This window comes from Mercenaria mercenaria, chromosome 1 (assembly GCF_021730395.1).
Source record: "Mercenaria mercenaria strain notata chromosome 1, MADL_Memer_1, whole genome shotgun sequence".
Lineage (NCBI taxonomy): Eukaryota > Metazoa > Mollusca > Bivalvia > Venerida > Veneridae > Mercenaria > Mercenaria mercenaria.
In genome coordinates, this window is record NC_069361.1 from 92,586,070 (window position 1) to 92,658,158 (window position 72,089).

At 35.0% G+C, this 72,089-nt stretch overlaps 2 protein-coding genes across 3 annotated transcripts in view; one reads left to right on the top strand and one right to left on the bottom strand.

Moving 5' to 3' along the window:
- Positions 1–419, bottom strand: part of LOC123530285 (snaclec 3-like) — a 4,653-nt gene extending 4,234 nt beyond the window's left edge. For both annotated transcript variants that reach the window (XM_045311058.2, XM_045311063.2), the window contains exon 1: positions 261–419. In XM_045311058.2, coding sequence (XP_045166993.1) covers positions 261–318 — 58 coding nt within the window. In that variant the 5' untranslated portion in view covers positions 319–419. The remainder of the gene's footprint in view (positions 1–260) is intronic.
- Positions 420–8,737: 8,318 nt separating this feature from the next.
- Positions 8,738–45,253, top strand: LOC123564398 (uncharacterized). Its single transcript, XM_053517517.1, has 3 exons — positions 8,738–9,766; positions 40,739–40,921; positions 43,793–45,253. Exons 1-3 carry the CDS (start codon positions 9,508–9,510, stop codon positions 44,266–44,268), a joined length of 918 nt encoding a protein of 305 aa, XP_053373492.1. The 5' UTR covers positions 8,738–9,507; the 3' UTR covers positions 44,269–45,253.
- The last annotated feature ends 26,836 nt before the right edge of the window (positions 45,254–72,089 follow it).

A 72,089-nucleotide genomic window follows, 5' to 3' on the forward strand; every position in this document is an offset into this window, starting at 1 on the left:
AAAATGGTAAAGAATGTGAATAATTCTGTCGCGGAAATCTCCATTACAGTGTACTGAATTTTCAAGTTTCTAATAGCTAAAAAAGTGTGTCATTATTCTTCTATTTACATTATCAGTCATTTACCCTTTCAATACTTCTAATGTGTAAGTGTCATGACCACATATGCAATTTAATTAAAATTTGAATTTGTTGTCTAAAATGTAGAATGTTAAATCCGACTCAAAGTTAAAAACTGTAAAAAGATACAAAAAGTACTTACAAAATGTTATAAAAAGTCCAAAAGACACAAACTTTAACAGTCTTGATAGAAGCGGCATGATGCTCCCTGTTGGTTCTGCGATAGAAAATGCGTGTATCTAATCAGTATAGCTTTCTTACATCCCCGTGCGTATAATTCACATTTTCAAAAAAAATGGTACATTGAATTATGTAATTTAATTCATTTAGACCGTTGCGGCCATGTGCTCTCTTAAAACATATTTCATGTAACATGAACTATACGTTCTGCAAACTAAATAATTTAACTTCAAGGAAGCGTTGAATATATAGTTCTGAACTTGATATGCACTGAAATTCCTAGTTATTTAAACAACGATGACTGTCAAAAGACCATGCCCTTAATTTTAACTTGCTTTATGGCCGTATCGTTTATATGTCCTATCTTGTCCTTTGGTATTGTTAACTTTGTTTTGGAGAAATACGAGTATCTTGCTGTTCAGTATCTGAAGTTTTTATATATTTGAGGATGATTGCTTTGCAGTGTCTGGACCTTGCTACATTTGCCATACAAATGCCCCCAGGTATTCTACACTTCCTTTTTATTATCGATAAATTACGGAAAAATAATAGTAACACGAAATTTCGACTTATTAACTCGAAACCATTCAGTGCTGTCCTTGTCCAATACACGTATAGACACTTGCAACCATGTTGCAAAATTTTAGAACAAACATATCTAATTTTGCAAAAAAAAAAAAAAAAACAAAAAAAAAAAAAAAAAAAAAACTGTACATGACTGAAAGGAAATATCTTCTATCATTGAATAACTGTTATTTGTGTGGATATTGTGCTGAAAATTGGATATAATGTAGATGAATGTACTTTGCATCTTTCTTTACTTCTATATTGCTGTATCTTCAGTGACTGAGTGGACTGCATCCAACGAAATGTTGTTCAAAGAAGTGGGTTTAAGCAGGCTTTTGAAAGCAACTAAAGTGTCAGTCTTGACGGGAAGGGAGTTCCAAAGCTTTGGAGCAATGAACGAAAAGCTGCGATTCCCATACAACATGGTTTTAGTTTTTGGCATAACCAGTGACAGCGAGTCTTTGGATCTTAGATTTCTGACCAGTTTATACACTTCTGTCATATCCCTTACAGATTGTGTAAAGCCTTAAAGTTGTGGATTATATCATTAGTATTTTGTATTTTTAACTGCAATAACGATTTATTTATAACAACATTTGATTCCAAGTCAACATTTGACATCTTGTGACAAGGATCTGATAGTTTTTGTCCTTTCGCTATATCATTTCCATTGATTTAAGCCTGACCGATCTAAGAGCAGATAAAAATGACTTTGCCTGTACCCGTGCTCTACACCAGGCACCTGTGTATTCTCTAAGGGCTAGTCTTAGTTAGCGGGACATACCTGTATCTCTTTTTCTGTTTGCGTCGCTCTGTCTGTCAGACTATCTGAATGGTGAAAGATAAATCGGGGACTTTGTGTGTCTGCCGGTCAGACACAAATTGGACATATTTCTGTTATTGTATAAAATTTAAAATGTTTTCAAGGAACGGAATAAGAGATGATTTTTATTGATCTTCCTATTTCTTTCTAGTCAGTCAGAGTAAACAGCTTCAATGCGATGTATTTTTTTTTCATTATTATTTTCTATATACTATAATCAAACTTTTATCGTATTTTTTAAATTATACATTTGTGTTTTGGTAGGAAACACACATTTTTCGTGATTACCTATATGACTGGTGTGTATTTCCAATACACAGGAAAATACTTCATTACAGCACATGTTAAGCAGTTCAGTATGAAAACATTAAAAGAAAAGAAAAATGTTTGTAAATGTTTTCGAAAGATCTGAGACTATTTTAACATATCTTGAAGGTCTGTGAATTAATTGCAAAGACAAAGAGATGAATACTAAAAACCTGATATTTTCTATTTCACGATGCATAAAGAAAAAGCAACATCATGTTAGCAGTATTCTTTCCTCATTAAAATCCCAAAGTTTTGATAACAAATGTCGTTTGAATGTGTAAGTTGTAATTTTATTTATATTGTAGTGTAACTTTTAAAACACGATGGCGGTTTACGAGGGAGGTTATGGCTTCGCACCATAAACTGCTTTGACCCCTCCAGTGGTGTTTTGCCACTGACCATCCCAATGTGAATGTCCGCCATGCTTTTATTTGTATGTTTTGATCTTGGTGTTTTATTGTTTTTGTTTGTATTTGAATGTTAGTATAAACACGTATCCATGCATTAACTGTTGCAGGGTCTTGTTCCGGTGAAGCTTATCCTTTTCCTAATGTAAGATTAATTGATTTTATGTTTTTCTGTAAATTATCGAAAAGTTAGAGTGACATATATCTGGTATTTTCAAAGTTAAAAATGAAGAAACTATAAAATGTGTAAATTTAGTGAAACGTAAAATAAAAAGAAAACGTGTTTGTTTCACATGTAAGATCAATATATCTTTCCCTCAAGAATGTTTTACATTTTCACTCGTGGTTGTGATAACTTTCTCTTTTTCCAAATGATTTTGTTTTCGCTCGTATATTTCTGCATTCTTTGATACTTAGCAATGTTGGATGTCTTACAGGGTATTAAATCGGAAATGTTTTGCCATCTTGCCATGATTTTGATTTTTAGATAAAATGGATACATGTATTTATCATGCCATGTTGACAGATCTTGTAAGATTTCATGCATAATAAAGATTCTTCTTCTTATTATTATTATCATATTTGCAAGAAAATAGGAAAATATGATTTCGACAAATAGTTTATCTGTTTAACCTGAGCAATGCATCTTTATGCGAGAAACTTTGTTTTGACGATGTATGAAAACACATGCTTACTCTAAAGATCTTATTACAATGCTACTGTGCAAACAGAATACAAATGTAAACACTGGCATTTTTCTAAGTGAAAACATCAAATACATTTGAAGAAACAAGATAACGAAACTATCAAAAGAATTTGATCAGAATGTTATGTTTCAGCGTCTGTTCATTCTGACAAAATAATTACAAAATAATTAAGTTAACCCAGATTTCCCTGACAGGAATTCAAAACTGGCATATTTAACTTTCAGTTTCTACAATAATCAGATTAATTTAAACCAGATCCGTCATGTTAGAACGCTGTCAGTGTACTTTAGCCTGGTCCAAAAGTCTTTCGACTTGTCAAGTTCGGTTTTATAAGTTGTTAACTTAGTTTCGAGAAATATGCGAAAATAACGCGCAACTTTATGAACAGGCTCAATCAAACCGAACCTGCAACATTTTCGTTTTTGTCGTGTTGAGCGACCTGTGAAGTTTCCACTTTCCTCTATTTAATTAAGAGTGCAACGTTCTTCCATAGAACAACGAGCGCATTAAAAAAAATCTTACTGTTATCTTTTAAGTGATAAAGAGCTATTTATGGCCCGAGTAAAATTGAAAATATCGTCGTTAAGGTAGTTCTGTACATTTGATAAACCGGAAGTGATGGCGTAACGTTATTTATCCGGAAACCGTAGAATATAGTCTTGTTCCCGTCGTACTATGTATTTTAATCGACAGTGAAGGGGCAGGTAATCCAGACTACCGTAGAATAAAGCATGGATTCGGCGTACGGAAATGAAAATCATTTTATGAATTAGAATCAAATGGCAACATGTGAGTAAATTTATTGTAATGGCACTGTTACTATCTTTTTTGAGGATAAAATATGATATTAAAACATCTGACACGTTAACTAGTTCAATATAAGGTCTTAGAATTAACTTAAAATATGTGGTTCACCTAAATCATGGTCATATATCTCAAAACTTAGCACACGGCCTATAGCCTACATTCAATATTTCACCACGTTATATGTTTATTAACGACTGTAAGAATGTTCATTAAAATCTACATTGTAGAAACATTTCTATTCGCGGAAATGTTGTGAAAGTTGTTAATTTGAAAAATCAGAGTTTAATCAAATTCTACTTTGTAGAAAAAAATTCGATCCGAACGTGCAGAACAACCTTAATGAACAGTTTAACGCGGACACGCGTGAATGACATCGCAAATGACGTCATGCACCTTGTTTGATCTACATGTAGATGTCCACATGGTAACATATTGACTTTTAAGGTTTTATTGAAATTCAAGTTGAATAACGGAATGTAATTAGTATCAATCTGTACAGGTGGTGCAAGTCCAAATAGATCTTGTGATCGAAAAATGTGTAGCATTGCGGAGGATGGAACGCTCGATTGATATGATTGTTTATATAGTCTACTTGATGTTGTCATAACGTGCATTTTCTTCGATATTCCTATGGAAAGTGTTCGTTGTGATGCGACCTTGGAATGTTTGCTGTTCCAAAAGACGTGTGCTAGTTTGACATAAAATGCATTAAGGTTCTTAAAATACGCGTAAAGACCACAATTTATTCCCTAATTCGACTAAGAACAAAAATTGATAAAAATTCTTTAAAACAAAAACAAAAGTGTCCTCTTATATACAATTATGATTTGAATTTCACACACAGGTTGGGAACTTAACTATTCATGGCACCGACTGTCGGGATGGTGACACAAGTTCAACCTATGAAAAATAAATTAAAGGTAGAGAGTTTCTAAAAAAAGCTAATAGCTTCCTACTCAGTCCTCTATGTTAATATAATTATGTAATATTGTAACAACTGAAATTATGATAAATAAAATATTGTTTAAACCAAAAATAAATTTTAAATGCCAGTTCTATGTACAAAGCAGTTTGGAAACACGTAGAATAACTTAACAGTCACCCACTCAATGACTCTACAACAGTTTTATACAACTATCGTGCGCACTGCACTGAAATATCACAGAATAAAAAATAGGCAGATAGTTAGATCGGGACTTAAACCACGTGCTTTTTATACTGCAATGCGTATACCGTATACGTCTTTGTGTTTTCACCGAATTTCAAATGTTTACAATTTATATTAAACGTCATTATTTTGGATAGAAGTGGTTGAATAAGAGTTACTATTCTACCGGATGCCAGGATGTATAAGCTTGATGCATACATTCGAAATGAATATATGAAACGTGTAAGAAACGTATAATCGTGAAAAAGGTTTTGGTACTCAGTCAAAGGAAGCTGGTCTTTTACAGTATGTTTATACACTATATCCGAATCAATGTTCATTTTGTAAAATACATTTTGTGACCCATAATAGAAAACAATTAGATCTGCGTTGTAAACGTGTTTAAATTTTTAATAACATAAAAGACTAGATAAAACTACATAAAACGTTAAATTATTACATAAATTTTAACGTTACTAGCAGTAAGCTTTGGTAGCCGTAGGTATTAAAAAACAGAAACATGTGAATACTCTTCCCCCACAGTTCCATGTACAGTACAATTTGCATTAAGAGTCTAGATTAGGGAAAGGGGGAAAGTGGTCTCTTAACACAGTCTCTTAATACAACACTATTTTGTTCTTCAACAAAACAAGATGGAACAGAAAAGGTGTTCTTTTATTAAAAATGGTGTCTTAATAAACGTAGTCTCTTGAGAAAGTTTAACTGTAAAAAATAAGGAATTATCGTTCAAACTTTAATTGAGTAAATAAAATATGTAAACAGATCCCCTGGAAGCATAGAATGCAACCAAGAAGGAGAATAGCAGACCCGGTTTGACTGAGAATCGAGTCTGTTCATGAGAGGTAATGAAATGTATAAAATCATGTTAAATTTCGGTGGATGGGATGAGTGACGGTATTTAACCATTACCCTGCTTAACTTCTATAATGAACTTGTCCATCTTTCAATTTGGGCAGTACCATTTACTATTTTAAGGTGTATTCCATGAAAATTTACTGACAGAATAGCGAACAGTGCAGGCCATGATGAGCCTGCACAGATGTGCAGGCTGATCTAAGTCTGCGCTGGTCGCAAAGGCAAAATCACTTGCCACCAGTAGACTAAAGGTTAAGTGTTTAAAATGCCAACATGTGTATGTTTAGATCAGCCAACCCATCAGACTTAATTTAGTTCCCTGTCACTGTAAGGTGTACCGCAATACGCGTTGCATGCCCGAAAGCATCGTCAAACCCTATATGTCTCCCTTCAGGTATAGCTCTTCAGGTAGCTGTATTAGGAGCATATATTCGAATATAACTTCATTGCTAAAACTGGAGCTACACGCGGAATACCTTTAACACTGTTCGGAATATAGCTCCTCGTTTTTTGTTTTTAGTGAAACTTAGACCTACGAAGATGCTAATTCATTTCAGATATGAGATTTCTTTTTCAAAACAGCGACGTGAAATATAAACAGCCCGGATCCACATTTTATTATGTTCGGTAACGTATATGAAGTATCGACAATCAAATTTTATATTCAGCAGTATAAAAAAAGGTATGCTGAGCCTCAATGTCCATCACGGCTGTCGGCATCCGATTGTATGTAGCTTACATATCTGGAATGCCGAACTCAGCAATCGACATTTAATCTTTCATAGTACATTTTGTAACAGCTGAATGCTGAACTAGAATGCTAGACAGCTCTGCCAATGGCATTTGATTGTCTAAAGCAATAAAACACTCTGCCACATACGCATGTTTGGATTATTTAACAGTACTGTTGTAGCATTATAATCCCTGTATAAGGTGCTTACGTTCGTATGCAACACCTCTATAAACCTTGCTCGTAATACAGCTTCCTGGGGAGTTATATTCGAAGGAAGTCATAAAGAGTGTAACAAAGCATGCGTTGACCCTTCGCCGGTGCTCTACGAACTGAATTACCAGACTGTTTGTGCATTTTATCGCTTATTTCATAGCTAAGTTCTATACCGTGAGGCACTATTCTGCTGTATTGATGTTTAATGGGATAGAGAATAAGGCAGGCATGGGCTCAGAGCATACATAGCCCTACGTTGAGTGCCAAATGTAACAGGGTGTGATATAATGCAGCCGTGCCAAGACTCGATCCATGGACCTCACAATAATCTTCCGATGCGCTTCTGTTTCAGCTACCGGACCTTTCATACACATTTATGATAAAAGTCTGTATTTTTTACAGACACATGAAACAAAAATGGGTGTCATAGTTAAATCATAGAGTTTATTAACCTTTCCTCATCAATTATGTTACCTGCAGTTTGAATTAGAAAACGTCTGCAGAATCATAACAATACAATGCAATAAAAAGCTAAAATGAAATTACTGTATAAACTTGTTTAAGAGTATTACACAAAATCATTTCATTCTACCACTTACAAATATAATTTCATGCTCATATTTTTGTCTCTATAATCTTGGCTGTTCTCTGTGCATCAAACAGCAATTTAGTAAATTTCTATTAAGCTGGTTTATATGTAAATGGCCATATCTCTGAAACAAAATCCCTATAATTAGAACAGAAAATACACCGAGTACTGTAAAATCATTTTATTTCGTGGGCATGAAATTTCGTGGTTTTGATCGATTCAGCAATTTCGTGGGGATATGAATTTGTGAATTTCAACTTTCGAACATAAAATGAATTGGAATTTTACTTGTTCGTTGGGATTAAATTTCGTGGATTGACTTAACTACGAAATCCACGAAAATTAGGCCCCCACCCCCACGAATATTGATGATTTCACAGTATTTCAAATATATTAATTTATTCCGGCCCGTCTCGACGTGCCATAACTGAAACAGGGAGTTAAATGTTTCATAAGGCTTTAAATTTTATGCTAAAAACAGATGGATCAACTGTTTAAATAGATGTATGCATAATTACTGTGTTAGAAATTTTACGGTTAGGGTCATAAAGGGAGGTAATAAAAACAATATATGCAGTAAAAGTTTCTACTGTGGTCATCAATATTCAAACCTTTGACAAGTATAAGAGAAAACGAATATTGGAAATAGGATTAAACAAGAGATTAATGTATTTTCTGTTCACAACGAAAAATGTGGCTGCCACATTTTCAGTAAAGGCATTATGAGACTTTAAAAACAACAAAAAGACCTAAGTTTTTGAATCGCATGAATGTTATTTTCACCTTGATTTCTGTATGAGCAATTGCAAATGCACTGGTAAGATGAAAACCACCTCCTGATATATAAACACCCAATGAAACTCTTTGAATGAAAATTGTTTCTTTTTTACGTAATTGCTCGATGGTATAACAATATCTGTACTTCTTTTAGTCTCAATTTAGTTAAACGTAAGTATAATTAACGGGTTGCTGACTAGCTCTAACCTTTTTGATTCATTTTAGTAGCAGTTCAGGGAACGGCACATGTGCTGAGTCGGGTTATCATACTTATTTTCCTTGGCTTCAATGAATATGTAATGATAGACAGTAAAAGCCGACTGTGATTAACACTATTAAAATTGACTGATTATCTTCTCTCTAGCCAGACTACTTTTGTTTTACAATGAACAGAGACGATTAATATAATAAACTAGAAACATTCGCAATTTGTTGTCACAAGAGTAAATATTTCCAGAACATTTCCAGGAGCCTTTTATCTACCGCTAAACTGACATCTGGTTACAAAACGAAGCTTAAGTATATTGGCAGAAACCTTGATTTGTTTATCATAAGCTTGAGAGATTGACATAAAAGTTTATTTCAAATATCGACATTTTCTTGGGCGCAGACATCACAGGGCGGTGACATTTACTCTGCAGACGACAGTAAAGCGTATTGGAGAAAGTCCGTTACTACTGACCGCGCAATAATCAATTCCGTCAGTGAAAATGCTTGAACAGCTTCAGATGTGGCATTAATTCAATCTGATGAATCTTACATGTACGTTTATATGCTAAGACGCAAGTCTCAAACACAAAAGAAATTCTGGCTCTCTAATAATACTAAAAAGAAACATATACATTATGGATTACTTCATTGTGGAATTCTGCTTAGATAGCCCGCAGTAAATGTATTTCTGCGTCGCTGAGATTTTTACGAGAGATTAAAATCTGTCACCAGAGTCTTGCTTGCTCATTTATGTCGGCATCAATATCTAATATAGTTCGTTAGCAAGAATTGATGTCTCCTAGATATTGCTGTACATCGAAGTCTGGCGCTCATCTAAGAAGAAATATGATACATATAGTTTCAAGAAATTCCAGAGGGATTAGTTAAAATATTGGTATTCCATATATGTGTGCATTGCATAATTCTGTCAACTGAAGAGGTGTGAAAATTTCTGAGTTTTAAGTGTGGAATATAAATATTTTACTTTCATTTACTAACTACGTTTTTCTGCAAATTAGTTTGGTTGGATTGGATATTATCAAAATGCAAGTTGTTTATAGTGGTGGTTCTACTCCAACACCCTCTCCAAGACTACAGCGGAAGCATAACCCTGCATACGGACGTCCTTTATTCATTGGACACCCAGGGGGTAAGAATACTCCGCCAATCAGTCACCGCGCCGCATCCAAAGAAACAAAAGAGAGCGCAGACACTGACTCTTCATTAAGAGACTCTATACCCGCCATGACAAAACCCGTGGCCATCACATGCCTCGTGCTCAATATATTGCTACCTGGGTTAGGTAAGTTAAATATATATAATTTTCAATTTTTCATTCCAATTTTAAATTCTGCTATATGCCTTTAAAGAAAACAAATTCATGCACAAGATCTAGCACAGTACAAATGTGGGTGTGCTAATAATGTGAACGTGTATAACTAATGAGAAAAGAGAAATGATTAATGTATTATGAAAGTTGTGTTGCATGTGAGAATGGCGGTCACAGCTGTGTCCCTACATTAATAAAAACATTTAATGTAAATCAATTATCTCTATAACTGAGAACAGGCGAGTAAATCAGCTGCCGCATTTTCCCGTTCTTCTCGAGGATACGGTCTATATTATATAGACTGTATTTCTTTAAAGTATAGCCTTTTGTTTCACATAGGTAATTATTTAGACTCGGTTACATACATGTATCGTTTTGATACATTTTAGATGATTTAGCAGAATGTTGTTGTAGTTTTGTGGGTAAAAAAACCCTGCTCACTTCCAATAGTATTGTAGGTTCTCATGATAACTGACGTTATGTAATGGCTTCCAGTTAATCAAACATACAGAGATACCTTAAACGGATAGCTTCTCAGTAGAATTTCAGTAATACAACACGGTGAAATTCTGGATTATCTGCTTAAAGTAACTATGACCTCCTTTATTACTTTGACGCCGACTTCGAACACCGACAAACAACACAGTTCGATGAGTTTTCTCATAATAGTCATTTTCTTTCATGATAAAATAAAATTGCTATTTATTCATATTCATGTATTATACGATGCCCCACAGGTTTTTTGTTTGTTTTGGTTGGGTTTAACGTCGCACCGACACATTTTAGGTCATATGGCGACTTTCCAGCTTTGATGGTGGAGGAAGACCCCAGGTGCCCCTCCGTGCATTATTTCATCACGAGCGGGCACCTGGGTAGAACCACCGACCTTTCGTAAGCCGGCTGGATGGCTTCCTCGCATTTAGAATTCAACGCCCCGAGTGAGGCTCGAACCCACATCGATGAAGGGCAAGTGATTTGAAGTCAGCGACCAAAAGGATACTGACTGATTGGCGAAAAGTGCAGATCATGATCAGACTGCATGGATGTGCAGGCTGATCTTGATCTGCACTGGTCGCAAAGGCATAATCAGTCGTGTATACAGATTGTGTTAAACAGATCTTTGTTCGTGTATGATTGAAACTCAGTTCAGGCAGTTTGGCAGTTCATTTTCTTTTTACATTTTCATAAAAAATAGTTCAATTCTTTCGAGGGTTTATCATTTTCTCTATGACATATCTACACAAATTTTTCTTGTGCCTATATGCCAAATGAGAAATACCAGTCTCATATCAAATATAGTATTAGTTAAATGCATATATACATGTGCATGGACATATAGACAGGATACAGAGGAAGTGAAAGATGAAAATATATTATATAAAGACATATAAAGTACAAATCTTAGGACAGAAACGATAAATATGGTAGCCGAAATGAAATCGGATTGGAAAAAAACAATGAGGACCATTTGAAAAAAAATAAAGAAATGATGAATCGAACTCATACAAAATGAGTTGATGTTTTGCAACTGGTATCTTTATTTAAACCGACTGAGCTATTTTGCCACGTACGAACAAAAGAAATACTGATATTTTCTATTCAAATGGGAATTGCTGTTTAATCAGTTAAAATGAAATGGGCGCATCCTCGTATCTTCGCGGGAATCACTTTATCGTCGGGAGTTAGTACACGCATGGCCTATTTAACCCTCACCATGCTGGGCATTATTGATTCTGCCTTTGCGACCAGTGTAGATCATGATCAGCCTGCACATCCGTGCAGTCTGATCATGATCTGCACTGGTCGCTATTCAGTCAGTATCTTTTTGGCAAAAGTTAATGGTACTGTCCAAATTGGAAGATGGACAAGTTCATTATGGAAATTTAGCAGGGTAAGGGTTGAACAAACGAGACGACAGAAAGAAAAAATTTAAAAGTCAGTAAATCTGTCATGTATAAAAATTATAGATGACATCAGAACTGAACCGCATAAAACCGTCAGTTGTTTGTTGTAATGTTAATAAAGAGGATACCCAAGTCGAAAACCTAAAGTCATAATGAAAACGTCTTTTCTGTGAATATTTGCGCAAAAGTAGCTATTTACTACAATATTAAAACTATATAAAACACACGATACCCTTTAACTATAAACATACAGAGTGTTTAAAAACGGGTAAAGAAAAATGCATTTTGATGGTAATTTCGACATCATATTGATAAACATTTTGGGAAACTTTCCGAAAATTGTTGATCTATGTTTGTAGTTCTTGCCATACTTTAAGGTATCTCAGAATAATAAATCTTTTGATGCTTTGGATAGACGGTGATGCCTCAGTATTAATTTAATTATAATATTGTTTTGATTTACTTATCCAATGTATTGGCGTAACGACTGTTTGAATTATTTAACCCTTACTCTGCTAAAGTTTCTATAATGAACTTGTCTATCTTTTAATTTGGACAGTACTATTAACTGTTAAAAGGGGTGCACTGATTGAATGGCGAACAGTGCAGGCCATGGTCAGACTACACGGATGTAGAATCAGTCGTGTCCAGCATGATAAGGGTTAAGAGATGGAAGTAATTTGAGAGATACACAGTTGTCTCGACATATCCGGACTTTTGATATAAAAGCTAAATCATTTCACGAAATTGTATGTACGTGCCAACATAAGATACGTTAATTATTGCTTTTAAAACCATATAAAGTAAGTGAAGTATTGCTGCGTTAACGGCTGAATTGTTAAAAATCTGTAGTTATCAATCTGTAACTGTCAGTGTTGAGAACCTTTAAAAGAGGTTGGGCAAACAAGCGGCCTACTCGATCTTGTTGACATTACAAAACTTTCCGTTGACAATGTAGTACAGACCTTCAGAACAAACACAAAACTAGTTCGATTTGTCGATAATGATGATTGAAAGGGGCGGTTACACAAAAGATTCTCTGAAATGATGTTTTATTTGAATGTAAATGTCAGCTGGCAGTTGTAGAAGGTCATATTACGGCAACTTGGTGATAATGAATGCTTTAAAGTCTGACTGATAATGGAACATCGGAGAAATTGCGACAAGGTAATAGAATAATTGATTTATGGAGACAGCTCTCCGCTAATTGTTTCCGCAATAATTTACAACTTTTATACAAGAAAATATCCGTAGTTTGATTGACCGCGGTGAGAATAATGAGAAAAGTACAAAACATGCATATATACACGAACATTAACAGAGTACCCTTATTATGCCGTACAAGATTCTATAAGAATATATATATTTGATCGACTGACACGTTCCTTATTAGCGTGAAACTGCCTAAAGTATAAAAGAGTAGAAAATTTAGTCAAAATTTAAAGTTAACTAGTTAAGTAGTGAGTCAAATTATGGTTTATATTATTACATATCTGTGAAATGTAGGGGTGTTAATTGAAGATTTTTACTTGTAGGGCAATAATTATATACATATCTGCGAAATGCTGTGGTGTTCATTTAAGTCTGTATATATTACGATAATACAGGGAAGCGTATAGACTTACAAAGTCTGTTGAGATCAAGTAATCTGTAATAAAGTTTAGTTTTTCTTCATACTGACACTGATATTTTCTCAGAAAACCCTTTTCTCTCTAGGCCAAGAGTCAGAGGTAAGAGATATTGTAAATTTTTTCAGAAAGTGCTATTAGAGAGGATTGGTTTTATGGCCAAGTGCTTTACATGATGCCAGTCTAGGAAGCGTACAGCCGTGTTTTTGTTTAAGGGGAAAACAAAAGTTACTTTACTCTTATTCCATAAAAATCTAAGTCAATAAACAAACCTTCATACCAAACATTTTTATTTTCATGGCGGCAAACTACACTAAGCATCAAAATATCATTTTTATGAAAAATTGTTTGCAAACATTGATTAGTGTAATAACCGTATCGCTGAAGGTTGGGAGCTTCGCCTTTATTAAAATGTTTGAAACCAAATCGCCATAATGTGACCTTTACGACTGCCAGAACGCAAAAGGTTAACGGTTAAAATCAACTTCACATGTTGACACAGGTCGATAACCTTACGATCGAATACTAGCATTTGCTTATTAAAGTAATATTTTCGTAGCAACAATAGTTTTGCAATAACACTGCATGTATTTTACTAGTCTCATCAATGTACACATTCCGCATATCATAACAGAGCACTGAAATACAGTATATTGCCATTCAGTTAAGACTAGTTTCAACTTATACATAGACATAACTATCTTATATTTACTTATACTAATCATGTTACTATATATAGTTTGGCTAAAATCTGCATAAAAAAGAAACAATAGACGCTAAAGACAATATAGTATTGATGGACTAATACCCTTTTTTCCTAAATGTTTGGAACAGAAATCTCTTCACAACAGATTTGAATTTTACATTCGAAATACATTTGTTTTAAATCTAATATAAAAGACAAAATTAGTTTAAAAACATTTCCCATATTCATATTAATAAAGAGAGGTTGAATAAAACTTAGTCTAAGTACAATTTTTCTACGTTGTTTTAAAATTTTTAAGCAGAATTTTGCCGCCCTACGCATTCTATGATCTTGCAAAATAAAATTCAGTTTTCCGTTTTCGGAAAAATTTAGTGTTACTATCTATAAAGCTGGTGTGCTGCAAAAAAATAGCCGCAACGCTCAGATATTCTTTACAATAAAATAAATACATGATGTTCGTCTTCCACTATATGTTTATTGACACACAATGGAAATACTGTGTCCTCTATCATTAAACTTTCGAATCTGCCTGTTTCCATGCGAATTGGCTTTACTTTAGGACCATAGCTCTGTGTTGGGGTAATATATGGGTCCTTACCAAATATCGTTTTAAAATTGCAATCAGTTCTTAATTTGAGCACTTAATTTGTTCTATAACCCTGTATAGCATTTATATTGCTATGACAGCACTATTCAAACTATCTGATGCATGATTTATTGTCAAATTATTAACACATAAATGTTGTATTAATTAAAAACAACTTACCATACACTGCCAATTTTTACAACTTTTACTAGATTTCTGCCTACAAAAATCAAAACTCTTAGATTTTATTCTATCAACATCCATTTGAGAAAAACGTATCGATAGAGATATAACACTTTTCATTTGAAGTTCAAAGGGTGGATTCCAACCTATAGCTTTACAGTAACATTTAGTATATACTTGCCTGTCCCAAGAAAAACTCGCACCGCATGATATGCACGGAATGTTTTAGTACCCCATACTGAGGCTCCTTATCTAATTACTGGCCATACTACAGAATTACAGAATTTGGTATAGACGAATTTACAATGCTGTTGGTTGCCCTGTTGTCTAACCGGATATTTTAATTTTAATGCGCATGCGCTTTGTGCGTGTTACACTTACAAAAATCATCATTATATTACGAATTATATTGCAACATTTAAAAAAAGATGTTGATAACATGAATTGTTGTATATAGGGATAGTGCCTAAAATTTTAAATTTAATTACAACAGTAAAAAGCTAAGAGGGATGGGGATCGGAGGGTGTTAATATATAACATCTAAGACCGAGTGAAATATTACCGTCTTGATAAGATAGTTTTAAAGAATGTTCTTTAAGCTTTTCTGAAAATACTTATTTAATTTCTGTCAAACCTTTGATATATCTGTAATCCCCAATTCTAATTGGATTACTGCGGGAAGACCTTATCTGACTGTGAAATAGTTGTCAAATACATGCATATTGTATGGCATTAGAAAATGTTTTAAGTTTAATAAAATAAACACACTGTTTAAGCCGAAATTTGGATATAATGTTATGTGCCCTATATCACACATCATTTATTAAAAAAGAAAAAAAACATCTTCAGTGTTTACCTCGAAAATTGATCTTTTAATGGAATGACTTATCCCCAAGTTAAATTTTTAACCATACTGTTACATCATTGTTTCGTACAGGTACAGGGATAAATACCTGCTAGGATTATTATTTGTGTCATTTATTGATCTCTAGTACTATGTCTATAATGTATAGAATGCTTTGATTAAAGATAGTTATGTTATTAATTATATGTTACCTGAGGTTTCGCCTTTTTTTCTTAATTTTCGTCCGTCCGCAAGCATTCTCAAGTCTAGGTCCACTCACAAAACAAACATAAAACTTGTTTCTTACATTTGAAAATGCCATATTTTCTTCCATTTTATCTGTCAAAAGAGATTTTCTCCTAAAACAGCTATATATTTCTCGCCGACTTGAATGATATTTGATATAAATTATAAGAGACGCGGCTCTTTTTCACTCAAGTATACGGGGAAATTATTACGTAATTATTATGCAACTGACAAGATAACATTGGTCACCTTGGTGATAAAGACCATAACATTGTGCTTGTAAAATTAGTTTTGTATAATCACGTGTGATGTATACATTTTGTCTGAAGTCTGTTATAATTTTTTATTGAATACAGTACACTTCTAAATAGTGTTCCTACTGCTGAATTTTGTTATGAGGTAGCAGGTTTTAAACAATATATGTACAGTATAGTACGTTTGTAATTATATGCGTTTGAGTCTATCTGTGTCTATTGTCTTTTTACATGAGTCTTTTATCAAGTTTGTTATTTTCAGTGGAGCAAAACGTTTCATGTGAGAAGGTACATTATTTTATGCTTTCAATGAAATAGATCTACTGAATTCACTGGTACGGAACTACACTTGAATGCGAAAGAAAATGAATTATGAATAATAGAAAATACCATGTATAATATACTTCAGTAAAGATGTATAGATCTAGATGTGCATTAATATTTACAGGATCATAAAGATACGTTCCATCATTTTAGAATCTGAAAGAAGTCTGGAAACGTCATAGAACTATTTGACAGTTATACACTATAGATATAATGACGTCATGAAATTATGACGCCATGATGCGATGCACGTGACGCTGCGCGGGTAAAATGGATATAATTCGTTTAAAACTATTGAAAATACATAAAATAAATAGAAAATTTGTTTGTTTCAATGTAAGATTGAAATATATTCCACCAGTGAAATATATTTCGATCTTTCACTGAAACAGACAAATATCCTCTATGTTTTGACCCCAGCGGAGATCGAACTCACGAACCCCGGTTTGGGTATCCTATATCTTAACCCTTTACCAACCCTTTATTAAACGTTTAATTTTTATGTGCAAATGGTTTTGCTTGATTCCCATTTATTTCTATACCTAAGTAACATCGTTGTTGACTCGCCAGCGTTTGCGGAAAGCATTAAGCTAACTTGAGAAATATGATAGTCTGCTTACAGAATGTTGTTCAAGTTTCCAATTTATTGATTAAAATATGACTTGTCTTCTATGAATACTTAGCACAATTATTGCATATTAAATGCGGTTTTTACTAGATAAGTGATCTCGCAAGTAATTCACTACTTATCTCATGTAATGTGATGTAATGTAAACAGATCTGAGTATCAATTTCAGCATTACCATGCATGAAAATTTGTAAATCCCGGATCTGAGAAATTTTGTTGAGTGAGACAACATTAGCAGTAAATCACAAAAGACGAAGTGTTATCTAAGGAGAATTAAAAAAAATAACAACCGTTACAATTTAATCAGAAGGAAATGAATGTTTTGTTGATATGTCATAAGATTGGTATTGGTTCGACGTCAATCTTAAAGGTTGGTAACATTTTGCGAAACTCCAAAAGGTATTTTTTAAAATCTGTAGTCATATTTGTTTCACCTGGGTTACCCCGGTCATGAAATAAACAAGGGCAGCCAGATATATCTAGCATGCATTAACCATTATTTGCCATTGTCTATATGACGCATCGAATTATAAAGTTAAGCATTATATTGAACTACTATTTAACATTAAAGCTGGTAAATATGAAAATTTCGTTAAAAATAGATGTCGGTCGGTTCGTAGACTAATCGGTTTCCAGACGCTTGCGCCTAGGATAATAAAAAGTGATAGGGAGGTTGATCATGACCAGCAGATGACACCTATTGATCTTGAGATCAGTAGGTTAAAGGTCAAGGTCAAAGTGGCCCGGAACAGTTAAAGGTTTCCGGACGCATGGGTTTAGGATCATGGGACTTTATAGGGAGGTTGATCATGACCAGCAGATGACCCCTATCGATTTTGAGATTAAAAAGTTAAAGGTGAAGGTCACAGTGACCCGGAACAGTTAAACGGTTTCCGGACAATAACTTCTTTTAATCTTCAGTGTTGCAAAAGAGCTATAGTTGTAAAGATGAATGTCTGTAGAATTGTTCATTGAGCTTTTAAATCAATAAACAATTACACATTTTGGAAATTTGATAGGATTGATGTATTAACAACTTCTCCAAGGTTCAATCAATTTTTGATGGCCGCGAGTAACTAATATGTTTTGATCTGGAATCAGAAGGAAGTATCAACATTTGCGTCAATATGTTGTTATACCGAGAAATATTACAAAGTTATGTTAAGAAATAGTAAAATATTCAATTCAAGTTTTTAGCGTCATTTTACGCGACCAAAACTCATCTTTCCAAATAAACAAAATGTGAGCCTACAGCAAGATTATAACAGCTAAACCAGCATTATTAAAATAACCTCAATATTATTATTAACTACATCAAGATTATTAAAACAAGAATATTATAACAACTACAACAACAACAGCAAGATTATTACAATTACAGAAAGAACGTAGAGAAATATGCAATTGTAAAACAACATCATCTGTAAAGTTTACCTATTGTTTTTATTGAATGCAGAGGAAACAATAAAGTTACAGCAAAATATACTAAACTAAAGAACTTTTAGAACAATTAGTATAATAGAAAAAATGGAATATCTACAAAAATGAAAATATTGTAGGCTCGGTTTGATTGAACCTGTTCATGGATGTTAGTGTAAATGCATGCTACCGTCCACGCCCTCTAGCCCCGGATTGAGGAGAATTATATTATTATTATATTATAATACCAGATTTATAAAGCGCCCTTTTCAGGATCAATTTCACGTTCAAAGGCGCTTTACAGAATTCTAATGCAGCCACATATGCAGGGCGCATAATTCATCCTCTACTAGTACAGACACAGAGCGATCTGACCAGAGGGACAGAGTGAGACAAAGCCCCCACAACAGAGAGATCAGAAATCAGATCAGATATCCGGCTAATTTAGCCTAGCCCGTTGCGAATAGACAGCCTAGTTCTTTAACGTGCCCAGTGTATAGCACTGATACACGCAAGGATTGCCTGGGTTCCTGACCAGTACACCTCTAGTTGAGTGGGAAACACTGAAAAGCATTTCTGAAAATTCCCGAGTAGCTGCCGGGGATCGAACCCCAACCTCAGGATTGGAAGGCCAGTGTGCAAACCACTGAGCTATCCGTCCACACAATATTTACACCTGTTACAAGTACCAAAAACATTATAAGAGACATCCGCAGATATGTTTATACGTCGGTGCACATGGAATCCGTGAAAAGCGACGTATGCACCAAGTTAAACTAATGGACTTGCCCTAAACGGGAAAGCAATGTGCAAAACTAAAGAGACTGGAATTCAGAAGAGGGTCTGAGGTTACGGAGCCTGCATATCACAGAAACTGCCAACAGACAAAATTAAAAAGCGGTACAAATAACACAACATAATGGTCGTGTTGAACGATCTTGAATGGTCGAAAAAAGACAGCTCTGATTGAATTTACGGGGAGACTTTTTTTACGGCCGCAACGCTGCCGTGATAATAGGATAGAACAAATAGAACAAGATCACCACAATGCGAACAATATGCGCCCGAGGGTATGACCATTGACCTCTAAGTGTGACATTGACCTTGAAGCGAGCCATCCGAAACATGCGTTTTGCAAGTCATCTCGATGTGGTTTACATTTGTGTCAGATTGCTTTAAAATCCTTCAAGGAGTTCAAGAGTTACAGAGCGGACACGAAACAGAATCATATGATCTTTGACCCCTAAGTGTGACCATGACCTTGAAGCTAGCCATCCAAAACACGGGCTGTCGTCGTCTCGATGTGGTGAACATTTGTGTCAAGTTTCTTTGAAATCCGTCAAGGGGTTCAGTAGTTACAGAGCGGACACAAAATTGCTTTGACCTCTAAATGTGACCTTGACCTTCAAGCTAGCCATCCAGAACATGCACTCTGCACGTCCTGTTGATATGGTTAACATTTGTGTCAAGTTTCTTTGAAATCGTTCAAGGGGTTCAAGAGTTACAGAGCGGACACGAAATTGCTTTGACCCCAAAGTGTGACATTGACCTTGCAGCGAGCCATCCGAATCATTTGCTCTGCACGTCTTCTCAGTGTGGTGAACATTTGTGTCAAGGTTCTTCAAAATCCTTCAAGGGGTTCAAGAGTTACAGGGCGGACACGAAATTGCTAACGGACGCACGGACAGAAGGACACCGGGGTCATAATATAATACGTCCCTTCGGGCGTATAAAAAATGGTCAATGATATATCAAGAACGTTCCTTTTTACTCCGAAATATATAACATGTTTCATTGAATAACATAACATAAATAACATAACATATAGTTTACATAAAATTGTACAAGTATGAAGAGTGTGACATTTTACCAGAGGAATATAGTATGCATTATCAAAAGATCTCAATACACTCGACGGCTAAGGGGACTGTTAGTACCAGTAGTTGTTAATATTATTTAAACATATCAATATTTGAGATACATGTACCTCGAACACAGCGTTACTAATATATAAATGTGGTGACATTGTAAAAATCGTACATTGAATATTAAGTTGTTAGGCAAAACATATACAAAAATGGTGGTCCAATATATATAACTGGTTCGCCAGTGCTATTTCATGAACGTTGAGACGGTAGATTTACATTATTATTAACCTTATATTAAACCTCATTGGTCTAAATTAAGAGTATGAAACTAATTTACACTGTGAATAGTTTCAAAATTGTTCATTTATTTTTTTTCATGCACAATAAAAAGGCACAATCGTATTCTTTCTTTTTGTACAAAATACAAATATTTGGCTAAATTATTCAATACCTTATTATCTGTAGCGGACAATAATATTTTGGACACACTAATAAAAAATGGTATTTGTCCTCTGTCAAATTCACGGAACAGTTTTGACACTTTCTTTCCTCTAGGGATATTTTCATGCCTACCCTTCTCTATTTCCAAATTATAAAAAAGACAACCGAAATTCATTTATCGTTGATATTTATAGTATTTACATAGTTTTCTTGTTCAAATTCATGTTTAGATAAGCTGTATGACGACAGCCTGCTTGAATCCTTGAATCATTTATGTTAGAAAACCAGTTTTGTTTGTATACGAGTATGTTTTATAACACACACTTGGCCAGTTTTTCAACTATTAAGTAAAGACTTAAGCTCCGACTTAAGCCGTGTCGGATATATTTACAACGCTTAAGTCAGCACGTGAATAACGGGGCTCGACAAAAGTTAAACCTTCGATTGGATTTTTCACTTTGAGCGGTGTCAGCAATGGTTATTTTAAACCTGGGGCATAGGTGGTTTAAGAAAAGATGGAGGTTGAATATTTAGACATGGATTTAAATTTCCAGCATGAAGTTAAAGCAGAAATGTTGAGGAGGGGGGGGGGGGGGGGGGAATGATACGGGACTGAGCAAACCCTTTCGTTATGTACGACGATTTGGATTTTGGATATATTTCGTCTCAGTAAAGCTAGAATTACAGATGTTTTACTTTATATAAAAAAAAAAAAACTTGAACCAACGGCGACGCCAACGCCGACGCTGGAGAGAGTGCAAATTTAAGCTCTATTTTTATTCGAAACTCGAGCTTAAAATGTAACAGATTCAACTTTTCAATTTTAGCTACGTTTGAACACGTTTCAAAATATACGTGCAAGCATAGATGTAATTAATTATAAGTACATGTAACGCACAAATGTGTAGGTGAACATATATAAATATATATGGATACGCACGTCTGTATATATACGTCTCCTTTCATTGACGTGTGGATTTTGAAATTCATCCATTTGCAATTACCTGTACTATTGATTTAATTTACAAATGCATTCCTAATTACAAGTGCATATTGCACGTGTTTTGTACATGAAAGGTGGAACATTTAAGAATAATGAAAACAATAGGACTATGAGCAAACATACGAATGCTTGTAGTCTTACCTTGAAATAAATTCACCTTTTTTCGCAGCAAATATTTTTTTCACTCATTGGACGGGCGCTAGTGCTTTTGTGTTTTAATGTGTCTTTGTATTTTTCTATGATTTCTATGAGAATTTATTTTTCGAAATTAGTAAATCACCAAAGTAGCACGTTTTATATTTGAAAAAAAAAACAAAAAAAAACAGCGTAACGGTCCGATGACTGTATCTACATGTTCATAGTGTGTGACCAAGGCTTAGCTAATACATCGCAAATATACCCGCCGAGTATTAGTAAAAATCCGTTAGAAAACAAGGTTGAGCGATGGCTGAACTAATACTGGTTTGAGCCTTTCTTAGTGCTAGAGTTGAAAAACTGGCCAACTGTCTTGCTGTACCCATACATTTGTCATTCCTATATCGTCTAATACGGATTTAACCCTATGAGCCCAATTTTTAACTTTGTATGAAAGGTTATTATTTGCATCTTCTTTCAACATTGTATATATATATATTTTTTTTAAATACAGTTGTCATCAAATTGTGGTATTTCTATCCAATATTTAATTATTAATATTTTTCGGTGTATTGTCATCGGATATCTACCTAAATCTCCATATAAACCGTCTAAGTTGGTTGATTTTCTAACACACAGTATTTTTCTTTAAAAGTAACTTACATAGGACTGTTTCAATACCCTTTTCTTCGCAATCACAATACCCATGAATTTCCGCGCCATAGTTAAGTATAGAACCAACCAAGCTTTCAAATAATTTACATTGATCTTGCGCTTTTAATTCTAATTGATTAAATACTGACATTCATACTTCGAGGGGTGAACATTTTCATATCACTCTCCTAGGAATGCAAGATATATTTTTATACCAAAAATATATTCAGAAAAATACAGAATATTAACAAAAATGAAATACCGACATACATGTGTATATGTGTAGTCTCTTTTGTCCGGTAAGACTGCAGAGACCATGAGAGACATCATTGTAGATCCGAAATCGTGGCGATTTTGTTTAGGAAAACCTATTTTGTTTGGGGAAAAAAATTTTGTCACTAGACGGACGCTTTACATGTAAACATCAATAAGCACCAAGTCAACTTTGATCGTTGCAGTAGTAGAAGATATGAAAAATAATATCATATGCGCGGAAAACCATATCATTACTTTCATATTTCATGCGCAAAAAAACAACAACAAAAAAGAAAATGAAAAGAAAAAAAGAAAGGAAAAAACAAAACAAAATGACAACAAAAAATGAAAACATGCTGTTCTTCCAGTCTAATTTGAAGCAATATCACTTTTACCGGTGATGGGAATATGTTTACCGTGTACTCTAAAATTTGTGTTTTTATAGAGAAACAAAGCTATGAAACGTAGGCCAATGACTAATTCGGCTCTTTATTTAAATAAACACTTAGTAATAAGCATTTGACATTTATTTTTCCGCATGATGCAATTGACATTTAGAATTAATTATTTGATAATTAGCGTTTGACAGTCAATATTTGACATTAAGCATTTTGCATGTAGCCTGGCATACCTGCTTTCCATACAAAAAAGATTTACTTTCAAAGTTTACTTTCACGTAATTTCAAGTGTACACATAATATGTTGCAACCAATACACAATAGCGTTTTTAACCATTATTTGAACCAGCAATACCTCTTCCAAAATGCATCGCATTCAGATTATTGTGACAGTAGAATTTTTTCCAGCTTTTAGCAAACAGTGTGATGCACTTGAACGGGTGTCTAACTTCTAAAGTCAAGGTGAAACGTAACAAAAGGAATTTGTCTTATTCAAAACCAAAGAAACTGACTGCGTGTTAGATATTCTACAAATATACAGATACTATCCATATTATATAGAAAGCCGATGACAATTCCTCTGTTTACATATAATTCATATGAATCAATACCTCTTTCTTGGCTCTCAACTGCCTTTTAAGTTAGATAATAAAATAAAAAGCTTTTTCATATTAAAGCTAAATTAAGTTCATTTTATGTTGACTGCTAAATAAATGGACAATCAAAGATGAGTGTTTTATAGCACTGGAACAGCTGCCAATGAGACGAACATCAAAAGCTCGTCTAGCATTTACTACCAATTTATACAAGTCATGTCCCTGAGATTAGAATTAGCCCCGTTCGTGATTTATTTTTTAATAGCCTTTATGAAAAAAAAAAGATTAAAATGTTCATGTCTAAAACCTAAATGCCCAGGGTTAATGTATTGTAGCATTATTTCCAAGTTCTTTGCCAAGTTTGTACAATTCATGCCCATGGGACAAAATGGAACCAACCAAGAGTTCATTTGTGTTATATTGACCTTTATAGGGAATTTATTAAAAAGATTCTTGTCTAAAACTTGAAGACCGAAAACTTGCATGTTTGGCTTGTAAAACTGTGAAGTAGTTCTTTACAAGTTTGTTCAAATTATACAAATGGAGTCAAAATTGCCTCCTCCCAAGAATTCACTTTGACTTATATAAGAAAAAAGGAAAAGCTTAAAGCTTTCATATTAGGCATGTTGCTTTGTCTTTGTATAATGATTCTTTACCCAAGTTTGTTTAAACCATGCCTCTGGGGGTCAAAATTAGGCCCGTCCCAAGCCGTTAAATAAGAAAATTTTTGATAATAACCTTGCCCTGAGCTAAGATATTTGGCATGTAGCATGGCGTAGTTATCCTCTATCAGGCATGTACAGATCAATATCACTGCAATTAAAACTGGCACACTACAGGAAAATCTTTTAAAGATATTTTTGTCTAAACTTCAATGCCTAAAGCTCACTGGTAATACAAAGAATTAATTAATATTGAAATTTTCTTGTCTAAAACCGTCATGATATTTGATACCAAGTTTTATCAAATATGCCCCAGGAGTCAAATTCGGCCCTTGTAGAGTTCACTGATTTTACATAAATTTATATAGCAAAAACTTTAAGACTCTTCTCGTCTTAAACCTCAAGCACTTGAGCTTAGATATTTGCATACAGCTTTGAGTAGTAGCCCTTTACCAAATTTATTCTAATTTTGCCTCTGGGGTCAAAATTGGCCTAGCCAGAAAATTTTTTTAAACATCTTATTGTCTAAAACCAGAAGACCTGGAGCTTAAACTTTGGTTTGTATCATTGTATAGTGGTCCTGTAACAGATCATGTCTCTTGCGTTAAAATAGTCCCAACCCAAGCATGTTTTCCATAGACATATGTAACAACACTCTGAAGCTGCATGACCCAGAGCTAGACATTTGATATACGCTAGTAGTCTTTAAATGACTCTTTTACAAGTTCTTGCGTTGGGAATTACCAGAAGCCAATGCATTAATAGTTTTTAAGTTTTATTTTACTTATAATTCAAAAGAATTAAAACACTGCACTAATGAGATAACACTGACTGGAAAAAACATTGCAAGGTAATAAAATAGGGTCAGGCTGAAACTGGCAAACGGAAAGACTAATACAATATTGTAACGATTGTTCAGAAATACGACATAGTCATAATTACATAATGACAGAAAATATCATTTAAAATTATTTGTTAGGCTGACTATACATAGCAACCATGTTTATGCGCATAAATATTGGTGCGTATCAGGTTTAAAATATCATAAAACCAATACATGTATATGTAAGCATAGTTTAAATGTGAACCACCATAAAAACTGGAAATCAGCTGTTAAACATGACAATTAATTGAAAATATAGCTGTACAAACAAATCATGTTTACGTATTTTTATTTTGTGAAGTTAAATTTATCTACATGTAAAGTTACTGAGGAAAACTACTGTAGCGAAATTGCACATAAGATAATTTTTACAGTAGTTAAATCATTTTCTGTTGTGTCCCTTTTCTTACACCATATGTGAATGGAAATTCAGACTTGTGTTAAATCCTCATTAAAAATATGGCAACCCAGGGCTTTTAAAAGGAAAAAGCTGCGTGTTGTCTCCATATTGATGATTTTTCTGTAGTAACATACTGAGAGTATTGCAACTGGCAGAAAATTCTTATCTTTGGAGTTTCCACACGCTTTAGGAGGATTGATTGATAAAACATGCTTTTCCTTTCAGTGTCCTTAAACATATTCTACATTTTAGAAATCTAGTTTTATTTGCAACTATTTGGTAAATTATCAGAAAGTTTCGCTTTTTTAAAAATGTGACTTTTTATGCCCCAGAAAGGAGGCATATAGTTTTTGAACCGTCTGTCGGTGTCAGTCTGTCGGTCTGTCCGCAATTTTCGTGTCCGGTCCATATCTTTGTCATCGATGGATGGATTTTCAAAAAACTTGGCATGAATGTGTACCACAGTAAGACGACGTGTCGCGCGCAAGACCCAGGTCCGTAGCTCAAAGGTCAAGGTCACACTTAGACGTTAAAGGTCATTTTTCATGATGTGCATTCGTGTCTGGTCCATATCTTTGTCATCCATGGATGGATTTTCAAATAACTTGGCATGAATGTGTACCACAGTAAGACGACGTGTCGTGCGTAAGACCCATGTCCGTAGCTCAAAGGTCAAGGTCACACTTAGACGTTAAAGGTAATTTTTCATGATAGTGCATTCGTGTCCGGTCCATATCTTTGTCATCCATGGATGGATTTTTAAATAACTTGGCATGAATGTGTACCACAGTAAGACGACGTGTCGCGCGCAAGATCCAGGTCCGTAGCTCAAAGGTCAAGGTCACACTTAGACGTTAAAGGTCATATTTCATGATAGTGCATTGATGGGCTTGTTCGGTCCATATCTTTGTCATTCATGCATGGATTTTAAAATTATTGGGCATGAATGTGTACCACAGTAAGACGACGTGTCGCGCGCAAGACCCAGGTCCATAGGTCAAAGGTCCTAAACTCTAACATCGGCCATAACTATTCATTCAAAGTGCCATCGGGGGCATGTGTCATCCTATGGAGACAGCTCTTGTTAAATATGTAGCAGTAAAACATACAACGATAGAAAAGAAACAGCCACGACCATCTCGCTCTTAAACCTTTCAGCAATGTATGTATGGATGTGTACATGCTAGAACTATACACATAATACATAGTAGATAAACACATAAACAAAACAGTGAGCCACATCATTGGATACACAACAGAAAGGATGTACCTGAGGGCAAGAGATGTTATGATGTATCGCAAGGCGAGATGGGATGGAGTGCATTACAGGGCGAGATGGGATGGAGTGTATAACAGGGCGAGATGGGATGGAGTGTATCAGAGGGCGAGATGGTATGGTGTGAATCACAGGGCGAGATGGGCGGGATGCTTCACAGGGCGAAAATGGGAAGTGTATATTACAGAACAAAAAGGCGTTGAGTGTATCATAGGGAGTGGGGAATATTGGAGTATTAAACCGTTTAATAATGGATCAAACCCCAGCCTTAGTCATTACGTTTGTAAATTACTAAATTACAGTTCATGGTGTTAAAAGACATGGCGTTATTGTTATGCAAAAAAAGAAGGTTAAGGGCCTAGGTTATGTTAAAGGAATCTTTATTAGCATCAGAAAAATAACCTACAACTTCAAACGCTGTTAAAGAAATATGTGACAAATAAGCTGTATTATCACCTAACCAACCTCTGTTTATTTCAAAGAAAAACATTTGCAAAATAATTAGACATTTTCAATGATGATTCGTTGCTAAGCAACTGTTCAATACATTCATAAAAGCATGATCTCGCATTTATCTTTGTATTTGTCTATCAGTCATTTGTTTGCCTAACGAAATCTTACAGCTTTCTTTTTCTGTTTGTGTATTACAGAAGACATTTAATGTTCAAAGTTTAAAAATGAATAGCGATGTTTATTGCATATTTAGTTATTTTTTTCAAATTTTGTTACGAATTTCTCGATGCTTATGGTTTTATTTAGGGTTAATTCAGAATTTTTATTGAATTGATTTTAAATGAAACATACTATAAATCGTTACAAAAAAGATGCAATCCAAAGTTTGAATGCTAAGTTAATGAAAATGTTCAAATCATTAATACATGAAGAATGGAAACCTGTCTCGGACATTTTCTATAACATGAACTAACTCAACTGAAATGTCTATCCAAGCATACCTTGGTTTTTAACAATCTCGTCTTGACTGACGACTAAACCAGTAATACTTAGTTTTAACCAGGCACCAAATTTGATTAGTCAGTAGCAAAACATCACTTGGCAGAGATACTGAGATTTAACAGGCACCACATTTGAACGGTCAATGGCACAACACCACTTGGCAGAGATACTAAGATTTTAACCAGGAACCACATTGAAACGGTCAGTGGCACAACACTTGGCAGAGATACTTACATGTAACCAGGCACCACATTTGAACAGTCTGTGGCACAGCAACACTTGTCAGTCTGAGAGATACTCAGATATTTAACTAACCAGTATCCACATACTTAAAGTTAACCAGGCATCATATATGAACGGTCAGTAGCAAAACATGACTTGGCAGAGATACTTAGATTTAACCAGGCACCGAATTTGAACGGTCAGCGGCACAACACCACTTGACAGAGATACCTAACCAGACATCACATTTGAACGGTCAGTAGCAAAACACCACTTTGCAAAATACTTAAGATTTAACCAAGCACTACAATAGAACGGCAGTAGCAAAACAACAGTTAGCAGAGACACTTAGATTTAACCAGGTACCACATTTGAACAGTCAGTGACACAACACCACTTGGAAGAGAAACTAAGATTTAACCCGGCACAATACTTGAACGGTCGGTGGCACAACTCACTTTGCAGAAATACTTAGTTTTACCTTTAAACAGGCACAACATTTGAACAGTCAGTGGCACAACAACATTAGGAATAGATACTTAGAGTTAACCAGGCACCACATTTAACGGCAGTAGCAAACCAACACTTGGCAGAGGTACTAAGATTTAACCAGGCACCACATTTAAACAGTCAGTGGCACAACACCACTTGGAAGAGATACTTAACTAGGCACCACATTTGATAAGTCAGTAGCATAACATCACTTGGCAGAGACACTTAGATTTAACCAAGCACCACATTTGAACGGTCAGTGACACAACACCACTTGGAAGAGAAATTAAGATTTGACCCGGCACCACATTTGAACGGTCAGTGACACAGCACCATTTGGAAGAGAAACTAAGATTTGACCCGGCACCATATTTGAACGGTCAGTGGCAAAACCTCACTTGGCAGAAATTCTTAGATTTAACTTTAACCAGGCACTACATTTGAACAGTCAGTGGCACAACAACATTAGCAGTAGATACTTAAGAGTTAACCAGGCACCACATTTGAACGGCACTTGGCAGAGATACTTAGATTTAACCAGACACCACATTTGAACAGTCAGTGGCACAACAGCACTCGGAAGAGATACTTAACTAGGCACCACATTTGATAGGTCAGTAGCAAAACATCACTTGGCAGAGATACTTAGATTTAACAAGGCACCACATTTGAACGGTCAGTGGTTAAACTTCTCCTGGCAGAAATACTTAGTTTTAACCAGGCACTACATTTGAACGGTCGGTGGCACAACAACACTTGGCAGAGATATTTAGAGTTCACCAGGCACCACATTTGAACAGTCAGTTGCTAAACAACACTTGGCAGAGATACTTTGTTCTAACCAGGCAACACAGTTAATGGCAGTAGCCAAACACCACTTGGCAGAGATACTTTGATTTAAGCAGGTACCACATTTGAACGGTCACTGGCACAACACCACTTGGCAGAAATACTTAGATTTAACCAGGCTCCACATTTTAACAGTCAGTGGCACAACACTTGGCAGAGATACTTAAATTTAACCAGGCACCACATTTGATCGGTCAGTAGCGGTCAGTAGCAAAACACCATTTGGCAGAGATACTTAGATTTAACCAGGCACCACATTTAAACGGTCATTGGCAAATTCACTTGGCAGAAATAAGATTTAACCAGCCACCAAGCTAATGGTGCTGCAAATGTTTTAGGTTTGAAAACGAGTCAAAGGTATGTTGTCTAAGTAACTTCTTTGAATCTGATGCAATGTGCATTATGTTTGTTTATTTGAATTGCTAACGTTCGGTTCTTTATGTTGATTATCAATTTTGTTTATTGTTCCTTTAAGAACGTTGTTGTTAGAACAGATTGTTAATCTTAGATGCACTCTTCATTCTATCGACTATTTTGCTGGACCAGATAGTTTTGTATAAGTGCGTTTTGATATTGTTGGAACAGATTGTTAATCTTAGATGCACTCTTCATTCTATCGACTATCTTGCTGCACCAGGTAGTTTTGTATAAGTGCGTTTTGATATTGCCTATAATATTTTTCCAATCGACCGCATAACTTGAGTACAAAACATAGGATATGCGAATTAAGTGTGATGTCTTTGTCCTGGAGGGATAGTTTCTTATCTTGTCCAGACAAATATGTTTTATACAAAGCAAAGGAAGCTGACGTCATTGTTATCTATCAAATAATCCAGCATCAACGTAACATAATAGCTTCCTTGACATTTTGCAATAACTGTAGTAAGAAGATATGTACACAGTCTCTTACTAGATTAGTATTGGTCTCTCAGACAAGAAAGCATGTATGTAACAAAAACAAGTGCACCTTTCTGCTCTTGAAAGTGCAAACCAATAATTGCATATAAAGCTATACTTTTAAATAACACATTCAAATAGTATCCTTTCCGTGTTAGATAGGTTCAAAGATGCATTACATTCATATACATATACTGCAGAGTCACTAAATGGTTCTAGCTAATCATATACCAGAGCAGATACAGAGCGATTCTGACCAAAGGAACAGAGTAAGACAAATCCCAAAGAACATTAAGGCTTGTACGGCTAACTTAGCCTAGCTCTATGTGAATAGATAACCTGGGTCTCTAATTTGTCCGATGTAGAGAACACACGCAAAGCCTTCAGTCCTGGGAAGCCGGGGAAGAACCAGTACTGGCCTCTTAGTTGGATGGAAAACACTAAAGGGCACCCCAGTGCCTGGTCCTAATGTGTCCGACTGTGAGAACACCGCAAACCTTCCGTCCTAAAGAAAAGTCCAAAGGACCGGAAATAATAACAGGGTATTGTACAAGTACGGGGAGTCTTATTATGGCTGTGAATGTCACTTAAAGACTGCTGTCAATACATCTATAGGGTGATCATTTGGAAGCAAATATTACAACCAAGCAGAGTAATAGAGGAGTCGGTTTGATTGAACCTGTTCATGAAAGGGAATGAAACGCGCAATATCCTTCACGCCCACAAACATAGGGATAAGTCCAATACACACACAAAAAATGAATGGATTTCATGTTACCAAGCGAATAGAAAATATTAGAGCGCCACAGCCCGTTTCTGTTATGTCTAGAATATTTATTGTCTCTCGGCTGTCAGGCACATAATGGCAGTAGATTTAATTTAGTTGCTATAATTATTTCACCTTCATCGTTCTCCTGCGATTCTATACTTACGAACATTTAAAGTGTAATAAGCGATTTGCTTTGAACGAGAATAGTAATAAACTATGTCTACAAGCAAGAAACAGACAAAAACTATTGGTTGTTACTACAACACCTACCTTGATGCTAAGCATGAAGCCAAATTATGATAATTCGGTCTTTGCTGATTTATCAACTGAAAGACCGAATTGTCGGTATATTAAAGGACCCAGTAGAGAAGTCTTAGAGATAATCTTGTATTCACGTAAATAGCACTGCCAATAAACACGTATCATTGCATGCATTGACTTATTGACCAATGCAATTTCTCACGAGCTTCACCCAGGAGAATTATAATGTTCTCTCTTGATTGTATCAATTGTACTTTATGAACATAGAAAACAAATTGCATCTGATAGAAGATTTAATCTCGGCCAAACAAGAAAAGAGCGGTGCAATTTATCTTTAGATATAACCATTCTTGACAGATGAGAGACATCTGCGATTGTGAATCTTTATTTAAATTGCAGTTGTACTCGACATGGTACATAATTATTTTGAGGAATTGTTTTGCTTTGGGTAATAAACTTTAAAAAAAACGACACATTTTGTCGTGATCTAACATCATCCTAATCCAAAGGGATGTAACAAATTGTGCTTTGATACATTGTTATAACATGCTATTGATAATAGATATTTATAGCGGTCGTTTCATAAATATGAAACCAAAAGTACTTGTATTTTACATTCAGTTTAAAATATTTCATTGCATCCAGAAGACATTATTCAAAGTTAAGATCATGTTTTGATTATAATTTAGATGTACGTAAGACAGACGGACGTGCATGTAAGTACAGATTCCATCTTTTCACAGATTTTATTAGGGAAACAAATGCTGTCAAACATAGACACAACAATTTGCATCGTCCTAGAAGTAAATCCAAGAACAATCGTATCCTATAACACATAAAACAGAAAACAGCCTTGGCAAAGGTTTCGGCTATCGTTTTTGTAAAAAATAAACAATCCGTTCTTCCGTATGCGTAGCACGCAGTTGCCTAACTCCACGTTTAAACTGAGGAATGGACAGTAAAATTTGGCTTCTATCAACATAAAGAGTAGGATATGACATGTACATAATACTACACTAAATATTTCATTTCGCCCATTTGTAATTGGGTCAAAAGTAAACAATTTCATATAGGGAATATGTTATTGCAAATGCAAGTTTGCATTTTAGCGAAATTGCGCAGTCCTACAACTTATTAATATATATATTTTTGGAAACAATATGGCCATAATTGTTAAACAACAGACTCACAGGCATTATACATTAATTGAATCTTGGAGAATTATTTATGCTTTAGTCTTCTCAGATATCCTTTTGATTGCTGTTTACAACTTCAAGAATCAAGGTTAAAAACACCAGTTTTTTTTTTGTAAAATGCTTTACATTTTGAAAAACATACAGTAGGAAAGTCACACTCTCCCGAAACGAAACTCTACAGAAGTGTATGACTGTTAGATATGATATAATTAGAAAATCCATAGTAGTTTAAACAGAAAATTACTACCGTCCATGAACAGGCTCAGTCAAACCGAGCCTGCAACATTTTCGTTTTTGTTGTGTTGAGCGACCTGTGGAGTTTCCACTTTTTCTATTTTCTTATTTTAGTACGTTTCGTTTCTTGGAATTGTTCAGAATGAGCACTTTGGAACTACTCGTACAGGCGTCAAACTTCTTATGCCGATTTCCTGTGATCAGGAGATAAATTTTAAGCCTATTGGTTTGAGGTCAGTTGATCAAAGGGCAAAGGTTATAGTGTACTCGGAAGGTTATCATAGGAGCATGCGTGTTTTACAACCACATCTTGTTTTTAGTTGTTGTAGAGTTACATGTTTTTAGATATTAAATCCGACCTCAGTGTCTATAAAACGTTTCTTTATGCTCAGTCAAGTCTGAATTCGGGCATTACGTCAGATTATTCCACGAGATTGAATTCATCGCACGTTGTCAAGGTTCCTCTAAAATGTGACTTTCTTACGAATTGAATGCTCCTTTTTGTGCATGATTCTGGTATAAACCACATTTTGACCTTTGGACGATTTACAAGCAAAAAAGTAGCATTCGGCTCTTGTATTTACATCTTTCAGCAATCAAGCCGGTGCTAAGGGGCGTGAGAGGTGTTGCACACTTCCATTGCCTCTCATGAACAGACTCAATCAAACCGAGTCTGCTATTATTCTTCTTGGTTGTATTGTTTGCTTCCAAAGGATCTTTTTACATATTTTATTACCCTCTTTGATTATCAAGTATCAGAAAATCAAAATAAAAGTCAACATCAGTATCTTAGTTGAACAGCCAGAAAGACACGCCCATATTAAATTGTAATTTATATTCCGATGGAAAGACAAGTCTTTATTTTATGCTCCTCGAAGGGGGTGGGGATGGGGATCATTTAGTCGCCACCTTAACCGTCCGTCCACCTGACTCTTCTTGTCCGGAGGATAACTCAAAAAGTATTGAAAGTACCAAGTTGTAACTTTATGTAATGATAGAGCTCATTAATAGGAATAGTAGTGACAAGGAACCATAGCTCTAGGTGGTCCCATTTTTAATTATCTCTCTTTTTTGAAAACATTGTCCGGGGCATAACTCGAATACTATGTTTACAAGGTATTGACTTGATGTTTTACATACTGATAGAGGCCAGTTAGAAGGAGTGCAGTGACAAGGAACTATAACTCTGAATGGTCCAATTTTTGAATTACCTACCTTTTTTTGAAAACCTTGTCCAGGGCATAACTTAAATACTATGTAAGATATTGACTTCATACTTAATATATTGATAGAGGTCAGTGGACAACAAGGAACCGTAACTCTAGGTGGTTTCATATTTAAATAATCTCCCATTTTTGAATAATCTATCTTTTAATACGTCGCTTAGCTCAATAGGGAGAGTGCCGATCTACGGATCGCGGGGTCGTGAATTCGATCCTCGGGAGGGCCGAATGTTCTTCGTGACGACTTGATAAAAGACATTGTCTGAAATCATTCGTCATCCACCTTTGATTCATGTGGGGAAGTTGGCAGTTAGTTTGTACTGGTACAGAATCCAGGAACACTGGCTAGGTTAACTGCCTGTCGTTACATAACTGAACTATACTGTTAAAAAACGGCGTTAAACCCAAAACAAAAAACTCTTCCTTTTTTGAAAAGCTTGTCCATTGGCATAACACGAATACTATTTAAGGTAATGACTTTATACTTTACATATTCATATAGGTCAATGAGAGAAAAGGCAGTGGCAAGGGACCATAACTTCAGGTGGTCTAATTTTTTTAATTATCTCCCTTTTTTGAAAACCTTGCTCGTGGCATAACTCGAATACTATGTAAGGTATTTATTTGATACTTTACATATTCATAGAGATCAGTGAGAGCGAGTACAATGTTAATCACAACTCTTGCTGACCACATTTCTCCTTAACACAACCTCCATGGCTGAAAAGACACTAATGCTACAGTAATTTCGGGGACCATCCATTTTTATACGCCCGAAGGGACGTATTATGTTATGACGCTGGTGTCCGTCTGTCCGTCCGTCTGTCCGTTAGCAATTTCGTGTCCGCTCTGTAACTCTTGAACCCCTTAAAGGATTTCAAGGAAACTTGACGCAAATGTTCACCACACTGAGACGACGTGCAGAGCACATGTGTTGGATGTCTTGCTTCAAGGTCAAGGTCACACTTAGGAGTCAAAGGTCATATCAGTTTGTTTCGTGTCCGCTCTGTAACTCTTGAACCCCTTGAAGGATTTCAAAGAAACTTGACACAAATGTTCACCACACCAAGATAACGTGCAGAGCGCATGTTCCGGACGACTCGCTTCAAGGTCAAGGGCACACTTAATGGGTCAAAAGTCATATCAGTTTGTTTCGTGTCCGCTCTGTAACTCTTGAACTGCTGGAAGGATTTCAAAGACACTTGGCAGAAATGTTCACCACACTGAGACAATGTACGGAGCGCATGTTCTGGATGACTTGCTTCAAGGTCAAGGTCACACTTAAGGGTCAAGGGTCATATATGACTTTGCTTTGTGTATATTGCTCTGTATTGCAGTGCTCCTGTTTTTATTTGGCAGATCTCTTTTTTTGTTCACTTACAATAATTTTATTTTGAATTACTTCCCTTTTATGTTACTATAAATAGCTTATTTTGAAACTTCTTTATTATTGGTCGTTGGGAAAAACCGAGACCACTTTTCTGTGGTACAACATGGATGGTACCTCTAATATTTAGGTGTATTTTTACATACCTGTACCTGATAACGATCTTTTTGTGGGCTTTGGATATTTTTTTTGTGGCCTTAGATTTGTTTTTTGAAGTTTTCCTTTTGTTGTTCCACTGCTTTGGGCTACAACAGTCAAGTTCTTTAAATTTTGCTCCCATCCTATGATGTAATCCTTCGGGCGTATATTGCCACGCTTGGCGGTGCTCTTGTTGTTATTTAAAGTTGTCTTAATTCCTAAAGAAAAGTCATATACTTAGTAGTCGTGTCGATTCAGTTTTGATATTTACCGACAGAAAACTTAGTTTTCGCTATAATTCGATCTTTTTGTGTCCAATTCTGAAAGATGTTTTGAAAATGTGACATTTCGTTCATTATTTTTTTCTGAATGACGTCTCGCGAGAAGGGCCACTGTGATCGCATTTTCATTGCTATATAAAACATATAGTAAATGTAAATATTATCAATCAAGGTCTACCTAAACAATTCTCTGTGATAGGCAAAGAAGTGAGAAGTTTTACACACGTAAGCGTACATCATTAATAATATACACCGTTCTCAGTGGAGATTGTAGAATACCTTTGTATAATGATCCTCGCGGTAAATATATACCAGCGCATTGTACTACAAAATCCTCGAATACCGGAATGTACAAGTGAGACAACAATCAGAAATTTAGCCATGCACTTATATAACTCTTTAAAACGAAGGACAGATTTGTTATCTAGTCAGTTTAAGTATAAACTGTCAAGTGTTTTGCCAATACATGACCATATATTGGCAAGTTTAATGGCAAATCCGCATTTACAAACGCCTTCCAAATTAAGATAGTTCTGCACGTTTGATAAACCGGTGATGGCGTAACGTCGTTTTTCCGGAAAACGTAGAATAAAGCGACGGAAATGAAAATCATTTTATGAATTAATGTCAACCTGTGAGTAAATTTATTACAATAGCACTGTTGCTATATTTCTAAAGTCAATATATGATATTAAAACATATCACACGCTACATAATTCAAAATAATGTCTTAAAATTAGCATGAAATGTCCGGTTTACTTTAACCATGGTCAAATATCTAAAAAAAAAAAGCACATGGACCTATACATTTTATTTCATCAAATTATAGGCCATATCTTTATTTACAACTGTGAGAAGTTTCATCAAAATCTACATTGTAAAAAAAATTTCTATTTGCGAAAATGTTATGAAAGTTATGATTTTTCCATAGACTCCCATCATGAAATATTGCGTGAAGTCCCCATTTTTAAAATCAGTTTAGCAAAAAATCAATCACACGAACCTATCTTTTTGATTTGCTGAATTTTCTAGGTATATTCTGAAGTTTTGAAAAATCAGAGTTTAATCAGATTCTACCTAATTATATAGAAATAATTTCGATCCAAACGTGCAGAACTACCTTAAAGCACGAAAGTCTCGCTATGTACATAGATTTAACTCACTATAATTCACACGTACCGAGCTACATATACATATAGTATTTAAAGTTACTTACATTTATTCACTCAAACGAAATACGAACGGATATTGGCTGTGTATACATGTGCATATATTGTTTATTACATATATAGATATGTAATTACTCAGTAGACAGTGAATCAGAACTGAGATTATTATATTACCCCCAATTAAGGTTTTATGCTTGCCTTCATTCACATAATTCAAGTGATACATATGTTGTTTTTTGTACGTAAATAAGTTAGGCCTACATTTCACAAATAAACTTGTATAGACCAGCGAAGTATGTGGTGTGTCTGCACCCGTCATCACGTTCATCTTTGGGATCGAGTTCTGTATGTTCCGTAATAACACAAGGAGGATTAAAATTAATACATCAGTAGTTCAGACATGTTGAAATTTAAAGTTTATCAATACTGGAAACATGCTGAGCGTAATGAACCTGACAGAGAAACTACAATCCAAAATGAATGATTACACATTAGTTCACATGCTACGGAAAGGATGAACTGTTTCCCGTTGTGTTTTCCAATACGCAACTCAGTCTCGGGGATATTTATGAACATTGAGTTAATTGTTATATTTTCTAATTTGGTCGCTCTGATAAGATTGATTTTTAGATCATTTTGGTATAATGAAAGGAAAAATGGCTAACCTTTTGACTTATGAACACTATTTATTATTTTTGCAAATGGTTCAAGCCGAAGGAGATTACTGTTTAAATCTTCAGTTTGATGGTGAATCTTGTTTGTACTTTGGCTAAAATTATCAATCTTAAAAATCGTACGAGGATTATGTTAGGATTTCCAGGACAAAAGGAACAATTAAAGGAACACAGTGGAGCACCGCCTTGGAACGGTCAGCGGCAAAACCATCACCGGGGAGCTTAAATCACACCATGTTCCAAAGTCAAAGGACAGTGTAGATAAAAGTTATCTCCGCCAGGAGAATCCCTAGCGTGAATCCCTAGCATACGCAATGGCAATAGAATGCACACAAATGCTCTTGTATAATTATATAAAAAGCAATCCTCAAGACTCAAAAGCGCATGTACTCAATGCCTTTGCAGAAGAAAGAGCAACCAGGAAACACCCTTAAGGGCCCGACAAAACAGAACAGAAGACAGATATCAAAATAGCTCAGTCTTGGTGGGATTTAAGAACTACCTGCTATAGAGTCCTCCACCTGTTTCGTCAGACACAATCAAAGAGGAAAGCGTAGCGTCCAGTTGTAAATGGACTGAACACCAAACATTTGGTGTGTCTCAAAACAGTTTTGAAAAAAACATTTTATAACTTAACTACATACAATCGGAAAATTGCCATGGCCAAAAATGTTACGAAAGTTATAAACCACATCCCTATAAAAATCGGGTTTCGATATTTTTTCTCGCAGAAGTGTCTTTAAATTACTTTAAAAAATGCATTATCCCTACATTGAGTCACTTAAGGTATCCGATCCACACAATGCCTGGTGACCCCATGTTGTTGTTTTTTGGGGTATCATTTGAAAGAGTTGCGTCTGCTGAACAAGCACTGGTAAATAAGATGAGGATACGAAATATGCAAGAATCATTACAGTCATGATTTTGACTGCAAAATGATAAACCTTACGCTATAATAACAGGCTCTCTGTTGAAGTATCACTGAAGACTATAAAGTAAAAATATAAAAATTCTGTAACATATTTTGTCATGTAATTTATATTTTCTTTTATAAATATAATGATACCAAAATTATATGAGCTTACCAGGAATCAATATTTGGTATATTTTAATAGCACTGTTATATAGAACTGCTTATTTGTGGATCGGATACCTTAATTGGTAGTTTAAATGGAACATACGGAAACGATTGCTCCTTTCTGCATTAGTTTCCTCTGACATATTTACTGTTTTATAAAACACCACAAGGATTATTTTGTTGCTCATTAAACAAAACAAATAGCTAATTGTAGTTTTAATGATGGGAATACACCCGGTGTAGTTTATTTGAAATTACAATTACAATGAAAGTGACGAAATTTGAGTTCTAATTTTAAAAGCAATCCTAGCCAATCTGATATATGAGCTATATTATTTATTTTACTTGAAATAAAACCGTGTACATGACCTTTGACTGACTTATCTAAATAAAGCATAAATTATATATAGTCTATGCTATTCAATATGCAAGATCCCGTATTTGAAACTATATGCAAAGTTTTTACATGTTTTGCTTTACAATAAAAGCTTTATACATATTTGTTAAGGCCAGAAGCTGTAAATTATAAATGATTTCCATATAATAGAAGGCACAATGGAACCTGTTATACAGAAGGCAGTAATATGCGCACGTATTGTGTAATTTTAGAATTTGCCAGATGTATAAACATTCCTGTAAGCCATATTGCTAATAAACTCTTTCGTTATAACTGCGTCTAGATGGAGACTTCCTAATAATCAAATGAAAAGAATATTACTCCTTGTGTAACTAGTTAGACCCTGTCACGAAACCTTGTAAACATTAAAGTACCTGAAGTTAATTGGTAACAAGTAAATCTTGCTTCGTATTATGGTTCTGTTAAGGAATCTTAGTATTATTTTGTGAAGCAATACCACTATGAGGAAAGTTTTATTACCAATCATCATGCAACCATAAATTAATATGGGCCATTAAACATAATGCTGGTTTCAATTCATTCAGAGATGTGAATGTAAGGAGGGTTTGTCTTACATTTGTTGAGGATTCTACTGTAATATGCTCTGATATATTACAATAACCATTCAATTTGGTGTCCTTAATCTTGAAATAAAATAAAAACTAAAACACTAGAATCATATTATTTCCTTAATATATTTAACTTCAGTTATATTAGGAAAGGTCAAGGTGAGGTACGTTTTAGTATTAAATATGTTAAAATAATCATAATACAACTTGTATCCCAGCGTTTATTTTTTTACGTTTACAAAATCCTCTTCCCGTATCCAATGCTCAACATGACCCTACCCTATTTTTAAAAGCTTAAGAGAAATGTTCTTGGAATTATTTGGTAACATGTTACTCTTATTGAATAATTGCTTGCCTATCCCTTCAGATATACATATTTTATTTTCAAATAAAATAATTTACTCAATGTACCTCTGCATGACAACAACCTTTACAACAAGCACATTTTAATTTTCCCAGATTCTTAGCTCAAGACAGGCTGCGCTGCAAACGTCCAGACCGGGCTGATTAAGCTCGATGCGGGTATCGTAGCCAAGGAATATAAGAATACAACAATACAAAAAAAAACTAATGTTACTTTTTCAGTGGATATTTATTATTTTACGACATCTACACCTACTTATTTTTTACCAGTCCAACTTGCTCAAGAGACCACGTCTTTTAAATGACCATGTTTTTCAGTTCTTTTTTGTGTTGTTAAAGAGTAATCTATGTTGTATTAACAGAACATTTGTGTTAAGAGACCACCTTTTGTTCTTCCCTGGGGTAGTCTCTTCATGCAAGCTGTACTGTATATGACACGAAGACATTGTCCGGCTTGACTTAGAAAAATGCATTCCTATATTCTCTTATATCTTTTCAGGTACATTCACAGCTGGGCTAACAGTGTTATGTGGGAGCACCATCAGATTTAAAGACATGACAAAACAAAAGGTCATCTTTTCAAACACATGGGTAGCGTTTCTACAGTTCATTACAGCTTTTCTTTTTCTGCTTGGCTGGATATGGAGTATAGTGTGGGGAGTGGCGTTCATCACAATATCAAGTGAGTCTGCAAACTTTATTTTATTTAATCATTCATTTAAATCACATCTTGTCTCCTTTATAAATATGCACTTCAGCTTATTGAAATAGTTCAATAGGTTTAAGCCATTTATGATTGCTAATAAAACGTATCTGCGCTACAAAGCTGGCATAAGTAATTTCTCATGTAAATGTAGTTAATTACAAGAGTATAATGATAAGATTGTGTTGTCCTATATAAAAAGCTTTAAAGGGCGAATATTACTTTCACAATTTATTTTCAACGATGTTTAATTCAATATTGCTTATGCTTGAACCGTTGAATAGTTTGTTTTCATTTTCATTCAAAGTTTACACAAATAAATGCAATATTATGATGTACTTCTCAATCTAAGTTATATTATTTTAATATACATTTAATTTTGAAAGCATTTTCACACAATTGATTTTAGATGTGTTTTTTTTTTGTCCTATAAATAGAAAAAGAGAATTAGCTATAGAAGTTAAGAAGGAGGACAATATAGATTTTAATGTAGGCGTGAAAGAACAAAATCTTCACTTTTTTCCTGTATAAAACTCGCATACTTATCCCTGTTTATATACTTTACATATTTGTGACAGGTCCATAATATTTTCAAGACAAAAACTGCAGTTGGGAACAAACAGTAAATATATCTGTCAAAAGTGTCTTTCTTGAGGATTTGAAGCCAGGTTCTCTATTTTATATATGCCCGAGAACTGCAACAAAATTCAGCATTGCGCTTAAATGATCGTATACCTACAATTAAGTACTGATCGTTTCAAATGGCGCATGTAAGTGTTGTGACGGTGCTGTTAGGTATCAGCCTCATAACAGCAAGTTTGATTCACCTACAATTCTGTAATGATTGTTCCAAGTTATAATAGTAACACTAATACATTTTCACGTCGACTGTAGATTTGTAATTTAAACAAACATTAAAAATGAATATTCATAATTATTAAAGGAATTCATAAAGACTATACCAATACTCGTATAAAATAGTATATTTGGCGACACTTTGTATAGTATTTAGATAAAAATTCGAAAAAGCAGAAATATTGAATTATATACAAGTGTTTATGCAAATTTCTTTGCTGTATAAACGGATACTTCTTCTAAATGACAAAAATCATTTTCTATGTCAGTGTAGATGTAGACCAAAGTTCTAAAATTGAAACTTTCTCAAATCTTAACGGAAATCTTTCCAAGGGGTGTCCTTAGCAGGTCTGATTTAAGCTAATTTAGTGCAGTTTCAGTGTTTGCTTACAGAATGCACTTCTTGGCATTTTATGTTTTTTGAAAAATCATTTTCTATGTCAGTGTAGATGTAGACCAAAGTTCTAAAATTGAAACTTTCTCAAATCTTAACGGAAATCTTTCACGTGGACGTCATTTCATTTTGAGTTATCCGTTTTGGGACCGTAATGCGTTTACGCTTTGCCACGGAACATACATATATAAAAAGGTGTTATAACAGCACATGAACGCGAGAATCTCTCTGTTAACACACGTTTTCTCTCCTGTTAAAACACCCCCGAAAAGTGACAATAACAGCAGTTTTATGCTAGAATACACATAAATATCTTTATTTCACTAATTTGTCACATCATTACCAAAACATGCCAAATTTGCTGTATAAACGGATACTTCTTCTAAATGACAAAAATCATTTTCTATGTCAGTGTAGATGTAGACCAAAGTTCTAAAATTGAAACTTTCTCAAATCTTAACGGAAATCTTTCCAAGGGGTGTCCTTAGCAGGTCTGATTTAAGCTAATTTAGTGCAGTTTCAGTGTTTGCTTACAGAATGCACTTCTTGGCATTTTATGTTTTTTTTTCTTTATTTGTTCAATCCAACTTTTCATTCCAGTCCGATAGTTGCTAGTAAGACAAGCGTTTCTCTGCCATGAAGGATTGTTCAGGAGAAAGTAGTAGAAATATACTGAACAAAAACTAAACCGCCATTACTTATTTTGCCAGTGTCTCAAAAATTACTTGAATGGTTTGAAATTTAGCATACCATCAGGATAATATGTTGTTTATGACTTTTCTAAATTTTCATAAAATCAAATCAGTCATTTAACTTTATTCGTAACACGAATTCAACCCGTTTTTGAGAAGTCACCAAACCTTACCAGAATTTTCAAACTGGTGAAACATTTTATGTTGGAAGAAATGATGACAAAAATAAACAAAACGTCGTTGTCGTGCTCTGTCTAAAAGTGCATTTCGTTTGTGTGAGATATTAAGCCATTCGATATGTACATATTTGTATTATTATAAATAGTATTTATACATTTTTATAAATTTTAAAGCACATTTTTACGACTTTTTTTATGAAATTGGATGTGTTAGTCAAATGAAAATAACTTTCTTTGTAAAAATAGATATTTTGAATTAATATGTGCTATTAGTAATACCTTGTCAAAAAATAAGCCAAATTTCAGAACTATATTCACATTACTTTTAATGGCGGGTTTGCTCTTTGTTAAGTACAGTAATATTTATTTTTAAAGGCAAACATGAGAGAAAATGCTTGTTGAAACGTGAATTTCAGAATTATTTGAAGCAGAGAAATAAAAATGTTCAGTTGTATAATGACATTTACTGTAACACGAACATTTAAAAGATATTAAGTTATGCTCGTACATCGACCTGATAGTAAGATTGGTCAAAAGCATCACTTGTTAAATAGACTCGACCGGTGTACTTACGCAGGAATATTTAAGCAATAAGTTATTCTACTTGCAGATGATAATTAAATCAACTGTAATCCAGTACGAAAAATGACAAAAGCTGAGTGGAAAAGCTGAATAATATATCATACTAGTATTCTGTATGGTTTAACTTTGATATTTTCTCTTTTCGCAGCGGATTACTACAAAAACTTTAAGAGGGAAAATCATCACACAAAGTTTCCTCTTGGAGAGTCTGTAGATATGGGTTACTCCAATGGTTCTACGCCAACTGGAATAAACAAGACTGGAAATTCACCTGGTCTTAGTGGCACACGTTCTCACCTTCAAAAACCAGTTATGCTCCGCTCGTCATCTGCAGACCAACCTTGCCATCCTCTTATAGTGTTACAAAAAGCACCTGTCATAAGTCACTCTGAAACATCGTTAGCATCACGGCTTATTTACCATGAACCGAAAGCTCGTCATCATCAACGGCATCAAAAACGGCAATGCTCAGATGAGGAATTATCTCCCCTTAATTTGGAACAAATCGTAATACATAACCTTCCTAAAGCTCCTGTTCGTCGCGGAATACTGAGACGTGAAGAAACTATTACAAGCAACGCCAGCTCAGTGTCATTTTCAGATGTAGAAAACCTTTGCTCATAATTTAAAAATGACAAAGTACACACTGCGGTTGTGTCATTTATTGTGTTGCAAAACAATTAATGAAATAACGTCACAACTCACAACATAACATGTATATAATATTACTTATATTGTATATACAATAGCGAGATAAACAAGAGAAATATGATATATAATGACATAGGCTATGTCATTCAAAGGTGTATAGGTGATAGTAAATATACATGTCAGATGTTGCCCATATTTTTTTCATTTAAAGATAAAAAAATGTTAATATATATGAAATGTTGGGAAAGGTAACGCCTTTACTTTTTTAAACATATACCTGTATATATTTGTTTTAACTACAAAATATCCCTTCATTGTTACGTTTTTTTGTAATAAACTTTACCTTTCAACTCCTATAATGCATCCAACCTCGTGTTCGTTCTATGAGCCGACCCAATATTTTATTTCGTTATAAAGATGTTCCAACATATCTATTGAGAGAAAAATTAAGTTAAGACGAAGGAAAGAACTAGAAATTTAATCAGTGCAATTTTGGTTTAAATTGTAATAGAGTGATAACAGTGACGCCGGCGAACTCATGCATGGCATTTTCATGAATTAAATGCAATGGCGAACATTTTAAGAAACTTCAGTTGAAGCCTCTTAGTCTAAACATAGTTTAATCAGGTTCTATTTTGTTTACATGGTATTTTACACAGGTCACTGTAACACAGTTTCACTCATCTGTCATTCAATTCAGTTTCAGCGTAGGCACAGTCAGTAACATGAAATCTGATAATTATTTGATAACTTTTAAATTGCACATGTTAACTTAAACCTTAAAATAGGCAATATGCTGATATGGCCAACCTTAGTCAATGCTCATTGCACACAAGGCACCGATATTATAGTAGATATTGTTTTGAAGTGTGATATAAACACTATATTGAGTAACTTCACACTTGACATCACACTAGAAACAAACATATTTCTAATTTGATAATCTTGCCTACTTAAAAAAAAATAACTGAAGACAATTAAATCATGTTCGATGCTATATGGTTTGTTCAAATAGGATATCTAAATTGATATTTATAAACTGAAAGATGTGATTGAACGATTTCTTCGTACCGTGTTTACTTACGGTACAATTTCTTTCGGAATATCCGTTTTCATTGCCTAGACCAAAGTATATATGCCGGCACAGTTTAAACATTTCTTCAGTATGTGTTGTACTATACCTAACTGAAAAGAACTTGCACATATTATGTTATAGATAGTTCCCGAAATTAATAAGGGTTTTGTCTGGCTTATCTTTGTTGTAGGGGTAACGCATGTTTTTTCGTGTTATAACATCTGCAGAATCCCGAGGGATTGGTTGGATTCTGAAGATGTTATAACACGAAAAGAACATGCGCTAACGCTATTCAAGCAGAAAACGCGTAAAAAACACGTGAATTAATATATTGTCTCTCAACGTCATTGAATTTCCAGGAAATGCGCAGTAAAATCTACGTTTTGTCACGTGGACGTCATTTCATTTTGAGTTATCCGTTTTGGGACCGTAATGCGTTTACGCTTTGCCACGGAACATACATATATAAAAAGGTGTTATAACAGCACATGAACGCGAGAATCTCTCTGTTAACACACGTTTTCTCTCCTGTTAAAACACCCCCGAAAAGTGACAATAACAGCAGTTTTATGCTAGAATACACATAAATATCTTTATTTCACTAATTTGTCACATCATTACCAAAACATGCCAAATTCAGTGTTTAAGAACAAGTTTAGAAAGAGATAAAAAAAATGTATCGAGTTTCAGAGGTGCAAACACATCCGAGTTTCAGAGGTGCAAACACATCCGACAAACATACTGGAGACGGAACGTTTACGTTCTTTAGCATGAACTGGTGAATATACAAGGCGCTATTTTCTTGGTTCTTCTTTATATAGCTTACAGACGTGATTGTTATTCGGCTGATTTTTTTTCTGCATTATCTAATATACCAGTACAGAAAAGCAACACAAATAGTTCATTTGGGTATTTCTTTTTTCTAACAAGTTTCAAGCACGAGTTCAGGAAAAGATCAATGTTGATGCAAGTCAGTAAAGAAGGAAAAAGAAGACACTCGGTTGCAGTTGTCAACAATTGTTATACTTTCAGTATACAGTTACAAAACTTCACTAGCGGGTGCAGATTTTTGGATAGCTAACTCTTAGAAATCACGCGCCAACAGGGATTGACAGCATGACATAGTGGTAAGGTGGCGATTTGCGTGAGATATATACAATTACTTTCTTGTATATTTCATACAATATCCTGCAAGAAAGCTACGAGTAGATGCGAGTAGATCATTAGGTTTAATTCTGATTCTGTGAAAAGTGCAACACCCACTATTCCCCTAGCACGTACATGGTCGCTGCGTTATGGATGGTGCTATGTTAACAGTTACCCAGGCAGTAATGCAATGAGTAAATACCGTGGATATATAATAATTGAGCCGCACCATGAGAAAACCAACATAGTGCATTTGTGACCAGCATGGATCCAGACCAGGTCAGGATCCCTGCTGTTCTCTTTCAAAGCCTATTGCAATTATAGAAACCGTTAGCGAACAGCATGGATCCTGATCAGACTGCACAGATGCGCAGGATGGTCTGGATCAATGCTGATCGTAAATCCACTATGTTGGTTTTCTCATGGTGTGGCTCATTATTTTACATATACAATCTTTTTTTGTTTTTTTTTGTTTGGATTTAACGTCATACCGACATATAGAATCTAGATGGCAAATTATATCTATGCATTAAGAGCGGATCGACCAGAAATTGCCGTCATACACTTTACTTTGAAACACACTTCTGATATTAGATACTTTGAAAGTAAATTGAAAATATGGAAATAGAGGTTTTCCACTTTTCTATTTGATGGTATTTCGGACTGATTGCAGGGAAGAAGAATACTACAGAATGTTTTGAAGGAATTTAGAAGAGGGTCACCTAAGGCTAATTTCAGAGAAGACTTTCAGAGAAGGCTTTCAGTTTTCCTCACAGCCTTATACGGAAAACTAGCCCCGCCCCATGCGACAATGTTTTTCTTTTGACGAAAAACATTTATTTGAAGGAATTTTGTAGAGGGTCACTCAAGGAACATTTTAGTCAAATTATTTTGAGATCGGACAGGCAGTTTCATAGAAGATTTTTGAAGTTTTCAATATAGTTATTCGGAGAAAAACGCTTTGCAGCCATTTTTTTACAAAAGGAATTTCGTAGAAAGTCACCCAAGAAACAATTCTGTAAAATTATTATTCTAAAATCAGGCTAGCGGGTTTCTGAGAACATTTTAAATTTTTCATTCTACGTTGATGACCTAGATTTTAAGGAATCTTAAAAAGGACTACTCGAGGAACATTTGAAGTTTGGTTAAATTTTGCATACTAGTTTTGGACGAGATGTTCTTTAAAGAAATTGCGAACGCCGGAACGACGGACGGACGTTCTTACGAACGTACATTTATTGGCATTTCTTTAGTTACAAAGTACCCGAAAAGGGTCAGAAAGTTCCCAGTAAACAGTAAGAAATGAATAGAATTTACCATTACTTTGTGTACTCAGTACTCAACCACTGTTCTTTCGTTCGCTTGGACGCACGACGGACGGACCACGGACACTAAACGTACCTAAAAGAGTATAACATAATTTGATTACAGTTAACACTTACCACATTGCACTGTTATATTTATTCTGAATATGATTGTCGTTTTCGTTTAGTTAATTTCAGTTATTGAGCAAAAAGCTATTGAACGAGATGTTGCTACCTTCCGTATGAACAAAATGAAACAGCTAATTAAATGATCGACGAGCTTTTAAAGTACCGTTTCAGTGGTAGCTGCTCCATCACTATAAAACGCTCAGTTATGAAATCTTGATTGAGCTTTATTATGAAAAACTTTAGTATGTACTAATTTATTTTGGTCAATTGTGAAACAAGTTCTACAACTTATATTTATCACTCTCAACACCTCATTCCTGATGGAATCGATCGCCACGAGGGTATGAGAGATGAGGCCAGTTTCACTTTTAATGCTGAGCGCCAAACAAGGGAGCTTGTGGTTCCATTTTTACGTCTTTGGTATGATGCGGCCGGGGATCTAACCCACGACCTCCCGCACTTAAAGCGGACGCTCTACCACTAGGCTACCGAGGCGATAAAAAGCTTTAAGGCTATGATAGAGACAAAATCGAAAGTATTAATCAATATGTGATCATGCCTTGAACGTGAAAATTTCCATCATAAACGTTGGGTCTGTGTATAGTTATATAGAAATGTACGTCTAATATGCCGTTGGCATGTCTTGTTTGAATTTATAAACAAAAACAAGTTAGTATGAGCACGTCAAACACATATTCTTTTTACTACGTGTTAGTTTTACCATGAACGTAGACATCCGTTAAACATGTAAAAAGGAGGTTTTCTATTACTATTTCTTTAAACATCTTAAACGGATATTTTCAAATTTAAAGTGTAAAAATTGTAATGATTTTAATGTTTTCTAAGTCTGTGCAAAAAAATGTTAGTTACATTTTGATACTGAACGTAATTACGCTAGTTGTTTGTTGAGTGTAATTTTTATTGAAATATAATAAATCAAAACAACAACTTATTTAATTACTAGTAATTTATAATAACAATGATAATGTATAACAGAATGGTTTTCTGAAACTTGATATAATTGAACGAAACTGATAACATCTATAAATTCTATAAGCTGCATGCTATTAAGTATCAAGTACGAAGCATACATTTTGTACTAATACTGTATGGTCAAATACAAAGATTTTCGCATGCAGAAATATTTCGTGGTATTATTTTAAGAGGCATCGACCATTACAACACGCACATAAAATTATATCAAGTGCTCATTAATAACCAGGAAAAGAAACGGCATTTGTCAGGAAGTCATATCTCAACAATGATAATACATATATCTCTCATGGTATCGACCTCATAAATCACTCTTCTAGAGGGGTGAACGACATCTACAGTACTTTTCCAATATAATTATATTAATACACTTTGGCTATAGGCATGTGATTCACAATGGTTGATAGATGAGCTCGAACATGGATACACAATGTACTTAAAATATTAACTGATATTTGTTTCAGAAGATACTTTCCTTTCATTCAAGCAATAATTGCAGATACGGTTTGATTACCTTTGGTTTTATTTAAATAGAAACATGGTTGTATGGATGGTTATCACCTACTTGAATGCAATTGATGTTTTAATGACAAATAATCGATGCCTCATAAAACAATACTATGAAATATTTCTGCATACGAAAATCTTTGTAATTGCTTCAATGAAATACCATCATAATAAAACCTATAACAAAAAACTTTGGAAGCATAGAACCCAGTCAAACAAAATAATATAAGACTCGGCTTTAGCCTGTGCACGAGAGATAATAGTGAAATGTGCTGCACCACTCGGGTCCCATTATTACAATTATAATATACTTGGTCACAGCACTACACCATATTTACGCAATTGTTGATACTTCTGTCTGATTTTTGACCAAAACATATTCGCAAAGTTACTAGCGGCCATGAGAAATTGATTGGAACTTGGAGGAGTTGTTTATGAAGCAATCTTCTCATATTTCAAAATTTTGTAACTGATTATCGATTAAAAACTCAAGACATTCTGCATCACAACCAGAACCAGAAGATTTTGCAAAATTGTTGTGAACAGCTTCATACTCGTGTAAATTTGACACAATGATGGGATTTAATATAACACAATTTTCATACTAAATAGGACTACAGAGCCATCGTATCCCACTCTGTTAAGCACTTTATTATTATATTCGAGATCATTGTTTCTAAAATAAAAAATGAAATGTTATTTCAGTCGTTTCATTTTAATATGACGACGTAATATTTTACAAGGAAAATAGGCAGATGGCATTGAGAGAAGTGAATACTCAAAGTAGCATTTAGTTAAATGATAGTGAAATGTAAAACTATTTTAAAGGTTATTATTTCTATAATATTTTAATGATTATGTGCGGAACCCTAAACTGTGCGTTATAGTACTGTTTGCTCTATACCCAGCAAGTACCTTGCGTAGAAATCACACCATAAAGAATCATAAGTAATGATTTGCTCTGTTATTGATGTAAACATTGATTACATAGTCATTTTTGCAAAGGAATGTTTGTTTGTGTAACTGAAGTGAGTGAGTGAGTTGAGTTGGGTTTTACGGCGAATCGACACAAAATGGTCATATATCGCCGAGAAGAAGCCATATTGCGAACGCCAAATTTTGCAAAGTCTGCAACTGACATAATTGGTTATTTGGCTTTAACAGAGCCCTGGTTTAGTTCCAGATCTCGTTATATTCTAGAACAGAATGAGCATGCTAAAGGTAACATACTGAGAATATTATGACTCCATAACTTTTGTAGTTTTAGAAATGTTACCACACTATTAAATGAAAGATTTTGATACCATATAAACAAAACATTACTTTAATTTCATAACGTTTCCTTGTCATAAACAATTATTTTTGTGTTCAAATTGACTGGTAACGGTATATGAAATGAAACGAGCTAGGCTAAGTCAGCCGGACAAGCCTGTATCTGATTTCTGATCTCTCTGTCGTGGGGGCTTTGTCTCACTCTGTCCCTCTGGTCAGATCGCTCTGTGTCTGTACTAGTAGAGGATGAATTATGCGCCCTGTGTGGCTGCATTTGAACTATGTAAAGCGCCTTTGAACGTGAAATTGATCATGAAAAGGGCGCTATATAAATCTGGTATAATAATAATAATAATAATATATTTTTGAGTGGTTTAAAGCAATAAACATATAAATAAAAACTGATCAAATTAATATGACTACAAACATGTAAAGCCCACTAAAGAGAATACAATGACTTTCCAATTATCACTTTGTGACTAAAGCTCATAGAAAGAATAGTATCATCAATATGAGACAGTTTCACTGCAATTTAGAGTGTATGACTTGCTCATGGGATAAGTGTCACAAATCTTTGATAATAGTCTTAATTTAATTATATCCTTATATGTCAAAGGGATATAGCTCCTAAACCATGCCAACCATTCTCAGACTTGAAACAAACTATTATATTTTCAAATTCTTTGACATGTATCCTCAAGCAGGGTTACTTCTAGCTGTTTGTCTTTTTCAAAAACTTATTTAAAAGATTTGTTTTATAAAAATGTAAATGGTATTATAACAAAAATGAACATTTTGAACATTCAAGTGAACAAAATTTCATTTAAGTGTTGTATGTCACCTTGCTGTCATGTTCAATCAAATAAAGTTTCAATGAACTATAATGCTTGAATTAATACATAAAATTTACTTGAAATAAAGAGCGAGAGTAGACTGCGGGAACACTTACTGCTCGGACTTAAATCAAAATTGAAAGCTCGCAGCAATACAAAACTAAACTCGATATTAACGGGAGTTAAATCTTATCTCATGCCAATCCATATGTTAATCAATTCTTTGGAAATTGAAGCCGCATCCTGCGAACAAGCTAGGCCCTATTTAATTTTACTTCTGTTGTTGATTGAATGCAACCCATGAAAACATAATTATTTCAGATGACGGGACGGACATGTATACCAAGTTGTACAAGAACATAAAAGGGAATCGAACAAACCATTTTCATATAAAATTTACAAACATTTAATTAAGAAAAACTGTATAGAAAACCCGTGTTTTAACGTTATTAATACACTAAAAGAGGTTATACGTTCGCGGAATAATTTCACTCGGGCGTAGCCCGAATGAAATATTCTGCCGAGGTATTACCGATTTTGAATGAATTAATTTAGGTAAAATACGATTTTTCTATACATTATTTCGATTCAAATATGCCCTTTAATTATCTCAAACGGTAGTAGAAACAAAGACATTGACGTCATCGCACGTTAACGTGACGTCATTTATATGTAAGTGTGTTTTAACAGAAACAAGCATATTAGAATGAGTTTTAAACCTAAAGAATAAAAGAAGAAAAAGAATCGACTCCAGAATATATGAAAATATTAAGTGCTATAAAGTAATGCTGAATCTGTTGAAATAAAGAGTATTCAAGACACCTTCGTTTTTATTATAGCTCTAAAAGCACGGATATTAGATAACACTTTAACGATTCTCATGAACTCAATTCTCCCGAAAACAAATGTGGAAAACTAATATGACATCTAATTAACGTAAAATGTTCTTTGAAGATATATGTTAGTTTAAAACCACACTTGTATTTTATGAGAAATAACACCATTGTGTTAAAAGAAATTGTAAAACAACAAATGACCAAATGTTTTAACATGAAAGTCCTTTTCGTATTTTTTTTCTCAGTACTAAAATGATTTTTCTCAAGATTTTTTTCTCTTGTGTATTTGCGTATGTGATAGTGGATAACACCAAAATCAGATTGCTACAGATATAGGAAGATAATTAGAATATTATATGTACATTGTAAAATGTTAGAAAAGATTAATTAAAAAAACTAAACAAAGATCGTTCCGGTCGCGTTTCAGTCACTTAAACAGTCGTACAATTTTTGCTATAATATTGATATTTTATAAATCTTTACAGACACGTATTGTAACCATGATTTATTTACTATACACTAAAGCTTCGAAAGGCTGTAGACGTACTGTTTGTAATTGTGTTTTGTAATTTTTTGACGAAATCAAATATTTACTAAGGTTTTGCGACGAGGCATTGGTTTTTATCAATATCATAGTTTAAATGCAACAATGTAAAGTGTTTTAGGTATTTATTCATTTCAGCTAGATCATGGTGTAACGAATAAAGATATTAACTCTTTCAAAATTTATATACAGGTTGCTGTGTAAATCGGGTGTACCATTTAAGCGTAAACTGGGTTTATTTTCAAAAGATTCATAACAACTTTTGTCTGATAGAAAAACAACTTGCAATAAATATCGTTGTTCTTTTAAAACGGTCACGCCAAATCTTTGCAATTGCCTTTCTGCAAAATCATCAGGAATAGACAGACATGGCTGTCAAAATTCATCTTCACATCTGTAGTAACCCTAAGGCCTCAACAGACGGTAGGATTTAGTTGTACAACACCAATTAAATGTAAGATGTACAGCCAAATATTATCATATGTACGATGCTATTTCTTGATTTTCGTAAATCTTAAGTCTTGACTTACAGATTAGGACATGTTCTGTTTCGTAAGTTTTGCCTTATGTTGACAAGCAACAAATGAGTAAATTATAATCTGATGAGGTAAGTGAATGAAATTCCAGAAATAATTGCCCCCCAAAAAAAACACAAATCTGAAAATAAAATGGCTTCCAATGCATAATGGAAAAAGGATGACACTGAAAAGTTAAATGATTTGTGTCATGTGTAGTCGGATTCATAGGACATAGAAAATCCTGATTATTCTAAGAAAGACTATAGACCCGGGAGATTAGAAGTATTGAAGGAAAGCTTTGAAATTCAATAATTATACACCGGTGAATATTATTTTTTATTATTAATGGTTACATTCTTTTCAGTACCTGATGCAATATGTATACTAGGTAAATCTCTGTGTTTTATATGGGATGGAATACTGTCTGAATGTGAAAATTATACAATTTCAAAATTGTACGTTTTTGAGATAATTGGTGTTGTACAACTAGAACCTACCGTCTGCTTTGGTAAAATCAGGTCATGTCTTTTTCTCCGTTTTACCAAACTTGAGTTTTGAAATTCTGATAATTTATTGTGTTTGTAATAAAACATGCACGTCCTGTATTAGACAAACACTTCGGTTATAAATGCATGCTATAAATCACTAAATGTCATAGCATGTTAAAAGCTTAACATTATATAGCTTTAAGCAAAAACGTCATGTCATATTTATTAGGCCACGCATGCTGCGACAGAACATTCTTCAATTTTGAGAGAAATTTAGACTCTCTACTGCAATTAAAACACGTGGATACTAATTCTAATTGATGAGTTTTATATTTAAGTTATCTCTTGTTTCTTTTTCACGTTAAAGATGCAAAGTTTAGGAATAAAGCCGGAAGCATAAACATGAGGACCGCTTTTCAAATGAATTGGCTGCAAAAAGACATGCCTTCCACCCAAACCAAGTTGCTCGTTATTCCAACAGCATACCTATATTAGTAACGTACTTATTTTTGTTTAAAAATATGAGTCGAGTGTTATAAAATGTTATGCATAATATAATTAGTTTAAACTAACTTGTTTTAGCTTGATTTTGATAAAAACTTTCAGTTTATTTGAACCACTCTCGAGACTTCATCCTGGAGAAACCAGTACTGGTGCCTTATGAGAAGGTGTGGCCATGACTAAAGTTGGGATCGAACGTACTTCCCCATGAGCAGTCTTCAACTTATCCACCAGATTACGAAACTCTACAGCAGGACAAAATAAACGAATAAAATAACAGTCTGACACCACCTTAGGTTGATAAGATATAACTATTTGAATGTCCTGTTTAAACGATTTGGATTCAATGTTATAATTTCTGGCCCTTTGGAATCATAGCCCATCTATTTTAGGAGGTTATGATTTTCATGACTGAATCAAAACGTGTCTGGTATAGATGTTATTATATCTGGAACTGTGTTTACCCTAATTATTCTAACCAAAAATCATTGTAGAGTTTCAAGTAAAGGATGTTACATTCTTAGACTGGATATTTTTTGAAAAGGCTGAAATTTACAAAATACTGATGCTATATAACTTATGCATTGGATCTGTAAAAAATCATTTTTAAAGATGTCCAAACCATTATTTAAAAATTCCGGATGAATGAATAATCACTTGCTTTGGAATTAGAATTTGAAATTTGAGAATATTGATCAGTTTCTATTACCCACGACTCTCTGTTGATAAACAAAAACACATAAAAGTTGTCAAAATATCATAAAGCACTACGCTCTAACTCAAAACTGAACACTAAATGATATTTTCTAAATTTCATTGTATTTTCGATCGCATAATACGACATAAATGAAAATGTTGCAAGCCCGATTTGGTTAAGTAAATAGCAATACAACAACCAAGAGAAATTAAAACAAAATACAGTGAAGTAAATACACTGTCTTTCACAGTATACCCGGTATCATAGTGTTGTTTTATACACAGTACTTGTGACATATTCTTCAACAACCCTTGAAGTTGTGTGTTACTTTTCTGATGATAAAAACATTATCGAACTCTGGTATAATTTAATAAATATACATGCGCTTTACAGATTAACACATATACACTTTTATGTAAAATATGCCAAGCTGCCAAAAGTACACTACTGTATCGGAAAACACGGTCCTTCAAAATCGTGTGTGAATAGCCTAGAGGTATATCGTTTTAAAATGGGAGATTTCCGTCGTGCTCAGTCTTCAGTATCGGTACAATACACAGCTTCTTTCTCTTTTAATCACAATAATAAACTATTAATGGAGATTTAACATCAGTTTGAGTTATCCCTCATAAAAGATGCAAAAGCTAGAAAAATTCAAATAAGGTATTGGAAAAGTGCTAATACGACTGATATTTACTTTCAATGTTGAAAGATTTAGACGACAAGTAAGAATACAAATAAATTGTAATAAGTTTAAAGGTTAATATCAAACGGGGAAAAAGCCGAAACTCATGGAACGTTGACTTGTACATGGCTATCAGCAAACACAGACTCACGCATACATATACAGAGAGAGAGAGAGAGAGAGAGAGAGAGAGAGAGAGAGAGAGGGGGGGGGGGGGGGGGGGGGGAGAGAGGGAGAGAGAGAGAGAGAGTGAAACAGACGAATACAGAAACATAAAAAATGAAGGTTTAGTGGTGCAGCGATTGATTAATTGTACTTCTCCAGTTTATGATTGGGTCACTAATTTGGTACAGTTAATTGTTTGATGCTAATATCTATTCTGATATCCATGTTATGAATGTTTAATTGTCTGCACCCCTGAATCATGAATAATGGGCCCAAAGTTTCTATTGATCAAACCAGTCCAGAGGTTGCAAATTATTGACACATTTTTCTGCCATATCCTAGCGCAAATAAATTGATTTCAAGTGCAAAAATGGGTTTTCGATTTTAATGCTGTCTAATTGGAACAAGTTTTCTTGACATGATTCCTTCTTTTTATTATTTGGCCAATTAATTTTGTTTTAATCACAATGGCGGCAAAATTGGATTTTATTCAGCTTCGATAACATCTATGGATGGAGATGTCCCAGTATCATCTGTTCGTTGGATGAAGTTTTTGTTCAGTTCTTATTTGAAAGAAGTAATATTAGTACACAGCTTATAACCTAAATTGCATAAAAGTATTCCCGTGTGAGAGATCAACTTACATTTTTACTATCAATATAGTGAAAGTGGCCTTTTGGTCTGGTCTGCTGCATGACTATCTTGTTCAATATTTTGAAATCATTTCAGATTGTGTTTTATGTCATTCTATAAGGTATAAATCTGATGGAGTAAACCTTCTGTTATTAAATCGCAAATATTTCTCTCTCTGCACAAGTGGTCTAAACAGGCATTCTCATCTTCCTGTAAGGGAAAAAGATTTACACTGTAACAATGAAATAAACATGAGCACCGCCTACGGTTGCCATCGCTCGCCTGCAAATTGCTCGATAATATGTAAGGAAAGAGTTATAGTTAAGATTTTTAAAGCTGTTAGCTCTTATAGATTTTGAGAAAAGGTGGAACTAAACAATGGTTTTAACCAAGAAACTCAAATTTTCTATTTACAAAAGGGGCCATAATTTTGACAAAATGCATGTCAGAGTTATAGTTCTTGGCCTACGAAGTCATCCAATGATGATAAACAAGTGTGCAAAGTTTCAAAGCTGTAGCTTTTATAGTAATAGAGAAAAGATGGACTTCAAAAATCAGACGAGCTAAAAATGGAAAACCACAGGTCGACCATCACGACATAAATGAAAATGCTACAGGCTCGGTTTGATTAAGCCTGTTCATGGACCGTAGTAGAAATTCAAGCTACTGTCCACGCCCTTTTACCCCGGGTTGAGCAGAACGTAACATTTACACATGTTACAGCCACTGAAATAAAGTTTGAGACACCCTATTTATGCAGCGGTGTGCTTTGAACCTTTAATGATACACAAAGTGCAATTCCATGAAAAGCGGCGTAACCCAAGTTAAAATAACTGGTATGCCCAATACGAGAAAACAATAATCAAACTGGAATTTAGATAGGGGATCTGAAGTTTTAGAGCATCCGTATCACAGAAACTGCAAAAAGACAAAAATGAAAGATGGCACCATCTGTGACGTTTTCAGTCTGTTCATCTTCAGAACAAAATGATCACAGACAATTACTTTAGATCACTAAACAGATAAAACAACATTAGGTCTACAAAATGATATGCTCTCAATGAACAAAATGTCTCCCAAATCATTATCTTTAACAAGGAATAAGGCTACGGGTAACATCGTTTACCAAAAAACGTTTAACTGCCTTTAAAACAAACACTATCCTAAGGAGAGAGCAACTGTAAGCTTAATATAGCTTTCTGTCCAATTCCTGAAATGTTATATTGTAAATATTTCATGTTTTTCTAAATAAAAATATGTTTAAACTAAACTAAACACTATCCTTGCTTGTGGAAACAGTGTCACATATTAAAAATGACTTGCTTCAAGTTCATAACATTTTGTATGATTAGGGAATATATTTTGTGTTTGCGCATATGTAAACGTCTGTAAAATAATTGTTCTAACAAGTTAAAATTAGTTTTGCTTAAAATCTTGTTCTTATTTCTTTTCCTTAACATTTAATCAAGTCTGTGCACGGAGTTCACGACAACAGATGATTCAAATGAGATTGAATTCTTTGCACGTTGTCAATGACTCCCCAAAGATGCGATTCACTAGCAATAAAATGCAAATAAATTGTTTCCGGTGAGATGTGTTCTATTATTTATATCACAATGCCTGATTAATGTTTAGTTAAAATGGGTTCTTGTGATTAAGTAAACGTTGTTTGTTCAGCTGAATAATGAACACGTTTCCCAGTAAATGTCTTAGAAGTTCAAAGGCCTTTCTTTTTTTTCTAAAATATGTGAAAATGACTTTATATACATTTTAAACGCAAATTCATTTCTATTACTTCAGCATGCGTCTATGTGCATGATGATATGGTACAAATGTAAAATAAGCAAAGGTTTCATGAGCTGTGATATGCTCTGGGTAATTAGACATATATGAGCCGTGTATTACTGCTGTAAAAGTTAGAGCTCTGTTTACGCAAACAACAAACTACTTAAACAATACCGAAAAATACAAAGATTAATATCTAACTGTTTGATATGTAAGGAAGTGAAAACGTCTAAGCTTTATTTATTCACACCTACGTTATTGACTAACGATAAGAAAGATAGAAACCCAACCGCTATCTTCTTTTTTTGAAATTGGTGTCGTTAATGTTTTTGAATTTAAAGCTTGGCCCATTTGCACTATATAAAAACTATAGTGGAAAATATGTTGCTTCAAAAATCCAACAATATGAACATAATTATATTTAAAATGGATTAGGTGTAGATAAAAGGTCTGGGTGTTGTGGGAAGTGGAAAACAAGGACAATCGAAAACACACGCACACACAGGACAAACAGGCAGGCAGGGGCAACGCCCAGGGACGGTTGGGTTGCAAAAATTATGTTGGGCACCTACTCACTCAGAAAAAGTAGATGGGGCGTAAATGCAAGGGGCGATGCGGAGGAAAAGGAAGGAAACACCAACAACAAACATGAAAATAAAAATATGTTACATCAATACGAAACGGACAAAAAAAGTTGAAAATAGGGGCACCACCTTGGAACGATCAGCAACCTATATAAAGAGAACTTAGTGTTTTAACGCGTTAAGTATTTATTTATTTTGTTGGGTTTAACGTTGCACCGACACAATTATAGGTCATATGGCGACTTTCCAGCTTTGATGGTGGAAGAAGACCCCAGGTGCCCCTCCGTGCATTATTTCATCACGAGCGGGCACCTGGGTAGAATCACCGACCTTCCGTAAGCCAGCTCACATGAAGAATTCAACGCCCCGAGTAAGGCTCAAACCCGCATCGGCGAGGGGCAAGTAATTTGAAGTCAGCGACCTTAACCATCCGGCCACGCACGTCTTTAATAAGTTAGAAAAGACAGTGTAAATGAAATAACTCCCCGCAAAATTCCAGATTATATAAAACTAGAGATGCTTATGAGGAAAGCGTATGTCTCCCACAACTGACCCTATGAAAAATGTCTAGTGTCTCTAGATGGCTTAGATGAGTGGATCCAATTAGATGGTCTGGACGAGTGGATCCAATCAGTAATTCAAGGGCCATAAATAAAAAAATCCTGGGCGGATTTGGCTAGTTATCGAACTTGGCTAAGGTCGTATGGCCAAACACATTTTGTTCAAGTCTGGTGAAGTTCGGATGAGAAATGTTTGACTAAGAGAGCGGACAAGAGTAAAAAGGCCGATTTTTCAATAATTCAAGGGCTGTAACTCAAAAATGCTTTGACCGATTTGGCTAGTTATCGAACTTAGCTGAGGTCTCATGGTCAAACACATTTTGTTCAAGTTTGGTGAGGATTGGATGAGAAATGTTTGAATTAGAGTGCGGACAAGAGTAAAAAGGCCGATTTTTGGTAATTCAAGGGCCATAACTCCAAGATGCCTGGACTGATTTGGCTAGTTATCGAACTTGGCCGAGGTCTCATAGTCAAACACATTTTGTTCAAGTTTGGTCAAAAAACGGATGAGAAATGTTCGACTTAGAGTGCGGACAAGCTTTGTGACAGACACACACACAGACTGGAGTAAATCAATATGTCTCCCACACCACAGTGCTTGACTCCCTTTTCATGCTACCATTGCTATAATTATATTTGAATTGATGTAAAAATGGGATTTGTGTTATTTCTGGACGATTTGGAATAGTTACAGTGATAACTGGATCTCAGCATCACACGTTATATTCACAGACACTCGGGGTTCGGACCTCCACACACCCATTCTCCTCCGCCCCTGGTTAAGTTTAGCCAATATATTTTAGCATTTTACTATGTTAGCATTTTACTATGTATTGAGCATAGGTAGATATCATAAAACGCATTTTGTAACATTTCAACGTGTTTTTTAAAAATGTATTTTTACCATCAATGCTCTCAATATTACAAGATATGCAACATCACACAAACAATGGGAACACTTGCTTGCGCTGGACCCTCGCTTTGTATAGCGCATGTCATAAACCGGGTACCAATATTGATACTCTTATGGCTATGTTAAACCAGATCATCACTTCTTTATGTAAACAAACCTCGTGTAACACGTGCTGAAGCGAAAATCAAGTATAATTTAGTCGAAACGGTATCTATTTTGGTACCCGGCAACGATATGCGCAGTTCAAAGCAGGGATCAATTCGCAAGGAAGTGTTCCATAGAATTTAGATTGACTGATTTATATCATTTATTGATTTCTCGCCGGAATACAAATGACAGTTGCCGGGACTGGTGTCATTTGACAGAATGGTAACAGGTCTGACGATTGATACCAGAGATTCATTGGTAGGGGTTCATATAAAAGTTTAACTGGCTATTGTTTCCCTAGTGTTCGTGTGATGTTTCATATCTTGTAATATTGAGAGCATTAGAGGTAAAAATACATTTTTTAAAAACACGCTGAAATGTTACAAAATGCGTTTTATGATCGTCACCTATGCTCAATACATGGTAAAATGCTAAAATATATTCTCTAAACTTAACCTGGGGCGGAGGAGAATGGGGGGGGGGGGGGGGGGGGGTCCGAACCCCAAGTGTCTGTGGTTATATTATATACAATAGTTAAAGGGAACCAACTATTTGTTAGAGCAGATACTCGTTGTAAAATACTATGTATAAATTTGGACCAATCAGAAACAAGTCCTATAAATAGCACCAATCAAAGCTCACGTCTGCTAAGGTAGATGGACGACAGAGAGATCATTCTGTATCCAGAATGAGAATATAGACGAAGACACATCGAGGATTCAACTAATAATTTATGACAGTACCTTAATGAGGAAGTTATTGCAACTACACTGTCAGGGCGGATAAATTATTAAAAAGAAAACGTTTGAAGTTCATAGACTAAAGAAGAGTTGCAGAATTTCAACAACGTTTCGAGCTATGGGGCCAGCGCATAGCAGTTTTACCTTAAGGGTAGTTGAATGCTATAGACGATAGCAAATATAGGCTGGGCATCGGAAAGCTGAGACAGAGACCCAGAGTTTGGTAATTTATTGAGACAGTAGGGGAGTTCCAGCTTATAGACGGTTCATCGTTATTGACAAAGTACAGCCAAGGCATCGGGGATATACCTATATGGTAGTTGAATGCTACATATGATAGCATACAGGCGCTGAGCATCCAGGATTCAGGGCAATCATATAGAGTTGCAACTTCAATTAAGAGGACAGAGGCAGAGCATCTATGCGATAGGACTCGTATGTTGTTGATTCAAAGACATTGTCTGACGGGAACTTCATCAAAAAGACCAGTCGAGTATAGAGTCTCCAGCCTATAGGAGTTTGAGCTAATTATTATTAATTGAAGATTGTTACTTTGGAACATTTAGTGATTTGACTGATCCCTGATATTATATAGCTCATAAATGAAATCATTTAGGCAAGTTAGCCAGAGGAAAAGTTATGTATGAGATATTTGGTCTCACCAGCTCTACATTTTAACAAAGGAGATTCTACATCGTTTGTCAGCGATTGGACGCAATTCATTGTTCAAGATACTAAAAGCGTAGGCACTTCCCTAGGTCATATAACTCGTATCCTGACACAGACCCTGTTAACCTTTGATTTCTAAGTGTAACCTCGACCTTGGAGCTAGGGGTCTGGGTCTTGCGCATGACATGTCTCATTATGATAAACATTTATGTCAAGTTATTTCAAAATCCCTTCATGGATGGCAGAGTTATGGACCGGGCACGAAATAGACCCTGTTAACCTTTAACCTCTAAGTGTGACCTTGACCTTGGAGCTAGGGGTCTGGGTCTTGCGCATGACATGTCGTCTCATTATGGTGAAAATTTTTGCAAAGTTGTTCCAAAATTCCTTCATGGATGGCAGAGTCACAACCCGGACAAGAAGTTACACGGACGGATGCACGCACAGACACACACCTTCGTGGGCATACAAATGTTTGATCACACATGCTTAGTTAGTTGCATCCATACGCTCCATACTGTACTTGACAAAATCTATTGTCTTAAGGTTTAGGAGTATATCTTCAAAACAGAAATATTTGATAAACGAACAACATCTTTACGAATAATCTACCTGATCATTACATGTTCTGCCGTACTGTTCCAGCGATTGATACATAAAATATTCCTAAAAGGTTGTCCCCTTTAAAAATGAAAGCCATTTGTAAAGAAATAATTTATGATGGCAAGTGACAGTAGATTTGAAAGTTCCACAAATTTGCGTCGATACCAGTGCGAAAACAATAATAAAAAATCCAATTTTGAGAAATGCTAGGGAAGTGTACAGCGGATGCATTGCAGATACTTAGCACTTCATCATGTGACATTTTACACAACCTCTTGCGGCCGGCAATCTCTGTACAACAAATGCATTTCAGTTTTGAGAGGCTGCCTTGCAAAAACAGAAAATACATATATCTAGATCCGGCTGAATTTGCTCGATGCGTGCGTCTTAGCCTAACCGGGGTATAATTAGAAAAATTATGATAGGTAGTTTTTTAATCCCAACGGGACTAAGCTGCTTTGACATCTGTCTTCTGGTCTGTTCCATTTGGCCCTTAAGGGTGTTGTAGGAATTCCCGGGTCTATATAAGATTTCTTTATTTTATGTTATCAAATCGACCGAAAGCAATACAACTTCTGACTGGTTCAACCAACTCTTGCAATATCGGGACCCGTTCTTAGCAGAACAAATAGACGCCATCATACTTTGATGCTAAGTTTCTTTAACATATTTGCCACTAATCTCATGTTATTTGATAACGAATGCAGGTGATAAATCATTTATTGCTCTATACATACAAAGCACTTTAGATCATCACAATTTTTTTTTGTTAAGCATTTTGTGCCGTTTTTCATCAGGTTATCAGTTACGTACCAGTACTAAGTCTGTTATCAAATCGCCACAGGGAATATCAGCATCGTCTTGGGATCGAACTCACGCATTTGCTATCATGCTATGAAAAGATCTGTGTTGTTCTCCCTATTCTGGAAATATTGCGGGCTTCACAGATTTTGATTGTTTAAACAGTATTTATTGATATATCATGTACTTAAATCACATACGTACAATAAAGTTTACAATCAAAATAATGTAATAGATCTGAAAACAAGGATGATAATCCAACAGGGAAAGCCACCTTCCAAAAACGCAGCCTCCCCAAACGTTAACACAGCACTCGGACGCACACACGACCATCACACACAAAAGAAAACCACTACAACAAAACGAACAAATAAAGGAACACAGTGGGGCACCGCCTTGGAACGATCAGTGACAAAACCACCACTTTGGAGCTTAAACCGGTTTATGGTACACCTTCCCACCATGTTCCAAAGTCACAAGACAGTGTAAATAAAATTATCCCCGACAGGTGAAATCCTAACATACGCAAAAGCAACAGAAGGCATGTAAATAAAACACAGAAATGCTATTGCATATTTATTTAAAAAGCAATCCTTTAGAACCTAAAACACAAATACACAATGCCTCTGAAGAAGACAAAATAACTTACAGGTGAGGAGACAGAAATAAAATTAGCTCAGGTAGCTTTCATTGAAAACTTAAACCAGTTCATTTTCAAGATTTTAATTACAATAACAAATGTCTCAAAGTTAGGCTCATAAATATTTACGCTTGTCGGATTTTGAAGATCCAGTTCCAGGAATCACGAAAAAGTGGAAATTGTCTTTCTTTGAACTTTCTATTGATGTATATTATTATAACTGAGACGTGTATCATAACATACCAAACTGGGGATGAGACATGGGTATATTATTTCGAACCTCAAATGAGGATAAACATCAAACAGTGGCTTAGGAAAATGCAAGAACGGCAGTATCTACAGGATCAGCAGGTCAATCAATTGTTGCACCTTCCATAATCGCACGACCTAAGTCACTGTGACTTTTCCTTTTTCCTTTGCTGATAAGAATGTTGAATGGGCGTTGCTACAATTCCAGAAGCGCTCTTGGTAGCGCAATGCATCAGTGTTTGCAAAGTATACCAAGGGCATCTACTCTGCGGCTTTTAGGTCATGGATGGCACGAATGGAAAAGTGCGTTTTTGCTATGGATGTATATTTTAAGGGGCTGGTTTAAACAATATACCTTAATATAGTTTTTTTATATCTTATTTGGATATTCTCAAACTTTTCCTTATTCCCCTCATATTACTTTTGTCAGAAGATTCTGAAGTCAGTTTATATGAACAATTTGTCCAGCTAAACATTCTGTCCCATTTGAGAAGATTCTGAAAACGACAGTCATTAAACCGTGCTGCAAATACATCTGGCAATGTACTTCAGATGAAGCTTATTGCGTTTAATTATTCAAGGTAGGTGGCTACTTACATGCATGTTTTTTTTTGTCATATTGCCGGCAGGTAAACAAACCGTTTTTCTGCTAAGGAAGATGGAACAATTGATTTTACGATGCGCCACTTATCTGATTACTTCCATTACGTCTGAACTTGATATAGCTTTGAGACTCTATTGTCTATCGACTAAATTTGTTATCAGCATTATTTGATACACCGATACAGCTTTCAAAATTACAAGTTTGCCATGCAAAATTTGGGTGTATTACTATTTTCTAAACAAGACTCATTTGTCCTCTTGTGTAGGCTTTGTGTGTGTGCACGTGTATGTGTGTGTGTTCCTTTGTTTGTTCGTTTTGTCCTCGTGTGTTGGCTTTGTGTGTGTGCGCGTGTATGTGTGTGTGTGTGTTTGTGGTGTGCACGTCTGCGTGCTGTAGGTTTCGTTTTGGGGAGGCTGCGATTTTGGTACGTGGCATTCCCTGTTTGATATTTGTCTTTGTTATTTTTCAGCCAGTCATCTAAGTTGATGCAATAGAAAAAGTGGAAAACCACAGGTCGCCCAACAAGACATTAGGCTCGGATTGATTGAGTCTGTTCTTTGACGGCAATGGATATGCAAGTAACAGTCCGAACAGACCTCAACATTTACACATGTACCAGAATTTAATTTAGACATACGTGCAGATTATGTTCATATGGCGGTGCACATGGAACCTTATGCAATTCCATGAAAAGCGGCATAAGGTCAAAAACACGGGAGTAAATACTTTACAGTTGGGCCACACCAAATTGATTTCTTGGTCAACGGATTTCCCGCTCCATTTGTTTCCAAAATCAAAAACAAATTATTTTTTTGAAAATCAGCTTCCGCTCGCTTCAGTTTTTGCAGACCGATTTCAAAATTTCAGAGCGGGCGTTTTTTCACTGTTTAGGGGCCTTATTGTCACTGTGAAGCAACAGTAATTCATAAAATTTAATACTTTTAATCATAAGTGTCCATTAAAACACCAGAAGAACATGTTTGAGGCTCTGTGTTGCCCCAGTTTGCAAAACTGACAGCCGAAATGACAGTTAGATTGTGTAAATAAATCCTTGAAAGATCATTAGAAAGTTTCCGCAGAACATTTTTTTCTCAAGACGAACATCAATATCTCATTATTTAAAACAGTGTCATTTAATAATGGCTGGTGATTATAACAACGTTTTGCTGCAATCCTTAAAATAATACACATATATCAGCAGTAATTTGGTAATACTTAAATGATGAACAGGCGGTATAATTCAGTTTGGACTTCACATACAGTGTTACATCATAAATAATGTATTATTGAAATAACTTTGATTTTAAGGACTGGAACATTGCTTCTATCAGCTATGTAAAATGAACACAATTTTCTTGCGGAGAAGGGGTACGCACATGAAACTTTATTAGGGCAAAGGAATCCTAAAGAGCTTACAAACTCACAATCCAAGAAAACATGCATTAAAGGCTTACTTATTTATTTTTCAAGTAGAGTTGAAAAACGAGAATATTATATAACTGTTTATAGATCCTTTTTCAGATTTGTTTAATCGGTACCATCAGATCTATTTATCAAAAAGAAACTGAAGATGATAATGCATTTATTGTTAAGACTTGCATCATCTTTCCTTATCTGCCAAAGTTAAATGTGAAATCAAAGAACAACAGAAAGTGCAAAATTTGTCATTGAAGTGAATTTGACCATCAGTGGATGATGGATTTCCTGGTATCTTGTGAAATTGCATTGAAAGTTGACAGACACTATGATATATAGGTCATGAGTATACCTAATGTACTGGTGAGGTGATTGCAGTATTTTCCATATATATAATGATTTCTGCTATACTCTACATGAGAGTAACATCTTTCTTATTCTTACGTAGTGACATAGAATCTAAGGCAAAACCCTTTATGTGGCCAGGGTACTGGCTTGCCTAGGATAAAACTTAACAAACGCATTAGATCTATACAGTAGAAATACGGTCAAATTGCCAGATTTTCTTGTATTTTCCTGTTGTCCCTCAAGTTTGTTTAAATGTCTAAATATTTGTAATGTATTTTGGGAACAGTTTGTAATTAAACCTTCTACATTTAAAACTCTTTGGTTCTTTTATGTATTTTCAAGCCATTTTGATATGTTTTTGCAGTGCTTGTTGACTTTTGTGACAAGGTGTTTTATTTTTTTCTTCAAATCGCTCCTCGCCCGCTCCAAAAGTAGGTGAAATCCAAAAACAAATATTTCTATTTTTATTTCGCTTGCTCGCTCCTAATTTTTTTGGAAAAAATCCGATGACCAAGAAATTAATTTGGTGTGGCCTTGTCAATATATGTTTAACTTTCATTACACAGTTATAGGACTCAACATGTGTAGGCCTAAAATAGCTGAAATATGCGTCACTTGATCACTGAAATAAGATTACAAATTTAAGAAAAACAAAACAAGCAAAAAAAAAAAAAAAAAACGTATAAGACATCAAAACTGATTTGATGTAAAGATGAATGTAAGAAGGGGTTGGCAGTGTGAAATATGAGGTATCGTTTTGTTAATTTAGTAATATTTTTTTCAACTATCACAACAGCAATCTTTAAGTGCCACGGGGCGGCAGTAAAAAAGTCTCCCGGTACTTGGATTGTGTTGTTATGTTTCTGGTCCTTTGGGATCATTGAGTCCATTCAAGAGATGTGTAATAGAGTTCCGCTTTTAAAAGCCGGTGCTATGGGGCGTGAAAGGTGTTGCACATTTCACTACCTCTCATGAACGGACTCAATCAAACCGGTCTGCTATTATGCTTGGTTGCATTCTATGCTTACAAAGGATCTTTTTACAGATTTTATTTACATATTTTAACATAATATCCTGCATTGCAAGTGTGTCACATTCTCATCAATCAAAGGTTCATGAAATCCTGAGACGAACAACTAAGGAACCATAGTAGACCTCTTGTATGCGATAATGGTGTGACATGGATGATGTTATATTAATCTATTCGTATGAACAAGTTTCCAGTCAGAGAGAAATTGTTATGTAAGATAAACAGACATTAACACTTACATTTCCGATACAAATATCTAGTTAATCCCGGTAACAGAATGATTTACATATAGGCCATATACAGTATTTGAATTGGGAGGGGGTGGGGGGGGGGGATGAGTGCAGGCGTAGTGAGAAAAATAAGGAAAGATACAGCATCATTAAAAAAAACCTAAAGCGCTCACCTGTTTACAAGGCTTCAAGTGTGTTGTTTAAGTATAGAGTTAGGGTTCTTCTATGTTAGCGTATATCAGTGTGCCCATACCACGTGACTTTGGCGTCATTTTATGGCTATTACGGCAAGCTGAGTTCCGTCGCTTCGATTCTTCAAAGCAGCGTAAGTTCTTTATTTCTTGATCAAATATGACGAAATAAAGCGCAGGCTACGGTAAAAAGTGATTACTATACTCACAAGTAATCAGTTTTAAGAACAGATATACAGTTTTGGCCTGAAAACGGAAAAACTGTTTTGTTTAGTGAAAATTTGCATGCTAAGACGGCAAGCGAGTGCCCCTTTTGACAGAGAAACGGATGATTATGGACACCAAAGGTGTCGTACGTATTACCGATTCACAGGTATTTAATGCCGGCTCTGTAGGAGACCTTAGTTGACAAAATGATGAACTCTAGAAAATGCAAAATATGCTAAGACGGCAAGCCCTCTAATACGGCAAGTCATTTTTATAAAAGATATCTTGTTACACAAATTTAAGCTGGGTTCAACTTTATACCAGCCGTGGTAACAGGAGATAGAGACGTCTCTAAAACGCCCTGTCGGATTTCCATCAAACATGATTCAAATGTTCACCACACCATGGCTGTGTGAAGAACTCATGTTCCAGCCGTATCCGATCAAATTTAAGCTAGGTCACTTTGAAAGTTTGAGACTCACTTTCGTGTGTAGTCCTTTTGTTCTAAGCGCCATGTCGAATTGTTATCAAGTTTGGGTCAGATATTCATCTCATCCAGATACTGTGCAAAACCTGTGTGTCCAGTTTAATGATTCAAGATCACGAGATCATTTTGAAGATTTGGACTTATTTCTTGTTTGGTTCATATGTCCTAACTCCTAGTGGGATTTTCACAAAATTTTGGTAATATGTTCAACTCATCAAGATCATGTCCGGGTCACAAGATAAGATTTGATATAAGAAAAAGTTACTTTTACAATAACTATGCTTAATAAATGCTTGTGAAATAAACACTTATATAAAACTTCAGTGACATTCATTTATCAGCTCCTGTTTACCTCTTCGTCGTGACCCGGAAGCATAACACAAATATGAAATTTATATTTTAATGGTCGCTTCAGCTTGATTAAAACCTGTTCACATCTGAGGAAAACATCTGCCCCATCGAGTACTTTGATTTCACATTGAAAGGGAAATCTTTAAAACTTTTGAACTCGGCAAGACGTTTCAGAATCGAAGTTTCAAAAGTTATATGACATCCTTGTGAACCACATGAGTAACTGAGATACACTTGGTACATGATGGTCGCTGCATTGTTCTAGTACTACTGGTTCTAGGCCAAGGTCACGCTGAGGGATTAACTATCTTTGATAGTTAGTGTAGGGCATTTTGAAATTATTCTGAAACTTTTCACAGTTTTTCATTTCAGTCTGGCGATTTCAAGATGTTCTCCACGCAGCGTATGTAATAAAAGTAAAATGTATACTGTATAAGCTGCTTTTTTATTTTCAGAACGATGAGGCCGACAAAAAGTAAACTTAAACTTGGAAAGCCTTGTGGAAAGACAATAAAGGAAAGATGCCAGCAGCAGATCAGCACAGCCTTCTCATGAATACGAACCGACGATGAAATCATTCAATAAAATATTTTACGCCTATTTTTCCAAAATCCGTCTGTTAAAAAATTAAGAAAACTTATCAAAACTCGCCTTCAAAAGCAATGACAACAAAGGGAAAGAAAACTGAGAAGCCATCAAAATCACTAAAAATAACAATCTGAAAATAGTGAAAAATAATTAAAACTTGATACATGTAGACCAGAAATGATGCTTTTTAATTTGAGGTATAGCTTTTTATGCCCTCCAACCCCGTTCGAAGGAGGGATATATTGTTTTGCAGATGTCGGTCGGTCCATAGACTAATCGGTTTCCGGATGATAACTCAAGAACACTAGGTCCTAGGATCATGAAAGCTGATAGGGCGGTTGGTCATGACCAGCAGATGATCCCTACTGAATTTGAGAACAATAGGTCAAAGGTCAAGGTCACAGTGACCCGAAACAGTTAAACGGTTTGCGGATGCTTACACAAGAATGGTTGGGCATAGGATCATGAAAGTTGATAGGGAGGTGGTTCATGACCAGCAGATGACCCACCCCTATCGATTTTGAGATCAGTAGGTCAAAGGTCAAGGTCACAGTGACCCGGAAGAGTTAAACAGTTTCCGGACGATAACTTGAGAATGCTTGGGCCTAGGATCACGAAGCCTGATAAGGAGGTTGATCATGACCAGCAGATGACCCCTATTGACCTTGAAGTCACGAGGTCAAAGGTCAAGGTCACATTGACCTAGAACAGTAGAACTTTTTGCCAATTAAGTAGAGAATGCTTTGGCCTAAAATAGAGGGGTGGTGGGGTATTTCTTGTTCTACGTGCTCTTGTTTAGGTTGTCATTTCAATTTGATAAACTAATGGTTTTTGAAAATTATAGTATTTGTCCATATTTAAAATGTCATCAAGGCTTAGTTTAGTTATTTTTTTACGAACTTCACTGTACATTATAGTAAAAGTTGCAATGTGCGCTCGTATTGTATAATTCTAGACGTTACCAGATGTATAAGCACTACTTTATGTAGCAGTTGGGTTATAAACTGAAATTCATTGCTGTTTAGTTATAACAGAGTCTAGAGGATAAATTCTTCATGATCCAATGATAGAATAAAATTTCCTTGTATAATTAGACCAGTCACGAAACTTTGTAAACGTTAAAGTACATGATGATAATTAGAAGCAAATAAATAATCGTACGGTTTATGAATCCAAGTATAATTACAGTCCGAATCAGTAGCATTATGAGAAAAGCTTTATTACCAATTTTAACGCAAATATAAAATGAATAAATATCAGTCTAAGGCTAGGACTTTGACTCCTTTAAGACTGTTAATGTTAAACCGAGGGAGTTTCGCATGTGTAGATAATACATTTCATTTTGAGAACAGAGTTGGCTCAGTTATTTTATAAATAAAAAATGGAAAATCGCAGGTCGCCCAACCCGACTTAAACGAAAATGTTGCAGGCTCTCCAAGTCTCGGCATAAGAGGCAACGGGACCCCGAAATATCTGCAACTCTAGTTTAACTTCTCTAGGCATAACCTGAATGGAGTTTATTTTATTATGCTCCCCGAGGGGTGGGGGTGGGGGGGGGGCATATAGTCGCCACCTCGTCCATCCGTCTGTCTGTTCGTCCGTCACACTTTTTGTCATTGAGAGGAAGTTCAGTGATAAGGAACCATAACTCTAGCTGGTCCCGGATTTTAATTCTCCCTTTTTCCTTTTTGTGAAAAGCTTGTCCGGAGCCCAAGTACAAAACTATGAAACTTTACACATTGGTAGAGGTCAGTGAGAGAAGTTGCAGTGTCAAAGAACCATACTCTAGCTGACCCCATTTTTGAATTATCTTTTTTTATTTGAAAAAAAGTTTGTCCAAAGCATAATTTTAAAACTATAAAAAGGAATGATTTGATACTTCACACAAATATAGAGGAAAGTGCTATAACTGGGACCTATAACTCTAGCTGACCCCATTTTTGAAATATCTTCCTTTATGTAAAAAGCTTCTTCTGAGCCTAAGTCCAAAACTATGAAAGGGATTAACTTGATACTGTGCATATATATGAAGGTCAGTTAGAGGATGAGCAATGTCAAAGAACCATAACTCAAACGGACCCCCATTTTTAAATTATCTCCCCATGTGTGAAAAAAGCTTGTCCAGTGCGTAACTTGAAAACTATATGAGGGATTAACTTAATACTTTAAATATTTTCTGGAGTTTTGCAGAAGTCAAGCTTTTCTGCAATACATATCTCATCAGTATCTGAGGTTCTCAAACAAATCGGGTGTAGATGCAAAACAAAGATCTTCACCAGGAATATTATCATTTATTTAGATTTTCATTAACCATAAATACAATAC

Coding starts and splice junctions, on each gene's coding strand:
- LOC123564398 (XM_053517517.1), top strand. CDS start 9,508: ATGCAAGTTGTTTATAGTGGTGGTTCTACTCCAACACCCTCTCCAAGA. Junction 9,767..40,738: donor TATATTGCTACCTGGGTTAG/GTAAGTTAAATA, acceptor ATATCTTTTCAG/GTACATTCACAGCTGGGCTA. Junction 40,922..43,792: donor GGCGTTCATCACAATATCAA/GTGAGTCTGCAA, acceptor CTCTTTTCGCAG/CGGATTACTACAAAAACTTT.